The sequence below is a fragment of the Anomaloglossus baeobatrachus genome, chromosome 12 (genome assembly GCF_048569485.1).
Source record: "Anomaloglossus baeobatrachus isolate aAnoBae1 chromosome 12, aAnoBae1.hap1, whole genome shotgun sequence".
In the NCBI taxonomy this organism is placed as follows: domain Eukaryota; kingdom Metazoa; phylum Chordata; class Amphibia; order Anura; family Aromobatidae; genus Anomaloglossus; species Anomaloglossus baeobatrachus.
In genome coordinates, this window is record NC_134364.1 from 101659772 (window position 1) to 101731860 (window position 72089).

Genomic DNA, 72089 nt, shown 5'->3' on the forward strand with positions numbered 1-72089 from the left:
AAAACGCTCAATTCTAGAGAATGATACGATGTGTTTGCGATCAACGGTTTTGCGTTCAATCCTGATCGCACGTAGATGTCACACGCAGATACCTCACAAACGATGCCGGATGTGCGTCACTTACAACTTGACCCCAACGACGGATTGTGAGATATATTGAAGCGTGTGTAGCGGGCTTTAGAAATATGGGTTGTTTGAGACTTTGTTCAGAAGAACAGCATACTTTGATTAAAAAGTTGATTGAAGATGATAAAACTTATAAGGGAGTGCAGACAATGATCGGTTCAGCTAAAATGATCTCCAATGCTTTAAAATGGAAACAGAAACAGAGAGACATGAAAAAAAACGGAAGACGACCATTCGAATGGATGGAAGAATAGCCAGAATGGCAAAGGCTCAGCCAATGATCAGCTCCAGGAGGATTAAAGACGTCTCAAGTTACCTGTGAGTGCTGTGACAGAAGACGCCTGTGTGACCCTAATCTATTAGGAAGAAGTCCTCCGCAAAGTCCCACTGTTAAAAAACATGTACTGAAGTGGATGCCATTTGTCAAAGACACATCAATTGGCCTAAAGAGAAATGGAGAAACATTTTGTCGACAGATGAAAGTAAAATTGTTATTTTTGGGTCCAAGGGCCGCAGACGACCCAAAACTCTAAGTGGTACTTTGCACGCTGCGACATCGCTAGCCGATACTTGCGATGCCGAGCACGATAGTCCCCGCCCCCGTCGCACATGCAATATTTTGTCATAGCTGCCGTAGCGAACATTATCGCTACGGCAGCTTCACATGCACTTACCTGCCCTGCGACGTCGCTCTGGCCGGTAACCCGCCTCCTTCCTAAGGAGGCGGGTCGTTCGGCATCACAGCGACGTCACACGGCAGACGGCCAATAGAAGCGGAGATGAGCGGGACGTTACATCCCGCCCACCTCCTTCTTTCCGCATTGGCGGTGGAGGCAGGTAGGAGATGTTCCTCGCTCTTGCAGCTTCACACACAGCGATGTGTGCTGCCGCAGGAACGAGGAACAACATCGTATCTCCTATTGGTGCGACATTATGAAAATGTCCGATGTTACACAGATCACCGATTTACGACGCTTTTGCGATCGTTTATCTGTGCATCTAGGCTTTACGTGTTGCAACGTCGTTACCAGCGCCAGATGTGCGTCACTTTCGATTTGACCCCGACGATATCACAGTAGCTATATCGCAACGTGCAAAGTACCCCTAAATTCAAGCCACAGTCCACTCTGAAGACCGTGAAGCAAGGTGGTGCAAGAATCATGATATGGGCATGTTTCTCTTACTATGGTGCCGGCCTATTTACCACATACCAGGGTTCATAGACCAGATAGTATATATCAAAATAATTGAAGAGGTCGTGTTGCCTTACGGTGAAGAGGACATGCCCTTGAAATGGGTGTTGCCACAAGACAACGACCCTAAACACACCAGTAAACGAGGAAAATCTTTGGTCCAGTCCATCAAAATTGAGGTTATGGAGTGGCCAGCCCAATTCCGGACCTTAATCCGATAGAAAACTTGTTGGGTGACACCAAAAATGCCGTTTCTGAGGCAAAGCCAACAAATCCAAATAAATTGTGAGATGTAATCACAGCATCCAGGGCTGGAATAACAGGAGACAGAAGTTGGTTGACTGCATGCAACATAGATGTGAAGCACTTATAAAATACTGTGGTTATACAACTAAATATCAGGTTACTGATTAACAAGAAGACTAAAGGCCGCTTTACACGTTGCGACATTGCTCAAGCGATCTCGTTGGGGTCACGGAATTGGTGACGCACATCCGGCCGCATTAGCGATGCCGTTGCGTGTGACACCTTTGAGCGATTTTGCATCGTTGCAAAAATGTGCAAAATCGCTCATCGGTGACATGGGGGTCCATTCTCAAATATCGTTGCTGCAGCAGTAACGATGTTGTTCCTCATTCCTGCGGCAGCACACATTGATACGTGTGACACCGCAGGAACGAGGAAGCTCTCCTTACCTGCCTCCACGCCGCTATGTGGAAGGAAGAAGGTGGGCGGGATGTTTTGTCCCGCTCATCTCCGCCCCTCCGCTTCTGTTGGGCAGCGGTTCAGTGACGCAGCTGTGACGCTAAACGAACCGCCCCCTTAGAAAGGAGGCGGTTCGCCGGTCACAGCGACGTCGCTAGGCAGGTAAGTAGTGTGACGGGTCCGGGCGATGTTGTGTGCTATGGGCAGCGATTTGCCCATGTCGCACAACCGATGGGGGCAGGTACCCACGCTAGTGATATCGGTACCGATATCGCAGCGTGTAAAGCGGCCTTTAATCATAAATAAAGAGGACAGATTTTGAGTATGTAAAGACGAATGCAGACACTGCTATTTTTCTGAACAGCCCAATGTTCATAGTTTGATATTTTCTGTAAAGTAGTTAAAAATTATATAAATTTCTCTGCATTTTTTGATTTAGAAAACAAAGTGCAATGTTCCCAATGAACGGAAATAAAAACTATTATAAAGATTTTGGGCTTCACTCATGTTTTTGTACAGACTCCTATTATTTTGAACACAATTGTATCCAAGAGAGCTAAGCCACACAGCAGCAGACTTGATCTTAGAGTGGCATCATTTTGGCATGAAAACATTATAAAGGTTAGGATCCTATTGTTTTGTGCATGTACTGTAACTTAAAGGGGATCTGTCACTTCCCATAAATATGTAATTTTAGTACCTGGTGTAAATGTCCCTACTCTCCTGAATCCGGCAATGTTTTTTTTTTTCTTCCTGCGCAACTCCAAATCCTGAGATATGGCACTTTAAAGCTTTTACATAGACCTTAGCCTTTTTAAAGAAATCAACAGGGCGAGATGAAAAATGACCGCAAAACAGCTGCTATATCGGATGTTCTTTATTCAATCTTTGTGCAGGATAAAAATCGCGGCAGGAGGAGACCTGGATACCGGCCCCTCACAGAGGACGACGGCCGTTTCGCCTGTAAATAGGCTTCTACCAAAAGAAATGGGTGTGGTCTTTAAGGCCACACCTACTGGGGTAACAAGAGTGGACTTACATGCAGGGAAGAGAAGGCCATATCTCAAGAACGGAGAGGCACAGGAACAAAAGAAAAACATCGTCTGATTCAGGAGAACGGCGTCATTTAAACCAGGTTAAAAAAATTAATATATTTATAATAAGTGACAGGTCCTCTAATTTAATTTTAATACGCAGTACACTTTTTTACTAGATATATACAACGACTAACTCGAACCATGCTATAATTGTTGTCTTTTAATTTGTTAAAAATAGGTTTTTTGTTGGTTCAGTTTTACCTGCATATGTAGGGGCAGCACTTTGCACTTGTCGATTCAATGCGCTCTTCACTCATGAAGAATCAGATAATGTCACTTGCTGTCTTTATTCTGTTGTCTGCCACCATGCTGATGGTCTCCACATTGGAGTGGTGGGCTGGATTACTGAATAGCCAGCTGACAAGTGCAGAGGTTACACATAGGGGCTGTTATGTTTATAAGTGACACCTGCCTGGCATAGATGGAGGCTACAACCTCTTATAATATCAAGACATTAGACACCATAACTTTATGCCCCCAATCTTCTAGGAACTCCACTGGCCCACCAGGGGTTTACATGAATCCTGCTCCTTTGTAAAAATATTAGAGGAATTGCCCCAAATTAATTGAATTAAATTGTGGGTGCATTTATCTTCCTTATTCTGCGATGTTACCTGCAGTTTTTGCTCTGTTTTTTTACATAAGTCACACTGTAGTATGAAATTATAGCTCCACCTTGTGGTCATAACTGGGACGGCCATTTTTTGTTTTTGAATCTTGACTCACTGTAGAAAAAAAACTATTTATTTGCAGAATTCCAGCATGACTTGAAAAATAATCCTAGCATTCTTAGACAATAGCACCACAGGTTCAATCAGCAACCTCCTATGTTAATCAGACCCCTTCATTAATAAGAACCCACTCTGGACCCCCTGCATTAATCAGACCCCACACTGGACCCCCTGCATTAATCAGACTCCACACTGGACCCCCTGTATTAATCAGACCCCACACTGGACCCCCTGTATTAATCAGACCCCACACTGGACCCCCTGTATTAATCAGACCCCACACTGGACCCCCTGTATTAATCAGACCCCACACTGGACCCCCTGTATTAATCAGACCCCACACTGGACCCCCTGCATTAATCAGACCCCAGACGAGAACCTCTACATTATTTAGACCCCAGACCGGACCCCAACAATATTCAGGCCCCAGATTAGAACCCCTACATTATCCAGACCAGACCCCTACATTAATCAGTCCCCAGACTAGAACCCCTAAATTAATTAGACTGGAACCCCTACATTAATCAGACCCCTACATTAATCAGACCCCAGACGAGAACCTCTACATTATTCAGACACCAGACCGGACCCCAACATTATTCAGACCCCAGATCAGAACTGCTACATTATCCAGACTCCAGACCAGACCTCTACATTAATCAGCCCCCAGACTAGAACCCCTACTTTAATCAGACCCTAGACGACACCCCTACATTAATAAGACCGCAGACCATAACCCCAACATTATTTAGAACCCAGATCAGAATCACTACATTAATCAGCCGCCAGACCAGAACCCCTACGTTAATCAGACCCTGGACCAGTGATCCTACGTTAATTAGAACCCAGACCAGAGCCCCTACATTAATCATACCACAGACCATAACCCCAACATTATTCAGCTCCCAGACTAGAACCCCTACATTAATCGGACCCCAGACCGTAACCCCTACATTAATCGGACGCCAGACCAGAACCCCTACATTAATCATACCCTGGACCAGACCCCCTACATTAATCAGACTCCAGACTAGAACCCCTCCATTAATGAGTCCCCAAACTGTAACCCCTACATTAATCGGACCCCAGTCCAGAAACCTACATTAATCTGACCCCAGCCGAAACCCCCTACTTTAAAAATCTCTTCATTAATCAGACACCAGGCCGCAATCCCTGATTTATCAGACCCCAGATCAGTAAAAAAGGATTTCTTTGCATTTGCTCCGGGGCTTCTTGTCGTCAGGTCCTGGCTCCAGTTAGGGTGCTCTGAGTGCAGCACAAATAATGCGAGACCTCCTTACTGACCTTGTGCATATAAAAGTAGATGGCGCCATTTTATTATACAGACTATATAAATATTAGTCATAACCCTCCTGTGATGATAATTATAATTAATGATAACACTGAACTCTTTTACACCAGATGTCAGTTTCCTAATGCTGAAAGTCATGTGGACATCTTGGCATGTGCCCCCAAAACGTGCTTTCCAGCACCCCCTCCCCCTTCCCCACATATAATCAATACATTTTCCTCTGATCCCTGTTTATTATACATCATTATTCTCCATCTGTATATTTAGACAATAAGAGGAAGCATATGTCCAGGATTATTCGGTGATGTCACCTCCCCCCCCCCCCCCCCCGGACACTGACAGATCAGCATGTGATTATTCACAGTGGAAAACAGATGTTAAAATTCGGTCAGTGCCGTGTAATCTGATCAGGTGATCGGCAGTCGTGGTGATGGTATACTGTCTTAAATTTTACGCCCAAGGTTTTAAACTTATTCATTTATATAATTTATATAATTATCTGTGATACACCACTCCAAATCCACAGCAAATATGTAGATTTCAATTATAAAATCTGTTACCTGTATCCACCACTAGAGGGAGCTCAGGAGCTTTCTAGTGCTCTGCACCCTACATCCACCACTAGAGGGAGCTCAGCAGCTTTCTAGCTCTCTGCGACCTACATCCACCACTAGAGGGAGCTTAGCAGCTTTCTAGCTCTCTGCGACCTACATCCACCACTAGATGGACCTCAGGAGCTTTCTGGCTCTACGCTCCCTGCATCCACCACTAGAGGGACCTCAGGAGCTTTATGGCTCTACGCTCCCTGCATCCACCAATAGAGGGACCTCAGGAGCTTTCTGGCTCTACGCTCCCTGCATCCACCACTAGAGGGACCTCAGGAGCTTTCTGGCTCTACGCTGCCTGCATCCACAACTTGAGGGAGCTCAGGAGTTCTGTGTATCCCTGTTACTTGTAGCAACCACTAGTGGGAGTGCAGGAGCTTTCTGTATCCTTGTTACCTGCATCCACCACTAGAGGGAGCTCAGGAGCTTTTTCTGGCTCTACTCTCTCTGCATCCACAACTAGAGGGAGCTCAGGAGTTCTGTGTATCCCTGTTACTTGTAGCAACCACTAGTGGGAGTGCAGGAGCTTTCTGTATCCTTGTTACCTGCATCCACCACTAGAGGGAGCTCAGGAGCTTTTTCTGGCTCTACTCTCTCTGCATCCACAACTAGAGGGAGCTCAGGAGCTCTCTGTATCTCTGTTACCTGCATCTGTGGGGCCTCTGAGTACATCAGGGTGCCATAGGGTACTGCATCCTTACCCAGGGTGCAGGGCCTACCCCCCCATGGTTCTAGGTTCATAAGAAACCAGTGTCACTACCAACAGCACCACAAATCCCAATCAACACCTCACATCATGACCTGTCAGACACACCAGTGGGTTGGTTTAGCTGGAAAAGTGCCACCCACCTAGGGGTCAGGCAGACTGGTGGAAGGGAAGGAGACAGTTCAGTAGAGTACAGAGAGGAGAGGAGTGAGAGCCCTCAAGGAGAGAGGAGCTGGGGAGAGTGAGCTCCCGGAGAGCTAGACCATGGTTGGGTCGCAGACAGTGGTCCTGGACTAGAGGAGTCGGGGACCGATGGCAGTGACATTGGAAAGGGTGTGACGGACATAGTCTAGGAGGACTGTCGGCACTAGCAAGCCCAAAAGAAACTGACCGGTACCGAGCATGACTGGGTACAGGACCCTAGGTCAGGAGCCGATTCAACGTCCTGGCAATTAACCTGCAGAGGAAGGAGACCTTCAGGGACTTTCACACTGAGCTCAGAGATTAAGGGCATCAGCACAACGCGGGGGACAGGTTTTTCCAGCCAAAAGCAGCCCACTGAAGTCCCAAGTGCCAGCCCTCAAGAGCACAGCTACACTTCACAAAGGTAGCGGGGCCTTAACCGCTTCAAGCCGAGGGGCCACAGACAGACAACTAAATTGTGCACGGAGGGGGGCTCCGGACTATCAAGTGACACCGGTGGGAGTGGACACCTGGACGGGCTCCCAGTAGTGACTGTGGCACACAGAGGACTTGGTTTACTTGCAGCTTGACTACTTTATAATCCTCATCCTGCACCACGATTCCCCACAGTGAGTACTCTGATCCGCCTGCACCCTGCACTCCCGAATAAACATCAACACCCCTGAGCCCGGGGCCATCCCTACCTGTGGAGTAACTAACATCAGGTTGCTTAAATCCATCTGCCCCGGTACTCCTTACAGCAGCGGCGGTACTCCCATTACCGCAACCCACAGGTGGCGTCACAAACTTATCCCATGTAAATACCCCCCTTTCACAGATCCAAGTGTCCGCCAACCCGTGTTCGGGCCCCCCTCGAGCCACCACGATCCCGGACCCGAGCAGCCCGACCAACACCGGGGCGGTACACATCAACCACTAGTGGAAGCGCATGAGCTCTCTGCCTCCCTCCTGCCTGCATCAACCACTAGAGGGAGTGCAGGAGCTTTCTGTATCCTTGTTACCTGCATCCACCACTAGAGAGAGCTCAGGAGCTTTCTGGCTTTCTGCACCCTGCTTCCATCACTAGAGGGAGCTCAGGAGCTTTTGGTCTCCCTGCTGCCTGCATCTAGCGTTAGTGCTAGGGATAGGGTTAGAGCTAGGATTAATGCTAGTTATAGAGTTAGGGTTCTAGGGTTAGTGCTAGGGACAGGATTAGAGCTAGGATTAATGCTAGTTATAGGGTTAGGGTTCTAGGTTTAGTGCTAGGGATAGGGTTAGAGCTAGGATTAATGCTAGTTATAGGGATAGCGTTCTAGGGTTAGTGCTAGGGATAGGGTTAGAGCTAGGATTAATGCTAGTTATAGGGTTAGGGTTCTAGGGTTAGTGCTAGGAATAGGGTTAGAGCTAGGATTAATGCTAGTTATAGGGTTAGGGTTCTAGGGTTAGGGATAGGATTAGAGCTAGGATTAATGCTAGTTCTAGGGTTAGGGTTCTAGGGTTAGGGATAGAATTAGAGCTAGGATTAATGCTAGTTATAGGGTTAGGGTTCTAGGGTTAGTGCTAGGGATAGGGTTAGAGCTAGGATTAATGCTAGTTATAGGGTTAGGGTTCTAGGGTTAGTGCTAGGGATAGGGTTAGAGCTAGGGTTAGAGTTAAAGCCACTTTACACGCTGCGATCTCGATAACGAGCGTACCCGACCCCATCGTTTGTACGTGACGGGCAAATCGCTGCCCGTGGCGCACAAAATCGCGCGGACCCGTCACATTACTTAGCTGCCTAGCGACGTCGCTGTGACCGGCGTACCGTCTCCTTTCTAAGGGGTTAGTTCGTTCGGCGTCAAAGCAACATCACTAAGTGGCCACCCAATCGAAGCGGATGGGCGGAGATGAGCGGGCAGAACATCCCTCCCACCTCCTTCCTTCCTCATTGCCGGCGGCCGCAGGTAAGGAGATGTTCCTCGCTCCTGCGGTGTCACACATAGCGATGTGTGCTGCCGCAGCAACGAGTAACTACATCGTACCTGCAGCAGCTACGATAATTGGGAATAGGGAAGCATGTCAACGATGAGCGATTTTGCATGTGTTTGCGACGATTTTCGATCGCACGTAGGTGTCACACGCAACGACATCGCTAACGCGGCCGGATGTGCGTCACAAATTCCGTGACCCCAACGACATTGCTATAGCGATGTCACAGCGTGTAAAGCGGCCTTTAGGCTATGTGCGCACTGGAAAATGGAATTTTCTCAAGAAAATTCCGCAGGCACTGAAATATTACCGCAGCCGCGGTAAAAAAACGCGGCAAACCGCACCCGAAAACCGCATGCGGTTTGCTGCGGTTTTACCGCGGTATTGCTGCGGTTTTGCCGCGTGCGGGTTGGTATGTGCTTTATTGCACTCAATGCAATAAAGCACATTGAAAAAAAAAATAAAATTTCCTTCTTAGATAGTAGATAGATAGATAAAGAGACAGAAGAATAGATAGACAGATAGATAGACAGATAGATAGATAGAGGGATGGATAGATAGATAGAGGGATGGATAGATAGATAGATATAGATAGATAGACAGATAGATAGAGGGATAGATAGACAGATAGAGATAGATAGATAGATAGACAGATAGATAGACAGATAGACAGATAGATAGAGGGATAGATAGATAGATATAGATAGATAGATAGACGGATAGATAGACGGATAGATAGACAGATAGATAGACAGATAGATAGACAGATAGATAGACAGATAGATAGACAGATAGATAGACAGATAGATAGACAGATAGATAGACAGATAGATAGACAGATAGATAGACAGATAGATAGATAGACAGATAGATAGACAGATAGATAGATAGATATAGATAGATAGACAGATAGATAGATAGAGGGATAGATAGAGGGATAGATAGACAGATAGATAGATAGACAGATAGATAGATAGACAGACAGATAGATAGACAGATAGATAGACAGATAGATAGACAGATAGATAGATAGACAGATAGATAGACAGATAGATAGACAGATAGATAGAGGGATGGATAGATAGATAGACAGAGGACAGATCGCTGCATTTCCCACGGTCGGCAGTGAGTTCACATTACCAGCCGTGGGAAATGACTGGTAATTACCTCTGCTGTCTGCTGCATTCATTCAGCGCTGTGACAGTTGCGGCTGGATGTAAGCAGCGCAGGAGCTGTGGATTACGTCGGAGTTTTGTTTCGGGAGGGGTTAATAAAATGGTGAACGAGGCTTGTTTGTGTTTTATTTAAAATAAAGGATTTTTCTGTGTGTTTTATTCACTTTACTTACGGGTTGATCATGTCAGCTGTCACATAGACGCTGCCATGATCAAGCCTGGAGTTAATGGCGGCGATCCGCCACCATTAACTCCTTGTATTACCCTGACTGCCACTGCTACACGGCGGCAGGAAGAGCCGGGGACACGCCGGTACTGCCGCATAATGCATGCTACAGTCCCGGGGCAGCTGCGGCTGATATTCTCGGCTGAGGGAGGTGGAGTGAGGCGGGGGACATTAACCCTGCCCCTCGCCCTTCCCAGCCTGAGAATACTGGGCCACCGCTGTGTGTTTACCTCGGCTGGAAGGTAAAAATACGGCGGAGCCCACGTGTTTTTTTTTCTATATTTCCGTTTGCTTTCTATGTGTGTTCTATGTGTCTGTGTTCTATGTCTGTGATGTCTGTGTCTGTGATGTGTGTGTGTGTGTGTTTACTCTGCACGGCTTCCTCTTCCTGTAATGACATCACTTCCCTGCAAAACCGCAGACAGGCGATGTACATTACCGGAGGTAAACCGCGAAATACCGCAGGGAATAATGCAGGAAAACGCAGTGAACCGCACAGAATTTGCTGCCTGCGTTATTCCCTGCGGGATTTCACGATTACATTGGAGTCAATGGAGTGAAATCCCGCAGCGACGTGCGGAAAAGAATTGACATGCAATTGTTTTTGCTGCGGGAATCCCGCAGCAAAACATGCAGCTGTCAAATTCCGCCTAGTGCGCACAGGATTTTTTTTTTCCATAGGTTTTGCTGGTGATTCACTGCAGAGATGTTATGAACATTTTCTGCAGCGAAACATTCAGCAAAACCGCAAAAAATCCGCGGCAAAATCCGGTAAGTGCGCACAGGGCCTTAGTGTATTGAAATAGATTCATGGGGAAAACAAACAATGTAAAGTAAAATTAATTCTCAAGTATAATGTTTTTGATTTTTAAAATATGAATGCAGATGTTGACAAAAAGCAGAAAAAAGGTTAAACGGCAAAATATAATTCAGTCAGTATAATACATGTGCTTGGGAGATAGGGGATTCAATACTGATCTGGTGGAAGGGACAAGGGGAGTATTAATGGTACATAGGTTCATGGGGACTCAAAATATTGCTCTGCCCTGGGCACTGGTAACCCGCGCTAGCCCCTTGTTTCCCAGTCCTGGAAATCTAAAATTCCCCCCTCCTTTCCATCTTATAATATTTTTTTTTTTTTTAATGAAGCTTCCGGTTTAGACAGGGTCTTTTTTTTTTTTTTTTTTGCTCTGAGTCAGTCGCCTTGAGCTCCACAGTATCAATGTTTTCCACTAAAACTTCCCCATACATATACAGTATATATAAGAGGCTGAACAACGGAAACAGACGATCCTGAAGTCAGACAGCGGGGCATCCAGTAAGACATCCAAGACGTAAGTACAGATCAATCACTCCACCCGAGGCTCTAGCGGAGGCACAGCTAGGTTGGTGCTCTGTCTTCTCCATCGGCACTTTGATGGAACATGATGGACTCCATTATAAATTGGGTTTGCTAAGTTATTTATTGCTTTTCTCATCTTTGGGGCCAACATTATGGGTTTTTTTTTTCTTTTTACACTGAAATGTATGTATTTTTGGGCATGTGAGCATGGACTTACAGACTTGGGTCCTCAGTTATAGGTCTCCTTCAGCCCAGGCGCAATGTTCTGGGTCGGACTTGTAGTTCTGCTGCCTTTGGTGAGGTCCAGTCTATATCGAGATGAGATGCTGGACTCGGATTGGGAACTATGGAAGAGGGCTCATAGCAAGCAGTATAATGGTCAGGTGAGTGCCCTTCTATCCTACTGTGTATGTTCCCTTTAAGGAAGATTTTACTGATTGAACTATGGGTATGGCTAGCCTTGTAGGTCCTTGTTCAAAAATAAAGATGACACCTGTTTTGTACAGATCTGATGTCCCAGTGCTGAGAAATCAAGCATTAAAATAATATGCAAACTAGTCTGGAAGTGCAAGGGGGCGTGTCAGTGCACAACGCTTAAATCCAAATTTGAATGTCATTTTTAATGCTTAATTTTACAGCACTAGAACATCGGATCTGTACATAAATGGTATCAATTTTGCTGTTTAACAAGGACTTATCAAGCCACACTACTCGTTCCATGAGTTAAATCCTACTAACAGGTTCCGTTTAATAAAGTTTACATCCTAAATTTATAAAAATCTGATCAATACCACAGGCTTGAATGAAGGGTGATTGTTAGCAAAATGCTTATGTATTTGGGACCCAGACCTTGACTACCAGATTACGTAGGGCTTCAGTTCAAGACTGACTTGCCCTTTAACTAAGGTTAGGGAGGTACTTTTGGGTTTGGTAGGGCTCCTTTTAAAATTTCCTTCATAAGTAACCATTTTTTTTAATTTACTTTTATTCCTGCTGCTCACCTGAGTATTCCACTTTTTGTTTTGTTAAAATCCGAAATATGGCTCCTAAGATATGGGCTTTTTTAAGTAGTGCTAATTATGATATCTAGAAGGGGGTGTGGCTCTAAGGATCCTCGGGGGCGTGTATTATCACACAACTACCACTAATATAATGGATCATATCTCTGTAACCGTATGTTAGATTTTCAAAAAACAAAAAGTAGAATGCTCAGGGGAGCAGCGGGACTAAAATGAGAGGAAAACTACCCACTTTTGATCTTGTGATGGGTCACCTTTAAGGTAGTATGCTTTATTTTCCATACACAATACTCAAGCTTAGCATTATTTACTTCACTCTCGCTACAGACCCAACCTCTTGACAGGGGGTACGCTGTTTCTGTTGAAAGTCAGCCATGTTTATCTTCTCCTGGACAACCCCTTTAAACCAGATTTATTAATTATCGAAATCTAGGCTTTCTTCTTCAGGCCAAATGTTCTAGTGTGTTTATTCCTCTTTTTAGTTGGATGAGTTTAAAAGACGCCACATCTGGGAGAAAAACTTGAAGTTTATCAACAACCACAACAAAGAGTATTCTGCCGGGAAACACACGTATGATCTGGCAATGAACCATCTGGGAGACATGGTGAGAGACATCCCGTGTGTGAGACCGCCGTGTATCAATAATTAAAGGGCTATTCTTATCTCATTAAAGGGGTTGAAGTGAAAATCTGAAGGGGACCTATAGCTTAAGCAGCATTGTGGCCACTCCTTTTTCAGTATCGATGGCGGTCCTAGAGATCCAACCCCTTTAATGGTCCATGGAGCTTACACTGAGAAAATAAATAATTTAGCATTTTAATGTTACTTATGAATTTTAATTCTGCTTCTACTATAGACCAGTGAAGAAATTGTTCAGACAATGACTGGCTTACGAGTCCCGTCCACTCGACAGTCTAATAACACGTATGAAGGGGACAAGAAAGTCCGAATCCCAAAGTATATTGACTACAGGAAGAAAGGTTACGTGACCCCAGTGCAAAATCAGGTAATATTTCCATTAAAGTACACTTATTCTTTCACATAAAGCCTTTAGGATAGCATAGTCTTACTGCTCATGTCCCCCCGCAAAAATAACGATAAAGCGGAGACCAGTTTAATATTTCCAGAATTGCTCCTGAATCTCATGGTTAGTAATTTGTCATCTAGACTTTGAGTAGGCGTTTCCATTAAATCAGCATTCTGCTTGTATAATAAGTGCTGGAACTTCCTTGGCATGCATTACTTTTACCACCGGCTAATGGCTTGCCATGCCTGACCTGACCCAAAAGCCCTCCACTCTGTTATATGTTTATGCAGAAAGCAGGAAAAAAGAAACACTCACCCACCTTCCTATGCAGTAACAAAGGCCCGTCCCCACATAGTGTAGGGCGGCATAGGCCCATCCCCACGTAGTGGTGTAGGGAGGCCAAGGCCCGCCTTCGCGTAGTGGTGTAGGGAGGCCAAGGCCCATCCCCACGTAGTGGTGTAGGGCGGCAAAGGCCCATCCCCACGTAGTGGTGTAGGGCGGCAAAGGCCCATCCCCACGTAGTAGTGTAGGGCGGCAAATGCCCATCCCCACGTAGTGGTGTAGGGAGGCCACGGCCCGCCCCCACGTACGTAGTGGTGTAGGGAGGCCAAGGCCCGTCCCCACGTAGTGGTGTAGGGAGGCCAAGGCCTGTCCCCACATAGTGTAAAGCAAAACAAACTCCACAATGCAATTAAAAAAAGTGGACAGGCACATTTTCTGTATAGGGTGGATCCCCAGGAAATGATTTTTTTTTTTCTAGCAGCCACAAGAGCCCACGTTGAACCATGGGTATAAGTGATGAAGACAATTATCCCCAACTTCCATGTTGTTGACGTTTCTGTGATCTTTCCATTGCAGGGCTCCTGTGGATCATGTTGGGCTTTCAGCTCAGTGGGGGCACTTGAGGGTCAGCTCATGAAGAAGACAGGACAGCTTGTGTCCCTCAGCCCTCAGAACCTGGTGGACTGTGATATGGATAACTATGGCTGCCAGGGAGGATACATGACCAATGCATTTGGCTACGTGAGGGATAATAATGGCATAGACTCGGATGCATATTATCCATATATCGGTCAGGTGAGATATACAAGATCTACTCCACCCATATCTACTACAGTGTATACAAACCATGGATAGACCATCTAGAAATGAGTGTAGGCACTTCACTTGGCTCACAGAAGCCATCTGATGGCACGGGCCATAAAAATCAATATTTTGAGATAATAAGTAATTTCATTGAACAAGTTTACTTCTACCAGGATGAAGGCTGCCTGTACAACCCCTCGGGAAAAGCCGCCGGCTGCAGGGGCTTCAAAGAGATCCCCAAAGGAGACGAGAAGTCGCTGAAGCGAGCGGTGGCTCAGATCGGCCCCGTGTCCGTCAGCATCGACGCCAGTCTGCCCTCATTCCACTTCTACAGTAAAGGTAAAATATTTCTTTTTCTCCCTCTCTCTCTCTTTCTCTCTCTTCTTTGTCTCTTTCTCTCTCTTTCTCTCTTTTTTTCTCTCTCTCTCTTTCTTTCTCTTTCTCTCTCTTTTCTCTTTTTCATTCTTTCTCTTTCTTTCTCTCTTTTTCTCTCCCTCTCTCTCTCTCTCCCTCCTTTCTTTCGTTCTCTCTTTGCTCTTTCTCTCTCTCTCTCTTTCTTTCTCTCTTTTCTCTTTTTCATTCTTTCTCTTTCTTTCTCTCTTTTTCTCTCCCTCTCTCTCTCTCTCCCTCCTTTCTTTCGTTCTCTCTTTGCTCTTTCTCTCTTTCTCTCTCTTTCTTTCTCTCTTTTCTCTTTTTCATTCTTTCTCTTTCTTTCTCTCGTTTTCTCTCCCTCTCTCTCTCCCTCCTTTCTTTCGTTCTCTCTTTGCTCTTTCTCTCTTTCTCTCTCTTTCTTTCTCTCTTTTCTCTTTTTCATTCTTTCTCTTTCTTTCTCTCTTTTCTCTCTCTCTTTCTCTTTCTCTCTCTTTTCTCTTTTTCATTCTCTTTCTTTTTTTTCTTTCTCTTTCTCTCTCCCTCTATCTCTCTCCTCTTTCTTTCTTTTTTTTTCTTTCTTTCTCTTTTTTTCTCTTTTTTTTCTCTTTATCTGTACTTTTTTTCTGTCTTTCGATCTTTTTTTTTTTTTTTAAATCTTTTTTTTCTTTTGATTTCTCTCTTCTTTTTCTTAAGTACCACTCATGATTTTCTTAAGTCTTGATGGCAATAAACATGTGTACTTATGTAAATAAATATATGTAACTAATTGTCCTGTTAGGAGTGTACTATGATGCGCGCTGTGATCCTGAAGGCGTTAATCATGCCGTCTTAGCAGTTGGCTATGGAAACATAAAGGGCACAAAGCACTGGATCATCAAAAACAGGTTAGTAATTATACTGGGGTCTACATCAGGGACACCCAATATTTTGTAGTCTGATAGCCAGACTAGGAACACTTATAGCAAATGAACAGTAAAGGTGCAGTTGGGTCCTGTAGTAGAGCAGAGTGTTCTGTCCCCATTTAGAGGCAGTTGAAGGCAGGTAGTTGGGTAGAGGTGTGAGGAGTCTTACCTTCCTTTCCACTAGGTGAGGCAGACATGACCAGAGCACTCCCGGGTGGATGGATTCAAATGTACACACGCTGAGGTGAAGCAACAGTGGTTTATTTTTTCCTCCATGAACAAAAACGTGCACCAGTACAGTGGTTCAAGTGGCTGTAGCTGTGGTAGTCTTGTGGTGATTGTCCTAGAGCTACTACTGGTCAAAAACTTTGCTTTCTGAAGCTTACAAAAGAAATCGATGTGCTCCTCACAATGCACTGACTAAAAGTGAAACTAATATTGAGGCAGGATGTGAGGTCACATGGAGTGCTGAAAACACTCCCATAGGCTGGACTAAAAGAACCAGGGGTACAGAAGGGCCTAACCAGTAGATGGCAGCAAAGGACAAGCATGAACGTATATACATTGCATCACTGGGCTCATATATACAGCATTCTAACATGCTGTATATAAGAGCCCAGGCTGCAGTGACTACATAAAAAACACTTTATAATACTTACTTAACGGTCGCGCTGCGGTGGAATTGGGTCACGGAGGCGTGTCTGCTGCCGCCTCTTTTGGCCATCTTCGTCCTCCTTCTTCTTCTGAAGCTTGTGTGCATGACACGTCTACGTCATACACACTCTCCGGTCCTGCGCAGGCACACTACAATACTTTGATCTGCCCTGCTCAGGACCTGAATGCCGGCGAGTGTGTATGACGTCGGACGCGTCATGCATCGGAGCTTCAGAAGAAGGAGGACGAAGATGGCCGAAAGAGGCGGCGCCGGCACCTGACAACAGAGATGCCTCCGTGACCCAATTTCACCGCAGCGCGACCGTTAGGTAAGTGTTATAAAGTGTTTTTTATGTAGTCACAGCGGCCTGCACTCTTATATACAGCATGTTAGAATGCTGTATATATGAGCCCGGTGGTGGTGGCCGCAGCTTATATGCCAAAAAAAGTAGTGACAGGTTCCCTTTAAGGCTATGTGCACACGTTGCTTTTATTTGAGCGCGGAAAAAAACGCACCCTCTGGCAGAGGGGAGAATTGTAAACAATGCTTTTTGAGAAAAACGCATCGAAAACGCTTGCGTTTTTCATGCGTTTTTTTAGGTGCGTTTTTTAAGACTTGTCAGCGTTAATAAAGTTGGTTGAACACAGACCTTTGGAAAAAAAACCTGTGATGTCATTTCCTTCTCCACATTCTGTTTGGATTAATGGGAGGGCTTGGAATGGAAGGAGCACCATTTGAATTTTGGAAAAGTTGAAATAAACTTCGCGCACCATGTCACATTAGCAGGGCCCCTTGGGTACCTATACGTCAGAAAACCCCCACAAGTGACCCCATTTTGGAATCTGCACCCCTCAAGGATTTTATTCAAGAGTATATTAAGCATTTTGAATCCACAGCTACTTCACCCAAAATGTTGCTGTAGCAACAATATTCTCACTTTTAGGCTTTGTGGCCATGATCCAGCGACACGGCGTCTAGTACACAGTGTCAGCCTTCCTGCAGAGATGTGAGTGTTGTCCACGGGAGAACGCAGCTGCCCATGCCCACGATTTGGGTTCAGACTGCTGTGGACTTTGACTCTATGCTACCTGCAGAGAACACTCTCGTCTCCGCAGCATAAATTGACATGCTGAGGCTCGGGAAGCCACGCCACCGGTCAGTTTATGCTGCGGAGAAAAGAAGCACAGTGGGCATGGGATCTCCAAAAATCCTTCCACTGTGCTTCTACTGCACAACGCAGCGTTATGGACGCAGGGAAAACAGCGCCCAAAACGCTGGAAAACCTGATTGTGGGCACACAGCCAAAAAAGCGTCAATGGATGAATGGATGTCAAATATATATAACGTCCCACCCCCGCCTGCATATTCTAAGCTGGCACCTTTAGTACCTTTTAATGTGGCACTAAAGGGTGCCTAGCATAGTATTTATAAAAAAAAAAAAAAAATGAAAAAAGTGGCGTGGGGTCCCCCCTATTTTTGATAGCCAGTCAGGGTAAAGCAGACAGCTGTAGCCTGCAAACCACAGCTGGCAGCTTCATCTTGTCTGGTGATCAATTTGGAGGGCTCCCCAGGCTTTTTTTTTTAATTTATAAATAAAGAATTTAAAAAAAAAAATAACGTGGGGTCCCCCCAAATTAGATCACCAGCCAAGGTGAAGCTGACAGCTGGGGTCTGGTATTCTCAGGGTGGGAAGAGCCATGGTTATTGGACTCTTCCCAGCCTAAAAATAGCAGGCCACAGCCGCCCCAGAAGTGGCGCATCCATTAGATGCGCCAATCCTGGCGCTTCACCCCAACTCATCCCGCGCCCTGGTGCGTTGGCAAACGGGGTAATAAATGGGGTTGATACCAGATGTGTAATGTCACCTGGCATCAAGCCCAGCAATTAGTGATGTCACGGCGTCTATCAGATACCAGACATAACTAATTGACAGTAAACAAAAGCAAAAAAAATGACAAAAAAATTTTATTAGAAAAAACACTCCCCAAATCATTCCCTTGTTCTCCAATTTAATCAAAAAATTTGAAAAAAATGGGTCCGCAGAAATCCATTTGGATGTCCCACGTCGGCTCTGGACCTTCTAGAACAGGGGTCTCAAACACGCTGCCCGTGGGCCGCATGCGGCCCCTGAGGCTGTTTGTTGCGGCCCGCAGACCCCGTGACAATCGCGGCTCTATGCTTAGGGTCGGCGCCGGCAGGAACTTTACTGCATTTGAATCCATCTGCGGTGCCGCGCAAGGAGCTGTCAGTTCTATCCCAGTTGCTGCTGCTGTCTGCAATCAGATGCAAGGAGGTGACGTCATACAGCGACGTCACTTCCTTGCATCTGATTGGCAGGCAGCAGCCATTGGTCCATACACAGCTCCTCTGCGCTGCACCGCAAATGGATTCAAATGCAGTGAAGTTCCTGCCGGCGCCGACCCTCAGCACAGAGCCGCGATCATCACGGGCCGCGACAAGCAGGTAAGGTACGTGCTCAAGTTCAGGACCCGCTGCGTGCTGGACACAGCGCGTCCTGATCGGCGGGGCCGCAAGTCTACTCCTTAGGAGACCGCAGCTGCCCGTGCCTGCGATCAGGGGTTCGGGCCGCTGCGGTCTCCTCGCTGTGCTCTGCCTAGGGAGGACGCTTCAGACGCCGCAGCATAAATTCACATGCTGCGGCCTCTGGAAGCCACACCGCAGTTCCGTTTTCACTGCGGGCCGTACACGCACAGTGGGCATGGGATTTTTAGAAATCCCATGCCCACTGTGCTTTTACCATACATAGCAGGGTTTTGGACGCAGCTGAAGCATTCTGCATCCAAAACTCTGCAAGTACTGATCGTGGGCACACAGGGAACGGAGGAAAGGTGAGGAGATTTTTTTTTTTGTTTGCGTATTACTAAAGGATGGGCAGAATACTACAGGGATGGCCACAATACTACAAGGGTGGGCAGAATACTACAGGGATGGCCACAATACTACAAGGGTGGGCAGAATACTACAGGGATGGCCACAATACTACAAGGGTGGGCAGAATACTACAGGGATGGCCACAATACGGCTTCAATCTGGCTTCCGACCACATCATTCTACCAAAACTGCCCTAACCAAAGTCACCAATGATCTACTAACCGCCAAAGCCAAGCGACACTACTCTATACTCCTCCTTCTGGACCTGTCCTCTGCCTTCGACACAGTAGACCATTCCCTCCTACTACAGATTCTCTCATCTCTGGGCATCACAGACTTGGCCCTATCTTGGATCTCCTCATACCTAACCGACCGAACTTTCAGCGTCTCCCATTCTCACACCACTTCCTCAGCTCGCCCCCTATCTGTCGGTGTCCCTCAAGGCTCAGTTCTTGGACCCCTGCTGTTCTCCATCTATACCTTCGGCTTGGGACAGCTCATAGAGTCCCACGGCTTCCAGTATCATCTCTATGCCGATGACACACAGATCTACCTCTCTGGACCTGACATTACCTCTCTACTAACCAAAATACCACAATGTTTGTCTGCTATTTCATCCTTCTTCTCTGCACGATTCCTAAAACTTAACATGGACAAAACAGAGTTTATTGTCTTTCCTCCTCCTCACTCACCTCCTCCAACAAGCCTTTCCATCAAACTTGATGGTTGCTCACTCACCCCAGTCTCACAAGCTCGTTGCCTTGGAGTAACCCTCGACTCTGCTCTATCCTTCAAGCCACACATCCAAGCCCTCTTCAACTCATGCCGATTACAACTCAAAAATATCTCCCGGATCCGTGCTTTTCTTAACCAAGAATCTTCAAAAACATTAGTGCATGCCCTCATCATCTCCCGCCTCGACTACTGCAACCTCCTGCTCTCTGGCCTCCCTTCCAACACTCTTGCACCCCTCCAATCTATCCTAAACTCTGCAGCCCGCTTAATCCACCTCTCCCCTCGCTACTCCCCAGCCTCGCCACTCTGCCAATCCCTTCACTGGCTTCCCATCGCCCAACGACTCCAGTTCAAAACATTAACCATGACATACAAAGCCATGCACAACCTGTCTCCTCCCTACATCTGTGACCTAGTCTCCCAGTACCTACCTGCACGCAACCTTAGATCCTCACAAGATCTCCTTCTCTGCTCCTCTCTTATTTCCTCTTCCCACAATCGTGTACAAGATTTCTCCCGTGCATCCCCCATACTCTGGAACGCTCTACCTCAGCACATCAGACTCTCCCCTACCGTGGAAAGCTTCAAGAGGAACCTCAAGACCCACCTCTTCCAACAAGCCTACAACCTACAATAGCCCTCAGCCCAGTAGACCACTGCGCAACCAGCTCTGTCCTCACCTATTGTACCATCACCCATTCCCTGTAGACTGTGAGCCCTCGCGGGCAGGGTCCTCTCTCCTCCTATACCAGTCTGTCTTGTACTGTTAATGATTGTTGTACGTATACCCTCTTTCACTTGTAAAGCGCCATGGAATAAATGGCGCTATAATAATAAATAATAATAATAATAATAATAATAATAATAATAATAATACTACAAGGGTGGGCAGAATACTACAGGGATGGCCACAATACTACAAGGGTGGGCAGAATACTACAGGGATGGCCACAATACTACAGGGATGGGCAGAATACTACAGGGATGGCCACAATACTACAGGGATGGCCACAATACTACAGGGATGGGCAGAATACTACAGGGATGGCCACAATACTACAGGGATGGCCACAATACTACAGGGATGGGCAGAATACTACAGGGATGGCCACAATACTACAGGGATGGCCACAATACTACAAGGATGGGCAGAATATTAGAGGGATGGCCACAATACTACAAGGGTGGGCAGAATACTACAGGGATGGCTACAATACTACAAGGGTGGGCAGAATACTACAGGGATGGGCAGAATACTACAGGGATAGCCACAATACTACAGGGATGGCCACAATACTACAGGGATGGCCACAATACTACAGGGATGGCCACAATACTACAGGGATGGCTACAATACGACAGGGATGGGCAGAATACTACAGGGATGGGCAGAATACTACAGGGATGGGCACAATACTACAGGGATGGGCACAATACTACAGGGATGGGCACAATACTACAGGGATGGCCACAATACTACAGGGATGGGCAGAATACTACAGGGATGGGCAGAATACTACAAGGATGGCCACAATACTACAGGGATGGCCACAATACTACAGGGATGGCCACAATACTACAGGGATGGGCAGAATACTACAAGGATGGCCACAATACTACAGGGATGGCCACAATACTACAAGGATGGGCAGAATATTACAGGGATGGCCACAATACTACAAGGGTGGGCAGAATACTACAGGGATGGCCACAATATTACAGGGATGGCCACAATACTACAGGGATGGCCACAACACTACAGGGATGGCCACAACACTACAGGGATGGCCACAATACTACAGGGATGGGCAGAATACTACAGGGATGGGCTGAATACTACAGGGATGGCCACAATACTACAGGGATGGGCAGAATACTACAGGGATGGGCAAAATACTACAGGGATGGGCAGAATACTACAGGGATGGCCAGAATACTACAGGGATGGCCACAATACTACAGGGATGGGCAGAATACTACAGGGATGGGCTGAATACTACAGGGATGGCCACAATACTACGGGAATTGGCAGAATACTACAGAGCACAATACTACAAGGATGAGCACAATACTACAAGGATTGGAACAATATTACTGGGCACAATACTACAGGGCACAAGGATGGGCACATTACTACAAGATTTTGGCTAAGATTACTATATGATGCTGCTAATTGTAAAACAATTACAAGAAGGTGATAAAATGTAAAAAAAAAATAAATCCTAAAGCATGACTTTTTATTTACATTAAAAATGCTTTTCTGTATATAAACTTAACAAAAAAAGTGCACGTTTGTTATAATAAACAAGCGAAAAATGTTTACAAAAGTGATCCAAGATGCATAGAAAAAAAAACATGGATTCATTAAAAATGTTCACTTTGTCCTGCAAATAATGCGGCCCCCCTCATTTTTTTTTTCTATATGCGGCCCATACACCCAGCTGAGTTTGAGACCCCTGTTCTAGAATATGGGGGCACGTTCAGGGAACGTATCCCCCATTTTCTAGGAGGGCAGACCCTCCATTTGAGGAGAGTGGGTGCCAAAAATCTGCACCCACTCTCCCCGGGTCACAGCTGCAGAGTGCGAGCAGCCAGCACAGCTCTCTGAACACAGTGCTGGCTGTCAGCTGCTCTGCACATGTGACCGGCCGGCGTCTGCTGTGAAGGAGGAGGGGGCCGCGGGGGATCAGCTCTGCGACCGGACAGGTAAGGGGGAATACCGGGGGGGAATAGGGGGTGACCTGGCAGGGCCTGGGGGGCATTTTTCTGTCGCATGTCTCAAGGCACATGCGACAGAAATCATAGGAGTAGGTTGCGGCCGGTGCGCTACTGTGCGCGCGGCCATGTTGGATTTTCGGGAGGGGGTCGGGGCGGGCACTTTGGCGACACCGGGGGCTTTCCAGGACTTTGCCAGGAAGTGAGGTCAACAGGAAACCTCTTGACCTCACTTCCAGGTAAATGTCTGCGTTCTGGCATGCCGACAAAGCCTGCGGACCGCAACAAAAAAGCAGCTCACTGCGGTGTAGCTGCGTTCTGACCCACATCATTGATTCAATGGGGGAGAGAACGCAGCCACACCGCACAAAAGAAGTGACATGCTGCTTTTCTTTCCGCACCGATTTTTGGCATCCAAAACGCTGCGTTTAGAAACGCAGCGTGTGCACTGATTTTTCGGCTTTCTCATACACGTTGCTGGGAAAGCTGATCGCATGCAATTTGCCACTGAAACGCTGCGGTTCTAAACGCAGCGTTTCCGCGGTAAAAAACGCAACGTGTGCACACAGCCTAAAGGTTATAAAGAAAACAGGTAGGAACAGCGCAGAGAGCGATCGGCCCTGTGAAGATCTGAGGTTGTGGGTTGTATTAGTAATCGGCATGGCAGGTTAACAATGCAACAATTTACATTTCTTCAGTGCAAGGTACTACAGCAGGCATAGTCATAATACGTGCCCGGAGTGCTAGTAACCCAGCTACCGCACTAGTGATGGGACAGCCATCATGATTTTAGGTTGCCCCTCTTGCAACATCGCCTAGTTCTGAGAATGGATCATGGGATCAATTCTTATAAAATATTTGGCTATTGACCATTTGTCTTCCAGTTGGGGAGAGCAATGGGGAAGGAAAGGCTTCATCCTGATGGCCCGAGAAAAGAAGAACGCTTGTGGCATCTCCAGCCTGGCCAGCTTCCCGGTGATGTGAGCCCGCCAGTCCATACAATGTCGTGTATCTGCCATACCGGATGAGGTCCAGCGTTCAGGTCACTTATCTGATCTTACAGATCTCTCGAGACGCGAGAGCACCCAACAATGCCCACACTGCTAATGACCAACCTCTGTGATCGTTTTCAGTTTCACTACATTGATGTTTGGATAGAAACCTTATAAAATTTTCATGATATCTTTATTTTTTTTTCCTTCCCAATAAAACATTAAACTAAGTACCAGATAAATGGATTGTGATGCTAAATTAGAGATTGCAGCAGATACGGAGAAGGCTGCGCAGAATATGGCCCGGTCCGTGTCAAGAAATGCTATTTACTGGAATAAAAATGAATTCTCTGTTTGAGGATGGTATTCTGTATTCTTAAAGGGAAACTATGCTCAGAAAATGATGTGCTGTTTAAATCAGGTCTTTGGAATTAATTTTTCAAAAATTAATGGCAATGTAATTTTTCTCTTTCAAATCACTATGTATTTATAAAAAAAAGTTGCAATATTTACACCGGCCACTGGGGCTTTTATAGAGTCTAATTTCCTGTTGTTTCAGGAAATAGCACATGTACATAAGAACCAATGAGCAGAGCATCTAAAGAGCATATGCATTGGGAAGGGGGATGAAGATATGAGCTGTGACATCACCTATAACGAATGGTGAATCCTCTATTATCTACTGTATATAGAGGTGTTATCAGTCATTGTACAGGAGGAGGAGGTGAGCTGTGACATCACCTATTGTGTATGGTGAATCCTGTGTTATCTACTGTATATAAAGGTGTTATCAGTCATTGTACAGGAGGAGGAGGTGAGCTGTGACATCACCTGTTCTGTATGGTGAATCCTGTGTTATCTACTTGTATATAGAGGTGTTATCAGTCATTGTACAGGAGGAGGAGGTGAGCTGTGACATCACCTATTGTGAATGCTGGATCCTGTGTTATCTACTGTATATAGAGGTGTTATCAGTCATCGTACAGGAGGAGGAAGTGCGCTGTGACATCACCTATTCTGTATGGTGAATCCTGTGTTATCTACTGTATATAGAGGTGTTATCAGTCATTGTACAGGAGGAGGAGGTGAGCTGTGACATCACCTATTCTGTATGGTGAATCCTGTGTTATCTACTGTATATAGAGGGGTTATCAGTCATTGTACAGGAGGAGGAGGTGAGCTGTGATATCACCTATTGTGAATGCTGGATCCTGTGTTATCTACTGTATATAGAGGTGTTATCAGTCATTGTACAGGAGGAGGAGGTAAGCTGTGACATCACCTATTCTGTATGGTGAATCCTGTGTTATCTACTGTATATAGAGGTGTTATCAGTCATTGGACAGGAGGAGGAAGTGAGCTGTAACATTACCTATTGTATATAGCGTTTGAAACCAATCTTTGAAACACTGTCTCTGATGATAATGAGGCTGCTGACAGTTTTCCTGAAAGGACAGAAACAAAATAGTTTCAGTGGCCAGTGTAAAAATTGCAACATTATTAATTTTGTTTTTTTAAATAAAGATTGTGATATGAAAAAACATAATGCCAAACGTAAAAAAAATGCATGTAACCCTCATCACTGCCACCATGTCACAGAAATCATGTAGAAGATCATGCACAGTTTTTTAGAGCAGTTCTCTCCCTTAAGTGGGCAGAGACATTGACAATACATTGCGCATGTGCTAATTTTGGCGCTAATGATGCATGAGTGAGAATTCACAGGTGATACACACTATGCACACTATGATGTAGCAGTGATGATATGTCAACCAAGCGCTTAGGGGGCACTGACAGGTGGTGACTGAGTGCTCAAATCACAACAATGGTATCTCATTGCTGCCACTACATCACATAAATCACCTAAATACTTGCACAGGCAAAGTCTGTCCTCGGCGCATGCTCAGTATTCTATCTTTTGTGGGCAGCGCCAGTTTTCAAGAATGACATCTCATTGCTACAGACACATTACGAGCATTGCCTGTCAAATCTTACAAATTGGTATATGCTGAATACATAACCAGAGTTTCTGCCAACAGAAGAGAGAGAACTGTGCATGCGCCGGACATGAACAGCGCATACGGAGGATTTGATTTCTGTGAATGCTAAAAAATTTTTGAATTTGATCAATTATGGGTCTTTAAAACATTTGAATACTATCAGAATTAAAAAAAAATATTCTCCCCAAAATCTCCTGAGACAATAAGAAATCTTGAAAACCATACCGTCCTCACCTATACGAAGGAGACAATAGTGCCAAGTGGTATACTTGGTAGGTGCGTGCCCCAATTTTTGTCTCACCGTTAGACCAATTATGGCGGCAGCAACCAGTATAGACCGGAATGCAACATTTTTGTCCCCCAAAAAAACTTTTTGAAAGGCTGAAGAATCTGTAAAATGCAGGGGATCATTTTTATGTTTTTTTTATCGCAAAAACCTGAGAATTATTAGAAAGCTTTGTCTGAAAATCATCCTGTGCTGATACAATAAACGTTATCATTAACTTCCTCTTTGCATTTGGGGATGTGAATCCAAAAATACCGGAATGTTCCCAGATGAAATATTCCCTCCGCCTGTCTTCACATTGGTTTGTTGTCACATAAATTACGGTAAACCTAAAATAACATACACTTGCATAGGAGGAAGTAATTACACCCTGAATGTTTTAAGTCTGGGCATTTTATTATTTTGTTTTTAAAAAGTCAATATTTTTGCTCATTTTTTAATATCCTGATCAGTAATTACTACGGTTCTGGTGGGCTGATTTTTTAGGCACCAGGGCAGTATGTGAGGACCCATAGCCAGTCCTACAGTCCAAAACTCTAAATTATATTTTTTGGGCCAATTTTTTTTACATGGCCATATGTTGCCAAGGTAACACACTTTTTTTTACTTTTCATTCTTTTTTTTTTCAATATTTTCAGCTTATACATCTGAGTTTAGGTCACCGTGCTCACAGATCCCTTTATGCTTTTGTTTTGCGTCAATTTTGTGGAGGTTTAGGCAATGTCCTATATTGAGGGATACTATAAACCTATTCTTAAAACAAAATCGTTTTGGTGGAGATGGGGGAATAATTCCGAAAAAGTAAGATTTGACCAAAGCCTAACGACTGCCCACCACATAAAGTATGTAAATAAAAAAAAAAAAAAAAGGAAGCGAGAAACATATGATCATCATAGGGGAGCCCAGAATTATTTTTTTTTTGCATGTCGGAGAGTTTCAGAGGAAATTTTCTTCCCTTGTCACCCGGTATATTACCAGTCTGCTTTTTGTATCAATCTGGTATTGTTTATGTAGTATCTAGAGCTGCCAAGAATTCCCCGTCTGGACTTCCTGGAAGGGATCAGCCCACAACGTTCAGTATAACATTGCTGCGGCGGATGCAGGCTCAGTTACAGGGAGGGTGCAGGCAGAGGAGGACATCATTCTCGCTCCCCAGGTACTGACTCTGCTATTTTATATATTCTCATCTCTTGGTATAGGTGATCACTGCCTGAGCGGTCACTTTGTCTCATACACATCCTATGTCTTTATATTTCTGCATTTTAGGACATTAGAAAAGCACTGAAAAAATGGCAAGTTCAGCAATTGAAAAATTCTACATGGGGCTGTAGAATATTGTTGGTTAAGCATGTACTTTGCGCACCTTAGCCCATAAACTGCTAACACTTTCTCAGTCCCTTGCCTTTATTTTTTTCTGATTTTTGCTGAAATGCGACATAAAATGTGATAAGTTGTATGTTTATATATATATATTTTGCTACTAGGTCTAACCCCAGACGTAGCTCCAAACCGAACCATAGCTTCAACTCTAGTCTTAGCCCTAACCCTAAATCCAATCCTAAGCATAACTCCAACTCTAATCTTAGCCCTAACCTTAGCTCCAACCATAGCCATAGTTCTAACTGTAGTATTTGCGATAGCCCTAGCTCCAATCCTAGTCATAGCTCAACCTCTAGTCATAGCCCTAACCCTAGCTCCAACCCTAACTCTAATCATAGTCCTAACCCTAAATCCAACCCTATAACCCTAGTTCCAATGCTTGTCATAGCTCAACCTCTAGTCATAGCCCTAACCCTAGCTCCAACCCTAAACATAGCTCTAACTCTCTTAGCCCTAACCCTAACTCCAGTAATAGTCACAGCTCCAGATCCAACCATAGCCCTAAAGGCCGCTTTACACGCTATGATATATCTAAAGATATGTCGTCGGGGGTCACGTCGTAAGTGACGCACATCCGGCCTCGTTTGACATATCGTAGCGTGTAACACAAATGAGCGACTGTGAACGATAAAAAATACTCACCTTATCGTTGCTCGTTGACACGTCGCTCATTTTAAAAAAATCGAACATCCTTGTGTGCTCCGGTTGTTCAACGTTCCCGGGGCAGCACACATCGCACCGTGTGACACCCCGGGAACGATGAACTGCAGCTTACCTGCGGCCGCCGGCAATGCGGAAGGAAGGAGGTGGGCGGGATGTTTGCGTCCCGCTCATCTTCGCCCCTCCGCTTCTATTGAACGCCTGCTGTGTGACGTCGCTGTGACGCCGCACGAACCCTCCCCTTAGAAAGGAGGCAGATCGCCTGCTAGAGTGACGTCGCAGGGCAGGTAACTCCGTGTGATGGGGTTAAGCAAGATTGTGTGGCACGGGCAGCGATTTGCCCGTGTCGTACAGCCAACGGGGGCGGGTATGATCGCTTGCGATCTCGCTAGCGATATCGCAGCGTGCAAAGCCCGCTTTACGCTACCTCCATTCCTAGACATAGCTCCAACTGTAGTTTTAGGTCTAACCCTAGCTCCAAACAGTAGTCATACTTTTAACTCTAGTCTCAGCCCTCCAATCCTAGACACAGCTCCAGCTCTTATCTTAGCCCTAACTCTTGTTCCAATCCTAGACATAACTCCAGCTCTTATCTAAACCCTTACCTTAGCTCAAATACTAGACATAGGTCAAGCTCCAATCTTAGCCCTAACTCTAGCTCCAACAGTAGCCATAGTTCCAACTCTAGTAGAATAAGAAAATTACAGCACTACTGATATCATGGTGCCCAAGTAGAATCCAATCTCGTAATTAGGTAGTGTAAGAAACTTGGCACTCAGGTAAAGATGAATTTGTTTAATGTAGAATTGCAATTCAAAATATAACAAATGTTTCGGTCTGCACTAGACCTTCATCAGTGTGCGGACTGCTAAGGAGAGCCAGACATCAAGTGTGGGATCAGCCCTACAAAAAACCTCTGTATCCACCACTGGTTGGAGTGTTAAGTATCCTATCCTACATAACTTCAACTCTAGTCTTATACCTAATTACAACTCTTGTCCTACCGCTATCTCTCACTCCAACCCTAATCGTAGCTCCAACCCTAGTTTTATTCCTATCCCTAGCTCCAACCCTAATCCTAGCTCCAACCCTAGTTTTATTCCTATCCCTAGCTCCAACCGTAATCCTAGCTCCAACCCTAGTCTTATTGTTATCTCTAGCTCCAACCCTAATCCTAGCTCCAACCCTAGTCTTATTGTTATCCCTAGCTTCAACCCTAATCCTAGCTCTAACCCTAGTCTTACTCCTATCCCTAGCTCCAACCCTAATCCTAGCTCCAACCCTAGTCTTATTCCTATCCCTAGCTCCAACCCTAATCCTAGCTCCAACCCTAGTTTTATTCCTATCCCTAGCTCCAACCCTAATCCTAGCTCCAACCCTAGTCTTATTGTTATCTCTAGCTCCAACCCTAATCCTAGCTCCAACCCTAGTCTTATTGTTATCCCTAGCTTCAACCCTAATCCTAGCTCTAACCCTAGTCTTACTCCTATCCCTAGCTCCAACCCTAATCCTAGCTCCAACCCTAGTCTTATTCCTATCTCTAGCTCCAACCCTAATCCTAGCTCCAACTCTAGTCTTACTCCTATCCCTAGCTCCAACCCTACTCCTAGCTCCAACCCTAGTCTTATTGTTATCCCTAGCTTCAACCCTAATCCTAGCTCTAACCCTAGTCTTACTCCTATCCCTAGCTCCAACCCTAATCCTAGCTCCAACTCTAGTCTTACTCCTATCTCTAGCTTCAACCCTAATCCTAGCTCCAACCCTAGTCTTATTCCTATCTCTAGCTTCAACCCTAATCCTAGCTTCAACCCTAGTCTTACTCCTATCCCTAACTCCAACCCTAATCCTAGCTCCAACCTTAGTCTTATTCCTATCTCTAGCTTCAACCCTAATCCTAGCTCCAACCCTAGTCTTACTCCAATCCCTAGCTCCAACCCTAATCCTAACTCCAACCCTAGTTTTATCCCTATCCATTGCTCCAAACCTAATCCTTGCTCCAACCCTAGTCTTATCATTATCGATAGCTCCAAACTTATCCTAGCTCCAACTCTAGTCTTACTCCTATGCCTAGCTCCAATTCTAGTCTTACCCCTATCCCTAGCTCCAACCCTAATCCTAGCTCCAACCCTACTCTTAATCCTATCCCTAGCTCCAATCCTAGTCTTACCTCTATACCTAGCTCCAGCCCTAATCCTAGCTCCAACTCTAGTCTTAGCCTTAATACTAGCTCCAGCCCTAGATATAACTCCAACTCTAGTCTTACTATTTTCCCTATCTCGATCCCTAGACATCACTCCAGCTCTAGCCATACGCCTATCCCTAGCTCCATCCCTAGTCACAGCCCCAACTCTAGTCCCAAACATAGTCTCAGCCATAACTTTAGCCTTAACCTAATCTCTAATACTAGCCCCAAGAGAGACATTTTGCACCCCTGTGGTCTACTATCACCCTTAGTGCTCATTATAGTTATGCCCTGGTACCCACATAATTGTTCCCATTCCTTATCAACCAAATACAATTTTCCATGCCCAGTGCTGGTGGCCCAGATAAACCAGTAAGCAGTGAAGGCTTCCAGCACAATATGTTCCATTGCACCTACAAGGTCTCCGGTGCACCTCTCTAGGCATGTTAGCCCACAATCTAAGTTTGTACTGCAAACCAGACTCTAAAATGAGTGTAATATATGCAAATGTGACCTTAGAAATGTCCCACAATTTGGTTTGCAGATGATGGAAGTACTGTATATTCAAGCCTAACTCTCGGGTATTAGGGAGCACATTGTCCCAGAGCCGTCTCTGTATGCACCCGAATATACTTGGATTCACCTTTTAGAAGTGACTTTTTTTTATATAACTATATTATATAAGGATTGCAGCTCTAAACTCTTACACTGTGTTAGTTGATCTGTGCGCATTCTTCTTTTCACCCTTGGGTGAATCTTTAGTAACTTGGTTTTTCATGTTTTAATAAGCTGTGCTTTGTACGGCACATTTACAGAGAAAGGGGATTTTTTGACAAATCATTAATCTTGTCTTATATTCACTGCAATGGATGGGTGCTTAATGAATCATAAGAAAACAGGAAATACAAGGGTTAAAAAGTTTTCTCATGGATAATGTCCAGTTTGAATAAATAAATCTAAATATATTGTTGAATCACTATGTACATACATCATTTGTGTTATACTCCAGAGCTGCACTCACTATTCTGCTGGTGCAGTCACTGTGTACATACATTACATTACTGATCCTGAGTTACCTCCTGTATTATACTCCAGAGCTGCACTCACTATTCTGCTGGTGCAGTCCCTGTGTACATACATTACATTGCTGATCCTGAGTTACCTCCTGTATTATACTCCAGAGCTGCACTCACTATTCTGCCAGTGCAGTCACTGTATACATACATTACATTACTGATCCTGAGTTACCTACTGTATTATACTCCAGAGCTGCACTCGCTATTCTGCTGGTGCAGTCACTGTGTACATACATTACATTGCTGATCCTGAGTTACCTCCTGTATTATACTCCAGAGCTGCACTCACTATTCTGCTGGTGCAGTCACTGTGTACATACATTACTGATCCTAACTTACCTCCTGTATTATACTCCAGAGCTGCACTCACTATTCTGCTGGTGCAGTCACTGTGTACATACATTACATTGCTGATCCTGAGTTACCTCCTGTATTATACTCCAGAGCTGCACACACTATTCTGCTGGTGCAGTCACTGTGTACATACATTACTGATCCTAACTTACCTCCTGTATTATACTCCAGAGCTGCACTCACTATTCTGCTGGTGCAGTCACTGTGTGCATACATTACATTACTGATCCTGAGTTACCTCCTGTATTATACTCCAGAGCTGCACTCATTATTCTGCTGGTGCAGTCACTGTGTGCATACGTTACATTACTGATCCTGTACTGATCCTGAGTTACCTCCTGTATTATACTCCAGAGCTGCAGTCACTATTCTGCTGGTGCAGTCACTGTGTACATACATTACATTACTGATCCTGAGTTACATCCTGTATTATATTCCACAGCTGCACTCACTATTCTGCTGGTGCAGTCACTGTGTACATACATTACTGATCCTGAGTTACATCCTGTATTATACTCCAGAGCTGCACTCACTATTCTGCTGGTGCAGTCACTGTGTACATACATTACATTACTGATCCTGAGTTACCTCCTATATTATACTCCAGAGCTGCACTCACTATTCTGCCAGTGCAGTCACTGTATACATACATTACATTACTGATCCTAACTTACCTCCTGTATTATATTCCAGAGCTGCACTCACTATTCTGCTGGTGCAGTCCCTGTGTGCATACATTACATTACTGATCCTGAGTTACCTCCTGTATTATACTCCAGAGCTGCACTCACTATTCTACCAGTGCAGTCACTGTATACATACATTACATTACTGATCCTAACTTTCCTCCTGTATTATACTCCAGAGCTGCACTCATTATTCTGCTGGTGCAGTCACTGTGTGCATACATTACATTACTGATCCTGTACTGATCCTGAGTTACCTCCTGTATTATACTCCAGAGCTGCACTCACTATTCTGCTGGTGCAGTCACTGTGTACATACATTACATTACTGATCCTGAGTTACATCCTGTATTATACTCCACAGCTGCACTCACTATTCTGCTGGTGCAGTCACTGTGTACATACATTACTGATCCTGAGTTACATCCTGTATTATACTCCAGAGCTGCACTCACTATTCTGCTGGTGCAGTCACTGTGTACATACATTACATTACTGATCCTGAGTTACCTCCTATATTATACTCCAGAGCTGCACTCACTATTCTGCCAGTGCAGTCACTGTATACATACATTACATTACTGATCCTAACTTACCTCCTGTATTATACTCCAGAGCTGCACTCACTATTCTGCTGGTGCAGTCACTGTGTGCATACATTACATTACTGATCCTGAGTTACCTCCTGTATTATACTCCAGAGCTGCACTCACTATTCTGCCAGTGCAGTCACTGTATACATACATTACATTACTGATCCTAACTTACCTCCTGTATTATATTCCAGAGCTGCACTCACTATTCTGCTGGTGCAGTCACTGTATACATACATTACATTACTGATCCTAACTTACCTCCTGTATTATACTCCAGAGCTGCACTCACTATTCTGCTGGTGCAGTCACTGTGTGCACACATTACATTACTGATCCTGAGTTACCTCCTGTATTATACTCCAGAGCTGCACTCATTATTCTGCTGGTGCAGTCACTGTGTGCATACGTTACATTACTGATCCTGTACTGATCCTGAGTTACCTCCTGTATTATACTCCAGAGCTGCACTCACTATTCTGCCAGTGCAGTCACTGTGTACATACATTACATTACTGATCCTGAGTTACCTCCTGTATTCTACTCCAGAGCTGCACTCACTATTCTGCTGGTGGAGTCACTGTGTACATACATTACATTACTGATCCTGAGTTACATCCTGTATTATACTCCAGAGCTGCACTCACTATTCTGCTGGTGCAGTCACTGTGTACATACATTACTGATCCTGAGTTACATCCTGTATTATACTCCAGAGCTGCACTCACAATTCTACTGATGCAGTCACTGTGTACATACTTTACATTACTAATCCTGAGTTACCTCCTGTATTATACTCCAGAGCTGCACTCACTGTTCTGCTGGTGCAGTCACTGTGTGCATACGTTACATTACTGATCCTGAGTTAAATCCTGTTAATATAAAAATATGACTGTAAAAACACAACCCCTGTGAGTTAACCACATACAGGATTTGTTTCCAGAGAAGTAGAATAGTGGGGCGAGTCCAAAAAGACATAAAACGTTCTTGGTAAATAAGTTTTTAAAAAAAGTTTGAGATGTTATTCTCTGACCTGATATTTCGTAATAAAGGGCTGCAGTAATAAACCTATCACATGAAAAATATACAACGGTCATGAAGGTGTGAGATTACTGGAGCAGGGTGGATATTAAAACAGTTAACCCCTTAACGCGCTTGCACCATTCAGCATGGTGCGGTTGGTACTAAATCCCATATTTAAGTCACTGGTAAAAACCATCTGCAGCCAACGAGAAGCTGTAACATATAGTTGGGATTTTAACTATCACTGATCAATAGTATTTATGGGATATTAGGCAAAGGGATGAAAAGCTTATTCCAAAATGTCATAAATGTCTGATTTTGATCTCCATCACCATATGATGCAAAAATTATAGACCTTATAGTGTCTAATAGCAGTGTCCTCGGGTGTAAAGACCAAGTTAGGATGTTACAAGCCTTGGGTGTGAAGTTATGTGAGTGGCTGTTGGGTACCGCAATGGGCACGGAAAAAATGCCATGTTGGTGAACAGGGATAGGTAATTGAGGAGCATGTTTTATACATCCTTCACCACTCTTGTCGTTCTGTTTAAGATAAGTAGCCATATTTGCCAGCGGTAATTTGTGCCATACTGATTGACACCCAACTTAAAAAAAAAATAAAATAATTGACCATAAATGACAAAACGGCTGATGAGAAACTGACCCCTTTTTCAGGTTGTCATGTGTTTGTGCAGGTTATACCAGGAGAGTCGAGTATCTCAGTCCTGTTCCTCATTTTAGCTCCTTACTAGGGATTTGGGGAGGGTTTTGGTTTTTTGGGCTGAACTCTTTTAAATGTAACCATCTGTGGAAAACCTACTGAAGGATCCTCGTGACTCGAGTCTGATTCATAAAGATTCCCTGTTAATGTTCTCACTTCTTTCTATAATTGAAACTGTAGAGCAAAGGTCTCTGCAGAACTATAAACGTTTCCTCCTGGGGTTTGAGGTGCCATCGATCATAGACACATTTGGTTTCACTGTGCCGGCCAAGAAAGGGTCACGGGAGATTAACCATAGCTGAGAAGGTAAGGTGCAGCTCACTCCCTTTTAGACTATGTTCAAATCTGAAGTTTTCAAGGAGAATCTTCTTCAAGAAATGCTCTTTTTCAGGACTGTGTGCACACAGAGTTTTTGGAGCAGAAAGTGAGTGGAAACTGGCTAGGCGCACTTGGTGTCCTTCACATAAGGCAAAACCACCAGGTAGGGAAAGTTTTTTCAGGAAAACCCCAGTGAGTTTTCTACTGAAGAGACACCACTGGCAGTTTTGTCGTCTTCTTCTCGAAGGCTCCACCACCAGCATCTTTTACCTTCCATTGTCATTGAGCTAATACAGTATGTGGCTTCAGAGCGGAACCCCACTAAAGAATGAACATGTGCACCACAACGTAGTTTTTTACATTGCTGTGTATCCAGTCCATTTTTTGCATTGTTTTTTGGGTGCTTTTTCAGGCAAATTCCGCCTGAAATAGACATTACGTACAGATAGCCACTGGGTGTTAGAAACTTTCCAAATCTTCCTCTAAATCTCAAAACTCCTCAGAATCTTGGTGTTTCTGATCCCGAAAACTTAGCAGAAAGAGTCCGTATGCACATAACCTTAGAAACTTATGGAAGAGTTTTTAACAATGCATTTTTTTGGGTGGGGGTTCTTTTGAGTGGGAAAAATTGGGGGGGGGGGAATCATACTGAGTTTTTAAGGAGTTATTTTTTGCAAAGGATCTTCCTGGAAAACTCTTCCAATTAACTTCTTTGGGAATTAACTTTTATATGAGTAGTTTTGTTCTTCTTCCTGAAGAGGTTTTGAAAAATGACTGGTGGAAAAAGAAAACGCGCAGGTCACAGCTTTGAAGAGGTTTCCTTCTGGATTTGTTTTAATCTTGTTCCAGTCCAATCAATAGACTGCTGTAGCTAAAAAAAACTCTTCCAAAAATCTAAAGTGACTATATATACACAGAGATTTTTAGGAGTTTTTGGAGCAGAAAAAGTTCTCCAAATCCTTCTAAAAAGTCAAAACTCCTCCAAAACTTAGCGTTTCCCCCAATTTCTGCTTCAAAAACTCAGCAAAAAGACTCAGGCAGTAAAAGAAACTCTTCCATAAAACTTCCCCAAAAATTAAGTTTCCTGAAATGTTTTTGAGGAGTTTGATGCAGATTTCGTCAAAATTGGCTTTAATGAAGTGATATGCATGTTTTATTTTACACCAGGCATTTTTTAACAACCTTTTAAGGCAATAAGCAAAGCATTTAAAATACACCTTATGTGAACAGCAGTGAGAATTTCCCATTAAAGATTAATTGGAAGGGTCCTCGAAGAGTTCTCAAGATAGGTAGTTATCTTAATGGAGGAGGAATGGGGCTTAGAAGACTTGGGAATAGCTTCATACTAGATGGAGACATAGTATGGAACTGCACTTAATATTCTGAAGCGGATCTACCACCAGATTTCACAATGCATGCAATATCTAATAGATCTCGCAGACTTGATGAGGCAGGTGTAATTACTTTGAAAATCCTTATCAGAATGGTTGAAGAATTAATTTAGGAAACGTTAACTACTTCTCCATCCACTTAATATGATGGACATCTCGTCAGTGCTCCCCCTCCCTGCTGGGATCTCTCACTGATCAGTACAAGCTGCAGCTGTCAGTCAGAGTAGGAGGATGGAGATTCAATAAATTGGACTCATCGTCCCTCTCACTCTATAGCCTGGCCCATGAAATCTCTTATGTCAGGATTATACAAAGTAAAATCCTTCAATTTTTCAAAACAAAATTCATCAGAATTATGATAAATCAAGATAGTATTATATTAAATATCTCCAAATGTGCCCACCCCCGAGGATCTAATTCTTGTCTTTCTGCAGTACAATGATCCTCCACCTCGTGCTCTTGGTCCTTCCACTGGTGAGCGCTGGCCAGTACTCAGATGACGCGCTGGACTCTGAATGGGAGCAATGGAAAAAAACGTATCAGAAGCAATACAATGGAAAGGTAATTGTCATGGCTCGGTTTGTAGACCTATTCTTGCGTGCTCGGTTCCTCTGTCTTCTGGGCTATGACCGTTTTCTTCCCTGTCTAAACACTGATGGTTCCTATTCTCTTTGTTTCTCCCTTCTTGCTTTCCTTCTCTCCAGGTGTTTTTAACTTCAACATTGTGGTTTACTCCATCACATTCTGAATTCACCGGTCACTGCCCTCTTGCTGGCTATACTTCTAGGTGGATTTGTTCTAGGAGATCCAGGCCTTCAGCTTATGGGTTTATCTTCTGGTAACCACCACTTAAGTGCCTGCTGAAGATTCTGTTCGTTTTCCTTCCCATCACCTTTTCCTTTCACGGAAGATTTTTCGTTTTCTCACTCTGGGTTTTTGTATCTTCCTGCTCATCTTCCTTTTCCCTTGAAGGCAGTGTGTGGTGCCCTTCCCTATGGTCCTTCAGGAGGTACTTCTCTATGGTCCTTCAGGAGGTATGAGAAACCCCTCAAAGGCCTTTTAAGGAGTCAAGTATGAGATGCTGGTGTTAGTTGTGCGGCTAGTGTGTTAGTGGTCTGCACAGGGACCAGTTGGGTGTGGTAGCATCTTCTCCCTGTAGAAGGTCTTTACCCTTTTACCATTACCCATGTGTGAGTGTGTAAATGTTCATAACAGTAAAGGGCACTTAACACGCTGCGATATCGCTAGCGAGCGTACCCGCCCCTGTCGGTTGTGCGTCACGGGCAAATCGCTGCCCGTGGCGCACAACATTCCTTACACCAGTCACACGGACTGACCTCTGCGATGTCGCTGTGGCCGGTGATCCGCCTCCTTTCTAAGGGGCGATTCGTGCAGCGTCACAGCGACGTCACACGGCAGCTTTCCAATAGAAGCGGAGGGGCGGAGATGAGCGGGCAGAATATCCCGCCCACCTCCTTCCTTTTTCATTGCCGTGGACGCAGGTAAGGAGATGTTCCTCGCTCCTGCGGTGTCACACACAGCCATGTGTGATGCAGCAGGAACGACGAACAACCAGCGGCATGCCCCACCAGCGATATTATGAAAAGGAGCGACGTGTTACCGATCAACGGTTTTTTGACTTTTTTGCGATCGTTGATCGCCGCTCCTTGCTGTCACACGCTACGATGTCGCTAATGACGCCAGATGTGTGTCACAAACACCGTGACCCCGACGATATATCGTTAGCGATGTCGCAGCGTGTAAAGCCCCCTTAACAACCCGAAAGCTATGGCTTAAAGTACATAACGCCCCTGATGACTTAGGGATGAGGTGCTCTTTAGGGGTTGGCAAACTAGTCCATTTCCTTAGGCACTTGGAAGTGACAGGACCACAGGAGCAATGTTATAAAGTGAATTAAGTGGGAACTACATGGCAGTATTATTTATGATTGTTCAAACAGGATTGTTTGGATACTGTTTGTAGTTAGCGTTCTATATGGTAGCATTATGTGTGCTCTTCAAGGAAGTAGTATTAGGAAAATTCATTATTTGGGCATGATATTACAGCAGTATTATCTTGGCAGTATATGGCAGTATTATGCAACATTGGTTGCCACCCAGGGTCACGTATATAAAAGAAGCCATTTTATAGAGACCCTTGAGGATGAGACACAGCTCAGGTTAAGACCACTCAAATCAAGGGTTATTACATTTGGTACATTTGGAGAAGGCCATTTTTTTCTTAACCAGATCCATTTATCGTTAACAGTCTGATGAGGTGATGAGGCGCTTAATCTGGGAGAAGAACTACAAATACATCACCAACCACAACATGGAGTATTCTCAAGGTCTACACACCTACACGTTGGGCATGAACCAGTTTGGAGACATGGTAAGTTGCCACCATGATTTCAGATCTGTGGTCAAAAGGCTGCAGGCATCGAATAGATCTACACTTGATGGTATGGATCCACGGGTCTGGTGTCCACCATGAAATTGAGGCAGCAGAAAATCAGAAATGGTTTCTTGTATTCATTTTCGACTAAAAACAAGCTACTGTGGCCTGGAAATAACATTTCTATTATTAATTTAAGCTTTAATTTCCTTTAAGACTAGTGAAGAAGTTGTAGGAACAATGACCGGTCTTAAAGTCCCCCCTCGAAATAGAGCCAGGAACATCACCACTGATGACGACGAGGTGAGGGGCGTTCTCCCGGACTCCATCGACTATAGAAAAAAAGGTTACGTCACCCCAGTCAGGAACCAGGTAAGACAACGGAGCCCCTTTAAGAAAAAAATTGCCACATTTATATTAAAGGGGTTACGGTATTTCGGGACTATCAATATACAGTTTCGACTGTTGATCAGATGATCAAAGAGGCCCTTACGTTTCACATCCCCTTCATTGTTTAACAGGTACAGCGCCATAATAGAAATGTGGTGGTGTCTGGAATTGCAGATCAGATGGATAGGACTGAACTGCAGTACCGGAAATGACCATATCCAAAAGGGTGACACCATGGTTTTCACAATGTTGTAGTACAAAAATTCAAAAGTTCATGTCCCATATAAGCACTTTAAAAATGTATGAAAAAAATAATAATTGTACCATTTTCCCCATTAAAAAATAATTAAAAACAATAGGCATACCAGAATATGCTGCCTATGTGAAAGTCCGATTTATGAACACATAAAATGATTGCTAGGATAAATGCCAAAAAGAAAAATAGTGGAATTGTATTTTTTTAGGTACCCCTAAAAATGTAAATAAAAAGCGGTCAAATCACTCGAAAAGCATTGGTGAAAAAAATCTCCCAAAATGTATGTTTCTTAGAAAATGGCGATAGAAACCAGTTTTTTTTTGGGGGGGGAATTTACAGCCCCATTTTTTTTTTAACTGCTAAAAAGTTTAGTTTCACTATGATTTTAGTGACCTGGTGGATATTTTATTTTTCCAATCATCATTTTTTTTTGTGTTTTCAAGGTAAAGCACAAAAAAAGAAGATGCGGCTTCAATGGCAATGATAAGAAGAAGAGGAGAATAAAAAAAATAAAGCCGCTTCAAAGAAAATTCACGGAATAACATATATTTAAGAGAAAACTTAATGTGGCTCTTTCTCCAGGTCAAAAGTGGACAGTTTTTGGTTTGATTTTATTCCTACATCTCCCCTGAGTATTCCAGTTTTTATTTTGAAATCCGCCATGCGGTTCCTTTAATATGAGCCTTTATATTTGGTGCTCATTTAATTGTCTTCATAAGGACACGCCCCTGAGGATCCTATGAGACACACCCCTTCTATAAAGACCAAAGATCAATGCCCTGACATTTCTCTTGAACCTTATATTGGATTTTTTTATAAAAAGGATATAAAAAGGAATAGAAAAAAGCAAAAACTGACAACTTGTGACAGATCTTCTTTAAAAGATAATTTTAGATAAGTATCAGAGAGTATAGGATGGCCCTGCCTTTGCGCTTCCGTATTAGGTGCAAAAAGCTTTGAAAATGTTACCCCGCAGCACAAATGTTATGGTTACAGCCGCAATCCTCCCCTCGTTTCCTTCAGCTCTTCAGTCAGGTGAATGTAAAAAAAAAAGTATCATAATTTCTGTAAGTTCCTGCTTGGACGAATGACTTAAAATAAATTCTTTCCACTTTGCTTAAAAACCCAAGGTTTTGCCCCCTTTTTGTCTCTCTGCTTCCATTTAATTACCGTATGTTAAAGTAGAACCTTAAAGAAAACCTGTCACCAAGTCACAAGTGACCAGATTTTGCACTTCATCTGTTTCTATAAAAAATTTATTTTTTTTTGTCTTGATAAAACCTGCCATACGAGACATAGGACCAAGTGGTTTGCCATGAAATAGTGACAGGTGGGACCAGATGGCATGGGTCCATCAGAGATAATGGCAAGTGGGACCAGGTGATATGTGTCCATCAGAGATAGTAATAGGTGGGATCAAGTGGCATGTGTCCATCAGAGATAGTGACCTGTGGGAGCAGATGGCTTCTTCCTATCATAGCTAATAGGAGATGGGACTAGGTGACATCTATCCATCAGAGATAATGGCAGGTGGAATCAGATGGCATCTGCCCATCAGAGATAATGGCTGGTGGTACTAGGTAGCATCTGCACATCAGAGATAACGGCAGATGGGACCTGATGGTTTTGTCCATCAGAGATGATGGCAGGTAGGATTGAGTGGCATCTGCCCATCAGTGATAATGAGAGTTTGGACTAGGTGGCGTCAGCCCATCAGAGATAATAGATGGGTGTTACACCTCGTGGCTCTCCTGTGGCAAGGAATGAGACAGTCTCCTTGCCTGCCACGAGCGCTCCTGCTCCGCAGCGCCGAAGGTCTGCCAGACTGCGCAGAGTGCAGGAGAAACCTCCTCAGAAAGGCAGCACAAGGGTGACACCTAGTGGTACTCCTGTTGCAAGAAATGAGGCGGTCTCCCATTCCTTGCCTGCCACAGCTCCTCCTGCTCAGCAGCCTCGAAGGTCTGTGAGGTTGCGCAATGTGCAGAGATTTGCTGCTCAGGGAAGCAGTGAGACTCCCGTTATCTCTACACATTGTGAGACCGAGGATCCCGCCTCTATTTCCCAGAGGCAGGAGGGTGAGCATGTGCTATGCTTGGTGGATCCTGATTCGCCCACTGACGTCACACGGCTTGATGACAAGGCTGGTGACGTGGTGAATCCTGACTGGCCAGGCTGGGACGTCGTGTTTCCTGATTGGGTCAAGTCCGTCATCTCCGCCTCGCGCCCGCCCTTGGCTGGAGCTACACCTCCTTAAAAGCTCCTCCTGCCATCATGGCGGCGCGCAACCGTCCTTCTATGTTTGGATGTCTGGCAGCGTGCTGCCACGCCACTGCTCAGGCATTATCTTCTTCTGTGGGCTTGGCCCTTGCTGCTTAGGCAGCACCTGGTTTGCAGGCCGTGTCCCTGCCTTGCTGCTCCGGCAGTAGCTCCTTCTACAGGCCGTGTTCCTGTCCCAGGTGAGCTCCTCGAGTCTCCACTGGACTCACCTGGTTATTGAAAGCACACGTGCGTGGGCACCTCTGTGCTACCCTCGTGCCATATTCTCGTGACTTCCACTGGCACAAGTGCGTGGGCACCTCTGTGCTTCCCCGTGCAACAGGTACACCGAGCCGTGTGATCCCTGCCATACATCCCACACGGGTTAGGGCAGACCGGTGTACATAGATCGTCTGTGACATTCCAGGCGATCGCTAGCAGCAACCCGCTCACTCTTCACCCACCATAGCAGCGGTCCCTTACACCGCACAGTGGACCTTGACCGGCGGAAGCTGTCCATTCCCCATCTTGGCACGCTTCCCCGGGTCCCCCTCGTAACAGATGGGTCCGGGTGGAATCTGTCCATCAGAGACAATAGGAGATGGGACCCATCAACGCTAACAGCAGATGGGACCAACTTGCATCTGCCCATCAGCGCTAACAGCAGATGGGACCAGGTGTCCTCTCTCCATCAGACATAATCACAGATGGGACAAGGTGGAGTCTGTCCATCAGTGATAATGGCAGGTGGGACCAGATGGCATCTGCCCATCAAAGATACTTGTAATGGCTGGTGGTACTAGATGGCGTCTGCCCATCAGAGATAATGACAGGTGAGATCAAGTGGCTTTTGTCCATCAGAGATAATAACGTTGTGACTAAGTGGTATCTGCCCTCTAGAGATAGTGACAAGTGGGACCAAATGGCTTTTTTCTATTAGAGATGATGACAGGTTGTACCAAGTGGCATCCGTGATAATGGGAGGTGGGACCAGGTGGCTTTTGTCCATCAGAGAAAATGACGTTTAGAGCAGTTGGCGTCTACCCATCAGAGATAATGGCAGGTGGAACCAGGTGATATCTGTCCATCAGAGATAATGGCAGATAGGTCCAGGTGGCTTCATTCCATCTAAAATTGCCATTACTTTAGCTATATTGGTCACTGCTGCCCTCCTACCGGGCAGTGGCCCACCATATGAAGGCGAAACCCTCGGTGCCATTATCTTGGAGAACGATTTCACCCCACTAGAAATTTTTTTTCATGCTTTCAGTACATTATGAGTACCACCAGTTATTTTACCACAAAGTACAACTCATCCAACAAAAAAAAAAAAGAAGCCCTCATGGGTGTGAGAAGGATACATAACAGACATGACAGAAGGAAAAGCAAAAATGAAAATTCGCCCAGTTGGGATTGGTTCATTTATATATTTAGAGCAGTCAGACTGTGGAATACACTACCACAAGAGGTAGTAATGGCAGATACTATAACTGCTTTTATATCAGGGCTGGAGGATTTCCTCACTATACAACATTGTTGGTTATAAATTGCTTAGTGACCAAATGTAGAACTAGTGGAGGAAGGTTGAACTAGATGGACCGAGATCTTTTTTCAACCTAAGTAACTATGTAACTATTTATTTTATTATCTATTGGGTAGTATATATGAGTATTATCATTTATCAGATTTTACACTACTTTATTCCTCCCATTTCAGGGCTCCTGTGGGTCATGTTGGGCTTTCAGCTCAGTCGGAGCCTTAGAGGGACAACTGAAAAAATCGACGAAAAAACTGGTTGTCCTCAGCCCCCAAAACCTTGTAGATTGTGTCACGAAGAATGATGGCTGTGGAGGAGGATACATGACCAACGCTTTCGAGTACGTGCGAGATAATAAAGGCATCGACTCGGAGGCGGCCTACCCGTATGCTGGGGTGGTAAGTACAGCTGACGGACACGCGAGTTATTCATCATTGTGAATTACAATTCTCACAGCCGGTATCACTCAGCTGTATGAAACAACTGAGACCTGACAAATCTGCATACTTAAAGGGTATGTCAACCTTTTCAGTATAATTTACCTATAAAGATTGAGTGTACATATGTGACGCCCTGGCCTATCAGGTCGTCACAGGGAATTGTGCAATCTGCTTTTCCTTGGTTATGGGTCCCCAACTAACTGTGTTGCCAGCAGCAGTCAATCAAAGTCCTAGGTGCACTCTGCACCACACCCACCAGACACACCAGTGGACGGCCTGAGTGGAATAGGGCCGCCCACTTGGGGGGTTGGTTAAGGGGAGGTTAGGAGTGTCAGGAGCAGAGCAGTTGAAGTTAGGGAGTTGAAGGAGAAGGTTGTAGTCAGGAGCCGGGCTCCTTGGAAGTACTAGGTGACAGACGGTGGTCTGGACCTAGTAGGAGCTGGACTTCAGGTTGCCGGGGATCGTGGCAAGGGGCACGGAACTGTCGAGGAGGACAGCCAGCGGCCTTACACCATCACCGGACTGGGACCAGGGCATGACTGGGTACGTGGACCTTAGGTCAGGGAGCAGCTTCAGGCAACCTGACAATTGACCCGATGAGAACGGAGCCTTCAAGATCCATTCTCCACCCGCTCCAAAATCAGGGTACTAGCGCAACGAGGGGGGTAGGACTTTCCACATATATGGTCCAGAAAATCCCAAGCGTGAACCCTGAGAGCAAGCTCCCACAGTTAGCCATAGTGGGGAGCGGGACCCGGCAAGTTCCATTCTACCGGGACCAACAGAGAAGTAACTTAGTGCCAGGAGGCAGGCCATTACCGAGTCCCGGGGCATTCCCCTTACCCGTGGAGGGTCCTAACATCTGGCTGCCTCATTCCATCGCCTCCCGGTACTCCCAACTGCAGCGGTGGTACTCCTGAATTACCACAAACCACGGGTGGCGTCACGAACTCTAACACATCCCCTGTAAATAACCCCCTTCGTTTGAGGAGCCGCACGACCCCCGGGTCCGGAGTCCCCTGAAGCCACCGCGGATCCGGATTAGAGCAGCTCGGCTGCTGACGCGGGGCGGCACACATACATTACATTACTGATCCTATATTGATCCTGAGTTACCTCCTGTATTATACTCCAGAGCTGCACTCACTATTCTGCTGGTTCAGTCACTGTGTACATAAATGGAAGAGATTAAGTAATAGCTGCAATATTGCATATGGATAGAGATGGAGTTATTTTTGGACGATATTAGTCATATCTTTACAATTCTTTACCAGCACTATACATTTTCTTTTCTGTTCTCCTATGTGACTTCTCAAATCCTCCTACTCATCAGCATTTTCACTTCTCCTGTATTTTTGGTATTTTTTTTGGGGGGGTGGGGCGGTGGAGGTTCATTATGTCATGTATTCTGCTCGATTTCCCTCAGTTATGAATTGCTTGTTGTGATAAATTTTACTCTTGTGATTGGGAATCTTGAGATCTTCCTCTTCCTCTTGATTCTGGGATGTGGCTCTAGGTATATGTACCGCCCCATTCTCGGCAGCCGAGCTGCTCGAATCCGGCCCTTCTGTGGGTGGCTCGAGGGTCTCCGGAACCGGTGGCCTCACGGTCACTTCAAATGAAAAGGGGGAGAGATGGGATGGTGGATGTAGGACGTATATGTATGGGCTGAGCCGTACGGAGTTCGTGACGCCACCCACGGTGTGTGGTGATATTGGACACCACTGCTGCAGTTTCGGGGCACCCGGGGGAGTTGTTGTGCAGCAAGTTGTTAACTCCTCCGTGGGCAGGGATGGTGGCCCCAGGACCCGTTGGGGGTTGGGCGGTGCAGGGAGATGGGCGACCGCAGGGTGCTGATGTACTCACTATTAGTAAACACACGAGTCTCTGGTAAACCAAGGTGATGGTGGTCGGTGCCAGCAGCGGCTGCAGTCTGGTCCCCCACCCAGCTGGTGGTCTCTGTCTTTCTTCTTCACCTGTTTAGAATGGTGGACTGCCTGTGCTTGCAACTTCAGGAGTCCGCTCCCGGCTTGTTGTCGCCTAAGGAGCCCTTTGCCCGCAGATGCTGGCCCGTGGGATCTCTGAGCCGTGGCGGTGGCCTTTTATCCCCCTCGGTGGGCTGTTGCCTTCAGTCGGGACTTTGGGTGGGACAGGACCACTAGTCCTGGCCGCAATCAGTTAATTAACTAGTTCCAGTAGCTTCTGGGGCCTTATTTGTGACTACATTACTTACAGCAAGATGGAATTGCAGCTGTATATTGCTCAGGCCAAAAGACTACTACTACTCCAGCAGGATACAGCTAAACCCCCACTAGGTGGAGGCAACACAGGTGCAGGTGGAGCCATTCACACTCACTTCCAAATATGGAGGAGGTGATGGCTGGATGGTAAAACTGCACACTGGTGGCTTGCATAGAGCACTGTTCACACTAGCAGACGCACAGTCACAACCCCGCAGCCTATTAGGTGACGCCCATACTATTAGATCAGGCGGGCTGCCAAGCCGTACCCCCACTGCGCGCTACGTAGGGACAGAAACTCTGATAGCAAGGCCTAACAAAAAGGGGGGGCCTGGCTGTATCCTGTACAAAAAAAGTTTTTGAGGTTTTTTGTTAGCGTTATGGCCATAAGACGTAAGCCTACAACCCTCGTCACGGGAACCTCATGCTTGTAGGTCCCTACACTATATATAATATAAAAAAGCAAAAAAGCTGCAATTCCATCTTGCTGTAAGTAATGATATTTTCTTTTTTGCTTTTTTATATTATATATAGTGTAGGGACCTACAAGCATGAGGTTCCCGTGACGAGGGTTGTAGGCTTACGTCTTATGGCCATAACGCTAACAAAAAACCTCAAAAACTTTTTTTGTACAGGATACAGCCAGGCCCCCCCTTTTTGTTAGGCCTTGCTATCAGAGTTTCTGTCCCTACGTAGCGCGCAGTGGGGGTACGGCTTGGCAGCCCGCCTGATCTAATAGTATGGGCGTCACCTAATAGGCTGCGGGGTTGTGACTGTGCGTCTGCTAGTGTGAACAGTGCTCTATGCAAGCCACCAGTGTGCAGTTTTACCATCCAGCCATCACCTCCTCCATATTTGGAAGTGAGTGTGAATGGCTCCACCTGCACCTGTGTTGCCTCCACCTAGTGGGGGTTTAGCTGTATCCTGCTGGAGTAGTAGTAGTCTTTTGGCCTGAGCAATATACAGCTGCAATTCCATCTTGCTGTAAGTAATGCCTTATTTGTGACTACCTGGCCCGGCCAGGGCGTCACATATCCTCCATAGAGTGCTGAAATATTACAACCATATAGCAATCTTTTTGCTGCCCAGTGTATAAAGTGCTGCAATAGCAGTACTCTACAATTCACTACTGGAGCAGCATGTCCATCTTGAACTGTTCTCCCACCTCTCTTCATGCTCCTGTGGCACCCCTGAGGCTCCAGTCACCACAGAGGTACTGCACCTCAGCCAGGGGTGTGGTATCCCATTCCCGGGTATGGAGGAGGTTACAGGTCCTTGCACTACACACACAGACACGCACTCTTTATTTAGCGACACTCCATCAGGCCATGGTTAGGGCAAGTTGCACCTTTAGGGAAAGCACAGCCCAGAAGCCATCTTGGAGGTGGGGTTTAGTTAGTGGGAGCAGACTGTAGAATGTTAGTCAGTCAGGAAGTGGACGCTGAGGAGAAAGGTCCTGGAGTCTGGACCTGGAGCAGCTCGTCCCAGGATCAGGAAAGAACTAGTCTTAGAGCCACGGGAAGGGAGCCATCCACCCATGGGCTCACATCCAGAGCCGGTATACTGATGTGGAGGGACTTGGCCGCAATGGAGATCCGGTCCCTAGACTAGTGGAGAACAACCAGGCTCAGCTAGTAAACCGGAGGCTGAGGATACTTCTAGTACCGAAGCCACCACCGCACATATAGTACAGACCAAAGGTTTGGACACACCTTCTCATTCAAAGAGTTTTCTTTATTTTCATGACTCTGAAAATTGTAGATTTACATTGAAGGCATCAAAACTATGAATTAACACATGTGGAATGAAATACTTAACAAAAAAGTGTGAAACAACTGAAAATATGTCTTATATTCTAGGTTCCTCACAGTAGCCACCTTTTGCTTTGATTACTGCTTTGCACACTCTTGGCATTCTCTTGATGAGCTTCAAGAGGTAGTCACCGGAAATGGTTTTCACTTCACAGGTGTGCCCTGTCAGGTTTTATAAGTGGGATTTTTTACCTTCTAAATGGGGTTGGGACCATCAGTTGTGTTGTACAGAAGTCTCGTGGATACACAGCTGAATAGACTGTTAGAATTTGTATTATGGCAAGAAAAAAGCAGCTAAGTAAAGAAAAACGAGTGGCCATCATTACTTTAAGAAATTAAGGTCAGTCAGTCCGAAAAATTGGGTAAACTTTGACAGTGTCCCCAAGTGTGGCAAAAACCATCAAACGCTACAAAGAAACTGGCTCACATGAGGACCGCCCCAGGAAAGGAAGACCAAGAGTCAACTCTGCTGCGGAGGATAAGTTTATCCGAGTCACTAGCCTCAGAAATCGCAGGTGAACAGCAGCTCAGATTAGAGACCAGGTCAATGCCACACAGAGTTCTAGCAGCAGACACATCTCTAGAACAACTATTAAGAGGAGACTTTGTGCAGCAGCCTTCATGGTAAAATAGCTGCTAGGAAACCACTGCTAAGGACAGGGAACAAGCAGAAGAGACTTGTTTGGGCTAAAGAACACAAGGAATGGACATTAGACCAGTGGAAATCTATGCTTTGGTCTGATGAGTCCAAATTTAAGATCTTTGGATCCAATCAGTCTTTGTGCGACGCAGAAAAGGTGAACGAATGGACTCTACATGCCTGGTTCCCACCGTGAAGCATGGAGGAGGAGGTGTGATGGTGTGGGGGGCTACACCAGATGACCTGGTCTCCACAGTCACCAGACCTGAACTCAATCGAGATGGTTTGGGGTGAGCTGGACCGCAGAGTGAAGGCAAAAGGGTCAACAAGTGCTAAGCATCTCTGGGAACACCTTCAAGACTGTTGGAAGACCATTTACAGAGACTACTTCTTGAAGCTCATCAAGACAATGCAAAGAGTGTGCAAAACAGTAATCAAAGCAAAAGGTGGCTACTTTGAAGAACCTAGAATATAAGACATATTTTCTGTTGTTTCACACTTTTTTGTTAAGTATTTCATTCCACATGTGTTAATTCATAGTTTTGATGCCTTCAATGTGAATCTACAATTTTCAGAGTCATGAAAATAAAGAAAACTCTTTGAATGAGAAGGTGTGTCCAAACTTTTGGTCTGTACTGTAATTCGTCGAAAAGGTGACCACAAAGGGCCATGGGCCAGAGTAACCAAGACGCCCAACAGGGTCCGCGAACACTGGCTCAGGGCACTGTGTGCATAGGTGGGAGAGGCCAGCGCAGGAAGACGACCAGAAAAGGAACATAGAAAGGTGCACCGGGTTGTGCCTCCGATCTATACAGGGATCGGCTGGGACCCATCCCAGAGGGATTCAGCACTCCGAGGGCAGCATCTGACTAGTCGTGGTAACCTGGAACTGTCAACTGTGAGTAAAGAACTTGTGACTGCATTCCTGTGTTGCCCAGTTATTCACCGTGCCTCCGGCCCTGCACCCCGCCATTACAACTCTACCCCCTATCCCTGCCCTGGAGCTAAGCTCTACGCGTGGAGAGCTCAACCACCACTGCTGCATCACCAACGACCCCAGGGGAACTTCAAGGCAGCGGCGTCCACTACCTGGCCGCATACCACAGGTGGCGTCACAAAATCAAATTCCCTTGTAAATAATATCCCCCATTTACGACGACACCGCCGGGGTCACAGAGCCGTGCCGTGCCGCTGTGACATCATCCCGAGAGAACTGGCCCGGTAACAAGTGCCCTCACGGCCCCGGTGGGCGTGTCACTCCCTCTTTGACCAGTTACAATCTGGCTTCCAACCACATCCATCATTCCACTGAAACTGACCTAACTAAAGTCTCCAATGACCTACTAACTGCCAAAGCCAAGCAACACTACCCTTTCCTCCACCTCCTGGACCTGTCCTCTGCCATCGTCCCAGTGGACCATTCCCTACTAGTACAGATTATCTCGTCTCTGGGCATCACAGGTTAGGCGCTATCTTGGATCTCCCCATACCTAACAGACCGGACTTTCGGTGTCTCCCATTCTCACACCACTTCCTCATCTCGCCCCCATCTGTCGGTGTCCCCCAAGGTTCAGTTCTTGGACCCCTGCTGTTCTACATCTACACCTTCGGCCTGGGACAGCTCATAGAGTCCTACGGCTTTCAGTATCATGTCTATGCTGATGATACGCAGATCTACCTCTCTGGACCTGACATCTCTTCCTTACTAACCAGAATCCCTCAATGTCTGTCCGCTATTTCATCTTTTTTCTCTGCTCAATTTCTAAAACTTAACATGGACCAAACAGAATTCATTATCTTTCCTCTTCCTCTCTCAAACCCCCAACTGACCAATGTCAATCAAAGTCAATGGCTGCTCACTCTCCCCAGTCTCACGTGCTCGCTGCCTGGGAGTAACTCTAGACTCTATTCTCTCCTGAAGTCATACATCTAAACCCTCTTCACCTCCTGCCACCTCCAACTCAAAAAATATTTCCTGGATTCATACATTTCTTTCCCATGAAGCTGCAGAAACCCTAGTGCATGCCCGTATAATGTCCCGCCTAGACTATTGCAACCTCATGCTCTGTGGCCTCCTTTCAAACACTGTTGCATCCCTACAAACTATTCTAAACTATGCTGCCTGACTAATCCACCTGTCTCTCCACTACTCCCCGACCTCTCCTCTCTGCCAATCCCTTCACTGGCTTCCCGTTGCTCAACTACTCCAGTTCAAGACTCTAACCATGACATACAAAGCCACCCACAACCTGTCTCCTCCCTACATCTGTAACCTACTCTCCCGGTACTTACCTGCATGTAACCACCATTCCTCACAAGATCTCCTTCTTTACTCCCCTCGCATCTCCTATTCCCACAACCGCAACCAAGATTTCTCGCGTGCCTCCCCCATACTCTGGAACTCTATACCACAACAAATCAGACTCTGGCTTACCTTGACAAGCTTCAAGAAGAACCTGAAGACCCACCTCTTCCAACAAGCCTGCAACCTGCAGTAGCCCTCAGTCCGATATAGCACCACCCGACCATCTCTATCCTCACCTACTGTATCCTCAGCCATCCGTTATAGACTGTGAGCCCTTATGGGCAGGGATCTCTCTCCTCTTGTACTAGTCTGTGCCATGTATTGTTCATGATTATTGTAATTGTCCCTATTATGTGAACCCCTTTCACATGGAAAGCGTCATAGAATAAATGGCGCTATAATAATAATTCACAATTGACATATGTTCTAATGGAGCGATTAAGGCTGCTGCCCATCATCAGCTTCTGATAACCTGCCATGCTCATGGGACATAAAAAATGTAATGGAATGGCTGGGGAACAGAACGCTCAGAACGGAAGAGCAGCGTCGGTACAGTACATACTGTGGGTATGCTTTTTTTAATCTATTGTAGTCAGCATATAGAAGACATTGAATAGTGGTTGTCCATTAGTAGACACCCCTATAAAAACAGCTTAATATGGAGGTATATTATGTGACTGGTTCTTTCCCCATTCCATAGTCTGTTCTAGCGCCACTACCTTTACTCAGTCACATAATGCCACAGCTCTCTCTTCGGATCTCGGTGAGGTCCACTCTTACAACCATTGCTTCTCTGGCAGTCTCACTTAACTCCTGACACTCCAACTGGTCCCTCGCCCACCTGTCTCAGGGAGGTCCTCTCCTGAATTTCTGTCTCCTACCAGCCTTAGAATGTCTATCTCACTCTCCTCTTCAAGGCCACCGCCAATCAGTCATACTTTGATTCCAGTGGGACTAAAGCACCTCTCCATGGTGGGGGCACTGGTCTGCTTTTCCACACTGCAGATATGCTGCTATTCCTCCATACATGAGGGCACTGGGGACCATTACATGTCTACCTTTCTTCTCTTGTCAAGAAAATTCCTTTTCTTATTGCTCATTACTCACAGTTTTGAGTCAAGCACGCAGCTCTCAACAGTCTCACTGGGCCCTTGCCCACCACCTGTCTCAGGGTGGTCCTCTCTTGGGTATCTGTTTCCTATCAGCCTTAGACCACCTACCTGACTCTCCTCTTCGAGGCCACCACTGCCCGTCTTCTAGCTGTCAGACTTTGATACCAGGAAGTAGTCCTTTCTTTGGGACAAAACCGCCTCTTCATGGTGGTTAGTAAGCGAATATGTCTGGCTCACAGTTGCGCAAGTTAGGTGCCCAGAAAAAATGGGAGTCAATCAAAATAGTAATAATTCTGGCACACTGAAATAATTCATGACATATGAAACCTTTCTTTTGAATGCTGAATCAATTTATTAGTGCAAAAAGTTGAGGATAATTCATCCAACGTTTCGACCGTATCTTTTTGGTCGTTATCAAGGATCAAATTATCTAAGATCACAAGAAATATGTACAAGAAAATATAAAAAATGAAATTAGTACAGAATGTAACATAAATAATGCAAATATTACAAAACATGCATCATAAGTTTGATCATATACAGCACATAATAAACATGAGGACATGAAAAAAAGAAAATATCGTACATTGTACAAAAACCTATCTAGCTGAAAACATATATAATGGTAATGATACAAGTACAGCACGCACACCCACCTATATCAACAATGCGAAGATGTACGCTCAATGATAAATGGACATCGCCATTTGGTATAATGGGATCAAAAAAATTGCGATCCTACGTGTAAAATGGAAAGAAGTGTGTGATAAGTCATAAGGCAAAAAGTCATCCAGGAACAATGTTTTTCCATTACATAGCGTATTATTAAAAAAATATAATAAAATAATGAGTATGTCTATACCTCATGCACTTATCAGTTGATAATGAGAAAGGTGGCTGGGCCCTTATTGCAGGGCTGGAAGTAACATAGATTTAAAGTTGTTTCTAAATAAAGATCAATAATAGCATTATTGGGGCGTGCAAAAAAGTCTTACATAGTAAGGACTTTGTATAAGAGAGAGGCACACTACCTGGATTGTTGGGCAGAAACCATAACAAGAGACACTAGTGGGAGTAATGTGATTCCCACACTGAGTGATTCTTAGTTACCTCCTAAAATGAAGGGTACACGAGAGTAAGATCATACCTGAGAATATAACATCAGTATAAGACACATATATCAGGGGATGTAATGGATAAAATCTCCATACTACCTTATTGCAGCGTTTCTGGACAATAGTTATCGGGTACTATTATCGTGGAAAAAGAGAAAACATGTCCCTTTAAGATTCTATGAAAAACCATATGAAGGATATGAGATTTAAAGGCAGTGAACCAGGGGTAGGTGAGATGGAAGAGCACTAATAGAAACACATACCTGGAGAATGTGAATGGGAACTCAAATGCAAAAAATTGCTAGGTAGAGTATGGAGGAACGAATCTGGGAGGAAGCATAGGTAGAAATCAGTGGAAATCTAACAAGTGCCGGACAGCGTGGACCGTCAGATAACACATACCTTATGATGCTGGTGTAGGGTATAGGCCCCTGGATAGTGTGCGCCATGTCATGAAATGATAGCCTTATATAGTGTATGCTAATCGGCGCCCACCATCCCACTTCCTGGATGTGGAACGCAGTGTGCCGACCGTGGAGCGCACGCCGCGCATGCGCAACGCCGTCGCCAGCATCGCGCATGCGCAGGGAGCGGACCACCAGGCAGAGAGCAGAGGAGGAGGTGACATGACGTATAATCCTAAAGGGGCGTGTATGTAAACAATACGAGTGAGGGATAGCAGTGAACCGGCCTGTGGATTGCACGCAGCTCGCGCGCTGCGCCTGGCTATTTGCACAACGCACAAGCCGGGCACAGAGCACAGGTCAGGGTGTATGGCTGATAACAGTGTCATTGGAAAAAAACATTTACATTGCCTACAAAGTGCCAGGTGACGTTGTTACAAGGTGAAGGCAGACTGTTGCTGGTGCCAATAGGTGAGGGATCAGGTGGAGGGAGCCTAAAAATAAGAGGAACAAGTTAGAAACAAGATTTCTATGTAAACTAAAGACTATACCACTCCTTATACTGGTCCTTATACTGAGGTTTTACAAGAGAATACACAAGAGGTAAATGAACAAAAAACATGCATGACAAGACACCATTAGAGCAATGAAATATGAAGAAAGCGGGGTCACTAAACACCAAATGACATCCATATTAAGCAGCATAGTTAGAGAGACAACAAAATGAAGTACATCACAATCATATACACATATCATGTTCTCTATTCAAACCCTTGGGTTCCAATGTATTCAGGGTGAAAATCCAGTAAGATTCCCTCTCTTTAAGGACACGTATGCGATTACCACCTCTTCTAGCTGGAGGAACGTGTTCTATTACCTGGTACTTAAGTTGGGCAATGGTGTGACCATGTGTGATAAAATGATAAGGAATTGGTAAAAGGATTTGTTTGCACCGTATAGTAGATTTATGCTTACTGATGCGGTCTCGGATATGCTGGGTGGTTTGTCCAACATATCCGAGACCGCACGGGCATTTGATTAAGTAGACCACGAAAGAGGATTCACAGGTGAAGAACCCTCGTACGGAAAAAATGCGGCCAGACAGTGGATGAGTGAAAGTGCTCCCCTTAGTGAGATTATTACACTGCACACAGTGGTGACAGGGAAAGTTGCCTTTTCTGGGAGTGCCAAGGAAGGTTTGTCTCTGCATGATCTTATTGGAACCAATGTCGGGCCCTGACGAAGTTGTCACGGAGATTGCGGGGTCTCTTGTTGCAAAACAAAGGAGGTGAGCTAAATTCCCTTATCTCTGGATATAATGCCCTTGATCAGAGGAGAAAATGGATGATATGTGCTGACACACGTGATCCGTGGGGCCATCTTATTAGTAGTGGATTTCTGGGGAGACCTCCTGTCTGCAATGTTGGCTGGATATCCCCTCTGGTCTTCTAGCTGTCAGACTTTGATACCAGGAAGTAGTCCTTTGTTAGGGACAAAACCGCCTCTTCATGGTGGTTGGCACCAACTTTCTTTTCCGTACCGTCCTATACTGCTGTCATGCCGCTATCCCTCCATACCTGAGGGTATGGCTAGGACCATGACATGTCTACCTTTCTCTCTAGGATTACTCATCTCTTGGCAATAAAACTCCTTTTCCTACTGATCATCACTCACAGTTATGTGCCACATTGAGCCACACACTTCACTCCAGATGGTCTAACTTGTTAACAAACCTGCAGTGAGGTACCGGCACCAGTTTGCTATACGGCCACCTTGAACAATCTTGTCCACATTGGAGTCGAGGCAAATACCTGCCAATTGTTATCTGTAATGGTCACCTCCGGTCATTCTACATTAATCAAACCAGCCCTTGGTGGATCAAAATTGGAAACATTGTAGTGCCCTTGGATGAGCTGAACACTAAAAGGTCCCTCAAATAAGCACTGCATGGTTTGGTGTTGGTGCCACTCATGCCCACGATACCCAGCAAAAAAGGACATAAGAGCCATTTGTGTAGTACCCAATAGTGCTAAATTTGCTGAATTTTAGCAAACCATTATGGCAGAAGTCTGACTTGAAGCTCATGGGCTCCAAAGTCTCCAACAGGTCTACTGCTTCTCATTTGGGACAAAAGAGACCTGTAGTGCCCCCCTAGGGCACAATGTGAATGCAACCCTTGCACCCACTATGGTTATGCCCCTGAATCTCGGCAAATTCAGTATAAAGGGACAGATTTTACACAACGCCCTTCCAAACGTTGGATGTCCACGTTCTTTAGATGTTGGTATGGTTAATGGTCATGACAAGGATGTCAAATTTGGGATCTGTATTTTTGTATTGTAGGATCAGACCTGTAACTACACTACCGCCGGGAAAGCCGCCAAATGCAAATCTTACAAGGAAGTGCTGGAAGGAAGCGAGAAGGCGCTGAAGAAGGCGGTGGCCACCGTAGGACCTATATCAGTAGGCATCGATGCCACTCTCTCATCCTTCCAATTTTACAGTAAAGGTAAGACCCCCTTGATTAGTACCGATGTGCTGATCCCGCTAATAGGGAATCTTTAGAGAATTGCTCCCCGGGTTCTCCTGATGGAGGAAAAGCTGAGTCTTTAGCGCCACCTACTGATTCATAATCATATTTTTACATGTAAAATGTATGAGATAATTAATTATATAATTTATTTAAATAGTAATTATTAGGTAAATAATTTATTCTATATATTTTTTCACAATTTTTACATTATTTTCTCTGCTTATATCCAGGAGTATACTATGATGAAAGTTGTGATGCAGAAGATATAAACCACGCCGTCCTCGCAGTTGGGTATGGAGCGCAGAAGAAAGCCAAATATTGGATTGTAAAGAACAGGTACAGCACGCTGGCGGTAGCCCCCCTTACAGGAGCTGGAATCCTGTCATTTCACTCTGTAGTAGGCGCTTAAAGGGAGTATCAACAATTGAACAATATTTTTTTATTTATTAGTTTTCAATTTCTTAATATATGTTTAGAGTGATCCTATAGCTCTATTTTTCTGATACAAAGCTTCAAATCCTTTGACTTAAATTATGTATTCATCCTACCTGAAGTTGCCACTAGGGGGAGTTGAGTTCAAGTCATCTGGGTATTTGCAGTAAGCTCTAACTCTCCCTCTAGTGGCGGCTGCAGGAAGGCAGAATTTTGTCACTTAATGTAGCTCTTGTCCATTTAGAGTATTTGTCAGTCTATATAAAAAAATGGTTAAAGAGTCACTAAACTTTAAAATGATTAATTTTATTATATATTTTATTAACTTATATTTCTTCCTCTCCCCCTAAACTCTATAATGCAAAGCTGGTTCAATATCCAGTTGTAGCTCTTTTATAAGATCCTTTGAACTGCTGCTCACTAAAATCTGTACAATATATTGAAAGAGTCTGTGTGTGGAAGTTTTCCTCTCTTTCTTCACACAGAGTTTTGCACAAACTTCGCCGAATGTCATGATGGCAGCGGCCTCCGTTCAGATTGATTCTGACACTCCAATCAATGGTTTCTCTGGTTTTCCCTTTTCTGTCTATCTCTGTGGGTTTCATCACACTCCTGTCCTATAACTTCCTGGGGAGAGAGCGGGAAGCAGATCAGAACTGGTCAGGAGCATGACCAGGAAGGAGTCTTGGGCATCTCCACCATCAGCAGTATCTCTGAGATTAGGTATATCATAGGTCCCTCCTAGCTTGAGGGACAGATTAGGAGTCCTGGTTCCCCACTATCTTATAGTCATCATGACACTTTGCTCTTTTGGTACAATGGAAGGCATAAAGAGGGTCAGATAGGGAAAATCCCATTTATAAGATCCTTTGAACTGCTGCTCAGTAAGATCTGGACAATATATTGAAGTAGATTGTGGACAGGACTTTTCCTCTCTCAGTATATGAAAGAGCACAGAGAGGCTCTGATAGGGAAAGTCCAATACACTAGCTTTTTTAGTGTACAGATCTTGCTGAGCAACAGACGAAAGCAGCTTCAAAAGGAGCTTGAAATGGGCTTCAAAACAGTACTGCAGCATAGTGTTTTTCAGCGAAGAAGGCAAAATAAGGTAAGTATATTAAAAAATGTATTGAATAACCTTGTAAAATCTGATCAATCATATAAAAAACTTTACTCTTTAACTTTTAAAAAATTATTGATATTATGTATATTTTATGTTTGTTTGTTTTTTTTACAGTTGGGGTGAGACCTGGGGTGATAAAGGCTACATCTTAATGGCCAGAGATAGAAACAATGCCTGCGGCATTGCCAACCTTGCCAGCTACCCTCTCATGTGACCTGTTGTGGAAGCAGATGAAGCAGCTATTCGAGCCATGACCCATCTTACAACACTGTCAAGAGTTTACATATAGAAACTGATTGCATTAATCTTGTGAGACTATTGCGCACAAACACATCGCTTTTCCAATCTCGTCCAGAATTTGTTTTTTCTAATTTAGTTAAGTGAATGGTCAGCCCTGGGTGATAGGATGAGAACAGAAATTAAAGTATTCTGCTGAGATATTGTTCTAATCTTGTACGGTAGACCTGACTTGATGAGAAATTTGGAGAGCCTACAGGAACAACTCATTACCATGTATATAAGGACATCAGTAGTCACCACCAGCCTTCCTTGCCTTAAGTTTAGTCTTGACAGACTGGCCACTTTGAGGAACTGTTTTCTGAACCTTACTCAAGTTGACCCATACTCAAGTTGTCCACTATCGTTACTCATGGTCCAACATTTACCTGGAAAAAGAGGTACCACCAACCTTCCTTGCCTTCAGTTTAGTCTTCCCAGACCGGGCACATTATGGGAACCTTACTAGTTGTCCCTTATCATTGCTCATATGGTCCAACATTCACCTGGGAGGAATTACTACCCGTTTTCCTTGCCTAACTGGGCACATTGTGGTTCAGTTTTCTTGAACCCTACTCAAGTTTAGCCTTACCATTATTCATATGGTCCAACATTCACACAGGAAGACTTACCACTTCTTGCCTTAGGTTTAGTCTTGCCAGACTGGATATATTGTGGTACAGTTTTCTTGAACCCTACTCAAGTTATCCACTATCATTACTCGTGGTCCAACATTCACCCGGAAAAGAAATACCACCAGCCTTCCTTGCCTTCAGTTTAGTCTTTCCAGACCGGGCACATTATGGGAACCTTACTAGTTATTAAGGGACTGTTTTCTTTAACCTTGTTACGGTAGTTGTCCCTTATCGTTGCTCATAAGGTCCAACATTCACCTGGGAAGAATTACCACCAGTCTTTTATGCATTAGGTTTAGTTTTGCCCAACTGGGCACATTGTGGGACCGTTTTCTTGAACCCTACTCAAGTTGCACTTTAACCCTAGAACGCGCAAGCATAACAATCTACCATAGAAAACAAATGACCTAGCAGGCCTGCGAGGCCCCAGGTATGCGTTCTAGGGTTAATGATATCAATAAGCTCCAACGTTGACTGCCACCCAAAAAAGGTTCCTCAGAGATCAGTGGATACTCCAGCAATCATGGGTTAATCGTATTGATGGCATTTGAAGACTTTTGTTATGGTGGCATGTGACATGGTGGTTGGACATTCCAACTATCAAAAAGTTTTCCGATCAACTCTTGTTCTCAGAACCCTATATATATATTAAGGATTATATAGACCCACCAATAGTAAGTCTTAGTCCTTACTAACATGGCTTGAATATGGTCACATAGGTGGGTCCAAGGCTCTTGAGTACTTACGAGGAAAGAAAGTTAGTAGGAAATGGTCATGTCTCTGCTAAAACCAGTGATACAAACAGGCCGGGGCATGCGGGAGGGTTGTCCAACTGCCAGCAACAAAACAAATCTGCCATGCAAGAGACCAACCTCATAAGATAATGAAAGTTGGACCCCCTACATCTGAGGAAACATCTCCGCTCCTAAACAATAGATGTAGTATCAAACATTGAAAATCCAAATTTAGCTTCAGCCAGATGTGACCACTGAATGCCTGACATTATCACCTCAATAGATTGTTATATGTATCATAAGGCACGGCTAGAGTCTGGTACTCTCAGATTTGTATCCTCTTAGTGAAAATCTCAGACATTTTTTAAGCATTTTAAAATGTGATTTTGATTTTTTATTTTTTCACTTATTAATAAAAAAAATTGTAAAATAATTCCAGAATTACTGTGATTTATTTCATATTGTGACTAATTGCTATGTAAATCAGATCTGTGGATAAAATCAATTATTGGGTTTTAGAGGGGTTTCCATTTTTTTTTTTCAAAAATGTAAAAAAGTAGGGAATATTATAAAATAAAGGAATGACTATTACTCCCCCCCTTGAATGCTCTGCAAAATGTGAGCACCCTTATTCTCTATTTTTAGCTAGGGATTAAAGACAAGTCTAGCTTAAAGTGATGGGAGAGAAGGATCTTTTCAAGTGAAGAGGTTGGTCTGCTTTGAGTCCTAGTTTCTACAACCTAAGGGTTGGTCCGCTTTGAGTCCTGGTTTCTACAACCTAAAGGTTGGTCCGCTTTGAGTCCTAGTTTCTACAACTGAAGGGTTGGTCCCATTTGAGGCCTAGTTTCAACAATCTAAGGGTTGGTCCGCTTTGAGTCCTAGTTTCTACAACTGAAGGGTTGGTCCCATTTGAGGCCTAGTTTCAACAATCTAAGGGTTGGTCCGCTTTGAATCCTAGTTTCTACAACCTAAGTATTGGTCTCCTTTGAGGCTTAGTTTCTACAATCTAAAGGCCCCTTTACACACTGAGACTTTCTAGCGATCCCACCAGCGATCCCAACCTGGACGGGATCACTACAAAGTCTCTGGTGAGTCGCTGGTGAGCTGTCAAACAGGCAGACATGGCCAACAACGCAACAGCAATATGGACCTGCAGAAAGACCTAGCTGGTCATTGGGGACGTGTCAAAGCAGCTATTTGAAAGGGAAGTCGCTAACATAGTTGTTGTAACTGTGTCAAACACACCGATGCATGCTGCGCAGCGGGAAACAAAGGACCAAAAAATGGTCCTGAAAGATTTGTAGCGATAAGCGACCTCACAGCGGGGGCCAGGTCGCTGATGCGTTTCGCACACTGCAATGTCACTGGGGAGGTCGCTATTACGTCACAAAACCGGTGATGTTACAGCAATATCGCTAGCGATGTTGCAGTGTGTAAAGGGGCCTTAAGGGTTGGTCCGTTTTGAATCCTAGTTTCTACAACCTAAAGGTTGGTCTCCTTTAAGGCCTAGTTTCTACAATCTAAGGGTCGGTACGCTTTGAGTCCTAGTTTCTACCACATAAGGGTTGGACCGCTTTGAATGCTAGTTTCTGTGTTGCCCAGGGAAGGGGTTACTCTGTCCCGGGCAGTACTTATAATTGGGAATGTCACTTTGATGGTCGTTGCCCGGTCCCGTACCCTGGGCCCCTTTTGTAAGTGGGTATATTTACAGGGGAGATAAGAGTTTTGTCATGTGACGCCACCTGTGGATTGCGGTTAAGGATGGAGAACCGCCGCTGCTAAATGTGGGTACTCCCAGGGCTGTTGGTGATTGCAGTAATGGTGTTAGGCCCTCCACAGGTAGGTCTGTGCCTGGGAGATGTTGCAGGGTTATAATAGAGACCACACCAGGTTGTCTTTACCGGTCTCTACTCACTCTGAACTTTGGACCACTGGTTCAGGTCCATTGGAGTATCAGTGCCAATGTAGTGACCCAGGTTGCTCTGTCCCCAACACTCTCTGTTGGTTGGGTCCCCGTAGCATGGAGCATTTGCGGCCCGACTGTCCCTTTTGGGGTACAGTCTCCTTCTCCGTATGGCGGGCAGTGCGGACCATGCGGGGAGGTAAGTGTCTGAATCCCGATCCTAGTTTACTGCTGATACCCCCGGATATTTGGTTCGGTGAAGTCCGTGAAGGTGTCCTCACCGGGCAGGTATTTATCACACCGTTTGAAACTGACGTTTGACCTAGGGCCTTGTGCCCTGTGCGTGCTCCGGTCCCAGTGGTATCTCCGGTATCCATCCTGGCGACCTCTCTTCTGTGCCCCCGGGTCACCGTTACATGGACCCAAATCAGGCACGTCCGCACACCTCTTCTGTGTGCCACACTCTCTAAACTGACTACAGACTGACTACTGACCCCTCCCACCAGGCTGGCTAAACCAAGGGACTCGTTCCCATGTCAACCATCCCCTTCCATGGTTAACCCTCTATGCCCGGCGTGGAGTGGAGAACTAGGATTTTGGTTGTGTTTTGGTGGTATCGGCACTGGTACTCCAGGTCCCAGGGGGTAGGTCCTGCATCCCCAAGAGGATGCAGTTTCCTGTAGTGTCCTCAGGGTCTCAGGGGCGCTACAGTTCTACAACCTAAGGGTTGGTCCACTTTGAATGCTAGTTTCTACAACCTAAGGTTGGTCCCCTTTGAGGCCTAGTTGTCAAGAATGTCTCCAGTATTATTATATTATATTAAATATTATTAAATGTGTTTGCCTTTCTGTTAGTGCACCAAGTGTTAATGTCAGTTTTCCTTGCTAGCAGCTTCTTATTACCTCATCTCATGTGTATCCGGTTTAGGACCATGCCCATCACCTTTAAATGGACATATGAACCACCAGGGGGCGCTGGTTATACAGAATCCACACTCTGATACTTGGCATTGAGTAGGAAGGTAGCTGCTGCTGGAGTCCTTGCTTTTTGTAGTCTTTTTGGTGGAATCGTTCCTGGCTGCAGTCTGGCCGCAGCAGTGAAGTTTGGTGTTGTATCCTTTTGTTGATTCCCATGTCTGTCTTCCTTTCCTTATGTTGTATTAGTGCAGCGGTGGGCCTAAGTCTCCCGCTGGCAATCTCACTACTGAGGGTGGGTGCAGGACTATTGAAGGATTAGGTATCCTGTTTAGTGACAGGGTGAAAAAACCCTGTATAGGGATGCTAAGGAGCTCAGGAAACAGCTTCAGGTGAGTTTAGGAGGTGTGCCCTCACCCCCGTCCCTAGTAGCAGGGCCCACTATTGTTAAAGCGTCCCCAGTATAACTCTTATGTGGAGGCGCTCGACAGGGGTTCCATAGTATCTGTAGGAACTCTGAGTCATAAGGCCCCTTTACACTAAACAACTTACCAGCGATCCCAACAACGATACAACCTGATAGGGATCGCTGGTAAGTTGCTAGGAGGTTGCTGGTGAGAGGTCACACAGTCAGACGCTCTAGCGATCCCACCAGCAACCTGACCTGGCAGGGATCGCTGGAGCATCGCTACACGGGTTGCTGGTGAGCTCACCAGCAACCAGTGACCAGCCCCCAGCCAGCAGCGACGCACTGAAGCGATGCTGCGTTTGGTAACTAAGGTAAATATCGGGTAACCAACCCGATATTTACCTTGGTTACCAGCGCACACAGCTACACGTGCAGAAAGCAGGGAGCAGCGCACACTGCTTAGCGCTGGCTCCCTGCTCTCCTAGCTACAGTACACATCGGGTTAATTACCCAATGTGTGCTGTAGCTACACGTGCAGAGAGCAGGGAGCTGCGCACACTGCTTAGCGCTGGCTCCCTGCTCTCCTAGCTACAGTACACATCGGGTTAATTACCCAATGTGTGCTGTAGCTACACGTGCAGAGAGCAGGGAGCTGCGCACACTGCTTAGCGCTGGCTCCCTGCTCTCCTAGTTACAGCACACATGGGGTTAATTACCCGATGTGTACTCTGCTACACGTGCAAGGAGCAGGAGCCGGCACTGACCGTGAGAGCGGCGGAGGCTGGTAACGAAGGTAAATATTGGGTAACCAAGGACAGGGCTTCTTGGTTACCCGATGTTTACCGTGGTTACCAGTGTCCGCAGAAGCCGGCTCCTGCTGCCTGCACATTTAAGTCCCCTTTACACACTGAGACTTTCTAGCGATGCATGCTGCACAGCGGGAAACAAAGGACCTAAGAATGGTCCTGAACGATTTGTAGCGATCAGCAACTTCACAGCAGGGGCCGGGTCGCTGATGTGTTTCTCACACTACAATGTCGCTGGGGAGGTCGCTATTACGTCACAAAACCGGTGACGTTACAGCGATGTTGTTTGCGATGTTGCAGTGTGTAAAGCCACCTATAGCGTGACACTAGTTTCTATAAACCTAAGGGTTCGTCTGCTTTGAGGCCTAGTTTGTGCAACCCTAAAGGCCCCGTCACACACAGAGATAAATGTTTGGCAGATCTGTGGTTGCAGTGAAATCATGGACATATTGTTCCATTTGTACACAGCCACAAACCTGGCACTGATTGTCCACAATTTCACTGCAACCACAGATCTGCCGCAGATTTATCTGTGTGTGACAGAGCCTTAAGGGTTGGTCCAAACTGAGTTCTAGATTCTTAAGTCCTAAGGGTTGGAAGCAGTCCAAAAAGTCCAGGACTGAACCCAAGACTGAAAATGATATGAACAACAAAAAAATATATTCAGTGGGGAAAATAAGTATTTGATACACAGCTGATTTTTTTCCCACCTACAAAGAGTGGAGAGGGCTTTAATTTTTATCGTAGGTAGCTTCAACTGTGACAGAATAAAAAAAAAGAAAATCACATTGTATTATTTTTAAATAATTAATTTGTATTTTATTGCATTAAATAAGTATTTGATCACGACCAACTAGCAAGAATTCTGGCTCTCACACACCTGTTATTTTTTCTTTATGAAGCCTTTAACTCTGCACTCATTACCTGGATTAATTGCACATGTTTTAACTCGTTACCTGTATATGAGTCGCCCACCCCAGGGCTGTGGGACACCCGGTGCCGGGCCGGACTAGTCCGGTGGTAGTCAGTGGTGGCTGGGCCCGGCTCCGTGGCCCTGGTGGGTGTCAGTAGAATATGTGGCTTGCTTGTTAATGGTTGTGTTCGTGACGCCACCTGTGGTATGCGGCTACTAAGCCGCCGCTGCTGTGTGAGGCCACCGGGATGATGTTATGGCAGCAAAGGTGGTACTGCTCCCCACAGGTGGAGCAATGCCCGGGGCGCAGTTGGTGCTTGTGAATGTCTATGCAGCTGTAATAACAGAGACCACTCCAAGGGTGCAGTTCAAGTTCTTTTACTCACAGTTCTTGTCAGAGCTCTGTAGGACCCCTTGGACTGCTGGGACCACTGTCAGGGACCTCCGCCGTTTCTGGGTGATTCAGAGAGTAAAATCCGGTGCCCTTCTCTTAGTGTCTCTTTCTTCTGCTGTCTTCCTTAGCCTTGCCTTTGTTAGGATAAACCTGGCTTGGCCTCCACTACAGCCTCCAGGCTGGGGGGTCACCTGTCGGCTGATTACCCCTTTTCTGGAAGTCTGCTATGGGTTCTGGCCCTGGGAGCTTACAACGTCCCTGGGCCTCGGTTTTTACTGTTTGGAGATGATTTTGCACTTCTCCATCTCTAGGGACCGTCTCCTGTCGCAGCTTGGTCCCTCCACCGATGTGACTGTGGAACAGGCCACCGCAGCAACAACTACCCGTGGCACTTCTAGGGCCCTCTCCTTGGTACCTCTAGGCCTGCTCGTGATACTTCCAGGACTACCCGCGGCCCTGCGACTCCTTCTGTCCCTTACGTGGTGTCACCTGGACCTCTGGGTCCCAGGGTCTTCACCAGGAAGCGTCTCCTTCTGGTTCTCTGCTCCTGTCTGACTTGGAGCTTTCTTTCCTTCTTTCTTTCTTTCTTTCTTTCTTTCTTTCTTTCTTTCTTTCTTTCTTTCTTTCTTTCTTTCCTCCTCCTTGCCTGCCTCCAGCAGGCCTCCTCCTCCCTCCTTTCTCTCGTTCTTCTTCTCCAACTACATGCTCACTCTCTCACTCCCTGAGGTAGACTAACTAAACTTGACCTTCCTATCTGTGTCTGCTCTCAGATGGCTCCTCCCACCTCCCCAGTTGCTAAGCTACCACCCTATGGGAGCAGGGATGGGTCTTACAGCCCCTCTCAGCATGCAGCATGGGAGGGTTGCCTGCCACTTTCCCTGGTCCCAGTATGTACCTAACAATGGGTGTAGTGTGGATTTACCAGGGGACCGGAGTTCACTCTCTTCCTCTCCCAGAATGGGGCATCACACCGCTGATGGGGTGCCATGACCTGTGGCGACGGAAGCCTCAGGGGCGCCACATATAAAAGACCCCTATCCACAACCTCAATCACACTGCAACCTCTCCAGCATGACCAAGACCAAAGAGCTGTCTAAAGACACCAGGGACAAAAATGTAGACCTGTACAAGGCTGAAATCAGCTACAGGACAATAGGCAAGCAGCTTGTTGAGAAGGCAAAAACTGTTGGTGCAATTATTAGAAAATGGAAGAAACACAAAATAACTGCCAATCTGAAGGCTGCTTTACACGTTACAATGTATCGTGCGATCGCATTTGCGATCGCACGCGCCCTCATCGTTTGTGCGGCACGGGCAATTTGTTTCCGGTGTCGCACAATGCTGTATGTAACTCCCCGTCACACGTACTTACCTCCCGAACGACCTTGCTGTGGGCGGCGAACATCCACTTCCTGAAGGAGGAGGGACGTTCGGCGTCACAGCAACGTCACACAGCAGCCGGCCAATAGAAGCGGAGGGGCGGAGATGAGTGGGACGTAAACATCCCGCCCACCTCCTTTTTTCAGCATTGCCGGCGGGCGCAGGTAAGCTGCAGTTCATCGTTCCCGGGGTGTCACACGGAGCTATGTGTGCTGCCCCAAGTACGATGAACAACAGGACGTTTCGATTTTTAGAAAATGAGTGACGTGTCAGTGATGAACGAGAAGGTGAGTGTTTCTGCTCGTTCATAGCTGTCACACGCTACGATATCACTAACGATGCCGGATGTGCGTCACTTACAACATGAACCCGCCAACATCTCGTTAGATATATCGTAGCATGTAAAGCCCGCTTTACTCTGTCTGGGGCAAGATCTCACCTTGTGAGGTAAGAATAATACTGAGAAAGGTCAGGAATCAGCCCAGAACTACACGGGAGGACCTGGTCAATGACCTGAAGACAGCTGGGACCACAGTCTCAAAGATTACCATTAGTAAGACAATATACCGTCATGGATTAAAATCCTGCAGGGCACACAAGATCCCCCTGCTCATACCAGCACATTTCCAGATTCCGTTGGAAGTTTGCCAAAGACCACCTACATGATCCAGTGGAGACATGGGAGAAGGTTATGGGGTCAGATGAGACCAAAATTGAACTTTTTAGTATCAACTTCACCTGCTTTGTTTGGAGAAAGAAGAAGGATGAGTACAATCCCAAGAACAGAGTCCCAACTGTGAAGCATGGGTTTGGAGACCTCATACTTTGGGAATGCTTTTCTGCAAAGGTGACAGAAAGGAGGATGCATGGGATCATGATTCGTGAGATTTTGGCCAATAGCCTGCTTCCCTCAATAAGAACATTGAAGATGGGTCATGGCTCGGTTTTCCAGCGTGACAATGACCCAAAATACACAGCCAGGGCAACTAAGGAGTGGCTCCATAAGAAGCATTTCAAGGTCCTGGAGTGGACTAGCCGGTCTGCAGACCTGAACCCAATAGAAAATCTTTGGAGGAGCTGAAACTCACTGTTGCCCAATGACAGCCCCGAAACATGAAAGATCTGGAGATCTGTATGGAGGGGTCACCAAAATCCCTGCTGCAGTGTGTGCAAACCTGGTCAAGATCTACAGGAAACGTCTGACCTCTGTAACTGCAAACAAAGCTTTCTACCAAATATTAAGTTCTGTTTTTTTATTGTATCAAATACCTATTTCATGTAATAAAATGCAAATTAATTATTTAAAAATCATACAATGGGATTTTCTGGATATATGGGGGGGATTCTGTCTGTCACAGTTGAAGTGTATTTACAATAAAAATTACAGACCTCTCTACTGTTTGTAAGTGGGAAAACTTGCAAAATCAGGAGAGGAGCAAATGCTTATTTTCCTCACTGTATATACAGGAAATCAATGAATCTTTATTAAGTATAATCAAGATAAAAACAATTAAATATATGCATCAAATGAAGGACACATATGTAGCCAGAATGTACAGTCACAAGTATAGATCACATAGACCATTTAGTAGGAAAATAGCTTACCCAGGATATAAAGTACAATAGACATGGTGTCTGGCAATGTGTCCATCTACCCCAACGCACGTTTCACCTTGCTTCTTCTAGGGGCGTGTCAGGGTGGGGGGCAGGTGCCACATTAAAACATAGGGTCAACCAATCAGGGGATGCAATGCCATAAGTTTTAGACTTAATAAAGATTGATTTCACTTACTGTATACATTTTTTGAACTTGCTTCATTTTGAGTTTTGGGTTCACTCCTGGACTTTTTGGGTTACTTTCATGCTTGTTGAAGTGCTATCACATTGCTATGCTTAAAAAGGACTTTTTTTTGCTTAGAGTTCTAGTTTCTATGACTCAAAGCAGACCAACCTCTTCGATTGGAAAGCTCCCTCTCTTTTTCTTTGTACATGACTTTCATAGTAGGGTAAGTAGGTGGACTAGAGACCTTCATATTAGTCCCAGCTGTTTTGTTGCCTTAATGTACCCCTTATCTAACAGCAACTTTACAAATGGCAGTCAGGCTGCAATGTTCTTTTTAAAAATAAGAGACTTTCTGCTAGCAACCCTCCAAATGAGCTATACTTGCTCAGTTGTTTTTTTTTTATCTAATTGCTCTGCCAAGAACTTGAACATTTTCCATGCTAATGCAGGCCTTTAGAGTCTGAGCTGTAGCTCTTGGGTATTGTTTTTGCAACATCTTAGAGCTATGTATGATCTTGTGGTGAATTTGCACAGCACACTGGCCCTAATGGGGGGTCAACAACACTAGGCCGCAAGTCCAATTTGATGGGTAACTTCTGAGGCTCAGTACACTGACCGCCTTCGTTCCCTGAAGTCCGGCCTCAGTCCCCAATTAGTACAGCTCCACTGATCACACAACTGTCCTGCTACAAGTTCAGGCGCCAACTCCTAAACTTCTCAATACTTCTGAGTCTTTTATAATTAGTAACTCCGCCAGAGCTATCACCTCAACCGGCATTTATGCCAATCTTTTTCCCTGAGGAAACACGCACTTTACTCTTTAGTTACTGCTTTGCCCTTTCCCCATCTTTTCTTTCAAAAGATGGTGACGTTTGCTGGCAGACACTGTAAGATGTTAACTCAGTGCGTCTTCTACTTCTTTACATTGGAGTGAAGCAGAAGTGTGAAGGAGCGGACAGGAAGTAACCAGGGCAGGCAGAAAGGAATGGGGTTTTTTTCTAACCATTTGTCAGATGCTACCGCTGCTCCCTGCCTGTCCAGTCTTCTATGCTGCCATGTTGTATCTCCAGACTAGTGTTAACTCTAGGCCGGGTGTCACAATCCCTCTGTGCAGGGCATTTCGCACACAGGTGATGTTTTACTGCGCCTTCCTGAACTACAGACGCGGCAGTGACATGTTTCCTTTGTGCAGAGCATCTTGCATTTGGAGATGCTTTTCTGTGTTTCTTTGAGCACTAGCTGGCAGGTTGTCTGATAGCACAGGATTCCATGCAGGTTGTGGTAGGTTCCATTAATGAGGTGTTCCACCTTCCTTGTAATTGCTCTGTTTCATTACTGAGCATGCTCTGTCAGAACCTCGCCAGTCGTACATTCTGGTTCTGCAATTGTGCTCTTGGCTTGTGTTTGTGCTTGTGTTTTGATCTACGTTTTCTGACCCCAGACCATTGATTGACTTCTCTCTGCCCACTCCCTATTCTCATCGTTACCTCCTGGCTTCTGACCTCGGACTGTTACTTGACCACGTCTCTGTCTGCTCCCTGAATCTAATACATACTCTCTTGAAATTCTGACCCTTGGCCTGTGACTGGACTGCGTTTCTGCCTACTCCCTGTGTCTTGACGGGTCCTTCTGTTACCTAACCTGACTTGTCGGACTACCCTTACGTCTATGATATCCGTAAGTAGTGATTAGCATTACATCGGGGTTTCCGACTGCGAGCAGACTCCGGAGTTGACTGCGCATGGTCCAGTTCCTACTCAGTCCAGTCTAGAGTAGACACCAGGTTGTATCTTTCGGCCACAGACCCTGGAGGTGCAATGGAGGCGCAGAGTACCGGGCAGCTGCAGCAGCCGGAGAAGTGACCAGAAGGTAAGTATAAGTATTTTTTTTTAATATTTACATCAAAGTTATAACGTTTTGGCCACAATTGGACCTTCATCAGACAAAAAAGTGGAGATTGGGTTTAGAAAAGAGGTATAAGGCTAAATTATACTGTTTGGTGTTATTTGGTCATTAAACTCCGTGACATATTCATTGATCTTAGTCTTTCAAAACTCCCACCCCCCATGAGACCACCAATCTACCCCAACACCGACCCCTCCATCCACCACTCAACCATTGCCCCACAAAAATAAGCAATAACCCAAGTCATATAAATTTTATTTAAACAGTTTTAACTAATTAATTAATTCAGAAATTAATGAAAAGGCCCATGGATCTAATCATAATAATGATAGCAAAATGACTAATGGTAGAAAAAAATTAAATCTTGACCGATCCGTGTGCGGTTCAATCCTTGGACATTGCTGGCAAAGTGTCTTTAGTCGTAGCACCTGGGCTACCATATTACTTATGAATAATTCTCCATGCAACCAATCAGAGTTCAGATTTTATTTTTTAACTGCCCTGCCAAAAAGAGAGCTGCACTGCGATTGGTGGAGTATGAAGCCCCTCTCTGTATTGGGAAGTGAACCGATTCACACTTTTGAGGTAGTATTAAAATGAAGGTGGGGTTTATCCTAATTTGCACAAAGCAGGTATTTCTTAGCCAAGTGGTTGGGGCCTAAAATTTAGGGGTTGAGATATGCAGTTTGGAAATGGCAAAGTTAGAAAAGATGAAATGTATCACAGCTATTGGCAAATATTCTAAAAGATCCAAATCTCTTCCTTTAATTTGCACGTAGGTCGGACCAATGAGAAGAAATATGACACCGTGTCAGACTGCAAAGCTTCTGCGCCTCTCCAGCTACATCTCATGGCTGATGACGTGTGTTTCACATTTGGGGATAAGAAGGATAGCTCGCAATGCCGCACATGTTCCCCCGGTTCCTTGCTATAAACACATAGCCTTTATCTCCGTAGTTCGCTCCCCAGCTGGAAAAGAATAAGAACGGGAAATTAACACTCAGGTTAAGTTGTGAATTTCAAGTTAATTTTCCTTTAAAATTGTTGTACATGTTAAATTTTGCTCTGGGCAGGCAGACTGTAATGTGATCCCTTCCAAAGTATGAATCTTGTCCAGACATGGTACTGAGATGCAGTACCAGCCAAAACCTGTGAACAAGGGTGGCGCTGTTTATGTAAAAAAAGTCATATTTTTCTAATCCTGTACAACTCTTCTAATACATGATTCCTAACCCTTAAAATCAAAATTGGGCCTCATTCCTACAAAGGTCTTGGTGTTAATTAAAGATCAGATTCCTTCTGTAGAACTGTAAGATGAAATATGATAGGTTGCTGTGAACAACACTGACACTTTTTAGCAGACCACATTCTATGCATCAGGTATTTTGTGAAAATCTAATTCACCATTTGTATCAATATCAAGACATATACATGTCTAACAGCCAATAAGTGGCAGCCCTGACAACCTGTCACTTTCCATAAATAAGTAATTTTTTTTAACTGGTAAAAATGCCACTGTTCTCCTGAATCCGGCGATGTTTTTCTTTTGTTCCTGCGCCTCTCCGTTCCTGAGATATGGCCCTTTCTTCTCAGTATATAAATCTCGCCTTGTTTGCCAAGTGGGCGTCTTCTTCAGGGTCACACACCCAGTTGACAACAAGACTATATTTACACACAGACTAGAGGAGACCATATCTCAGGAATGGAGAGGCGCAGGAATAAAAGAAAAATATCGCCGGAATCAGGAGAACAGCGGCATTTACACCAGGCAACAATATTACATACGTATGCCATGTGATAAATCCCCTTTAAGATGCAAAGATTGTTTTTCCTCCCTAGTGGTGTCAATTCTGTAATAGGGGTCATGGTGCTGCCCCTATTTATGGTATCTCTCCTGCTTCCTAAGCATAGCCATGACAAATAATTTTGCCAAAATAATTTTATAATTTGACCTCACCTGTTTTTGATAAGCCAATAGTCTTTCCCATTAAGGTTTCCATACCCCACAGCGAGGACTCCATGGTTGACATCTTGAGTGCAAGTTGGATCGTCATAGACACCTACAGAAGACATATGGTATGATCAAGGTCTTTCCACACCAGTGAATTAGGCTGCGGCTACACATCAACTTTGGTCGTGACCTGTGTCATGGACTAAGTCGCCTTTAGAGCCTGCCTTAGAGATAATTTGTCATACTGATAGAGTGCCCCCATAATCAGTGACTGGAGAATGTATGCAAAATAATGCCGACTAACCCATTACCTGTACAAATATTACTTACCACTCTTATAGAGATAGAATGACGCGTGCCTGGCATCGATTGCCACAGATACAGGACCAACATTGGCTACCGCTTGCTTCAGATTGTCTTCAGTTCCTGGATCCACCTCCGTGTACTTAACACATGAGGCTGCTTTGGTAGACGGGTTATAATTGCAGTTTCCAGCCTAAAATGGTTTTATAATTAGATATCAGATCCAGAATAGTTATGACTACCTTAAAGGGCATCTCACTAAAGTGTCCAATTGTTGATCCTATCTTATTCTTGCCGCTCCCCTGAGTATTCAGTTTTTTGTTTTTTTTAAATCTGACATACGGTTCCAGAGATATGAACCTT

General features: G+C 45.1%; 3 protein-coding genes across 4 annotated transcripts in view; 2 read left to right on the forward strand and 1 right to left on the reverse strand.

Annotated features, from left to right (window-relative positions):
* Positions 1–11290: 11290 nt before the first annotated feature.
* Positions 11291–24093, forward strand: CTSK (cathepsin K). The gene is made up of 8 exons (XM_075330549.1): positions 11291–11361; positions 11603–11752; positions 12871–12993; positions 13246–13395; positions 14275–14493; positions 14676–14841; positions 15653–15758; positions 23658–24093. Exons 2-8 carry the CDS (start codon positions 11630–11632, stop codon positions 23755–23757), a joined length of 987 nt encoding a protein of 328 aa, XP_075186664.1. The 5' UTR covers positions 11291–11361; positions 11603–11629; the 3' UTR covers positions 23758–24093.
* Positions 24094–27140: 3047 nt separating this feature from the next.
* LOC142258147 (cathepsin K-like) lies at positions 27141–59498 on the forward strand. Of its 2 annotated transcripts, XM_075330625.1 has the most exons (8): positions 27141–27207; positions 36867–36993; positions 38701–38823; positions 39043–39198; positions 43445–43663; positions 55676–55841; positions 56096–56201; positions 57535–59498. In XM_075330625.1, the coding sequence occupies exons 1-8, from the start codon at positions 27149–27151 to the stop codon at positions 57632–57634; spliced, it is 1056 nt and encodes a 351-aa protein (XP_075186740.1). In that variant the 5' UTR covers positions 27141–27148; the 3' UTR covers positions 57635–59498. The 2 variants fall into 2 exon arrangements, with proteins under 2 accessions (XP_075186740.1, XP_075186741.1); XM_075330626.1 differs by lacking the exons at positions 27141–27207; positions 36867–36993 and adding an exon at positions 37281–37466.
* A 10197-nt stretch (positions 59499–69695) lies between these two features.
* Positions 69696–72089, reverse strand: part of CTSS (cathepsin S) — a 25312-nt gene continuing 22918 nt past the window's right edge. The window contains exons 6-8 of the mRNA XM_075330475.1: positions 71754–71919; positions 71430–71532; positions 69696–70441 (exon numbers count right to left, since the gene is read on the reverse strand). Of these exons, the coding sequence (XP_075186590.1) occupies positions 70342–70441; positions 71430–71532; positions 71754–71919 (369 nt within the window). The 3' untranslated portion in view covers positions 69696–70341. The remainder of the gene's footprint in view (positions 70442–71429; positions 71533–71753; positions 71920–72089) is intronic.

Excerpts from the sequence above, each read along its gene's own strand:
- CTSK (XM_075330549.1), top strand. The coding sequence starts at position 11,630 with ATGTTCTGGGTCGGACTTGTAGTTCTGCTGCCTTTGGTGAGGTCCAGT. Across the intron at positions 14,494-14,675 it reads ATTATCCATATATCGGTCAG|GATGAAGGCTGCCTGTACAA; the intron begins GTGAGATATACA and ends TACTTCTACCAG. Across the intron at positions 14,842-15,652 it reads ATTCCACTTCTACAGTAAAG|GAGTGTACTATGATGCGCGC; the intron begins GTAAAATATTTC and ends TTGTCCTGTTAG.
- LOC142258147 (XM_075330625.1), top strand. The coding sequence starts at position 27,149 with ATGCAGGCTCAGTTACAGGGAGGGTGCAGGCAGAGGAGGACATCATTC. Across the intron at positions 36,994-38,700 it reads AGAAGCAATACAATGGAAAG|TCTGATGAGGTGATGAGGCG; the intron begins GTAATTGTCATG and ends TATCGTTAACAG. Across the intron at positions 39,199-43,444 it reads TCACCCCAGTCAGGAACCAG|GGCTCCTGTGGGTCATGTTG; the intron begins GTAAGACAACGG and ends CTCCCATTTCAG.